Here is a 63,216-nt window from a genome sequence, read left to right as displayed (position 1 = left end):
CTGATGATCCTCTTTTCGTAACTAGTGTAGTGGTGTGGGTTTTAGTTGTAATCCTCGCGATAGTGGCGCTTCACTGCCCATTACCGCGAAGAGTTGCACGGTGATGTACCACCTGTTGTAATAAAAGTGTTATCAGCCACCTGGGACTGATAAATTAACGCTTTTAAGTCTTCCCTGATGGGGGGGGGGGACGCTTCATGCACCTACTCGGAGAAGGTCTGGGTCAGCGGTGAAAACCTTTTCTGAATGGATTGAGAATGAACCCAAGGAGAAGTGGGTGTTACTTTATGATACCGATGGTGCAAGGTACGGCATAATGACTACCAACTTCGCCGAGGTTTACAATTGGGTGTTGCGAGGTGTTCGTGCGCTTCCACTGGTTGCAATTGTGGAATTCATCGTCCGCGGGTGTACCGATTACTTTAGGGAGCGGTTCACTAAAAATCAGGTATTCATGCGAGATCCTGATACATATTTTGGGAAAATGATAACAGAATATATGACTAAGAAGGCAGAAAGCGTCCGGCTACACCACGTACGGCAATGTGGTACACAGGAGCTTAAGTTTGAGATATCTCATAAAGACAGAGCGCGACGTGGCATGAGATGTCAAACTCCTGTAAAGGAGTGCATTCTCAAGTTTGATGGAATTTATTGTTGCTCATGCATGAGGCCAAAGTTGCTGCACTTACCTTGTTCTCATGTAATGGCTGCTTGTGCGGATATTCGACATCCTGTCGATATATATGTTTCCCATTACTTCAGAAAGGAGACAATTGCCAGCACCTGACGGTATGAGATCTATGGGTTCCATTTGGTTGGATCGTTCACTGAGACAGCGAATCCTGTTATACATATTCCAGACCCAAGATCATCACGGGTTAAGAGAGGGCGCCGTCAGACATGGCGTATTCGTAATGATATGGATGAGTCAGAGCTCCGTCCGAGGATACAGCGCTGCAGTGCATGTAATCAGATTGGACACACGTATAAACGTTGTCCAAACAATGATGATGGCCCCAGTTCTGCTGAAGCTGGCCCTACAGGTGATGCTATAGATGGAAGACCTCCGGTTGCATCAAGGAGTGGGAGACGTCGCCGATCGAGTGCTAGTACGTCATCAGGCATCATTTAGTTGTAATTTTATTTGAACGTTGTTTGCTCATATGTAATATTTGTCGCGTTGAGATTGTATCAAACCTGAATGTGTATTTGTAATATTTGACGCATTAACTAAAGACAGAATATTTGGGTTCATGTATTAGTAATATTAGTAATATTTGTAATGTTTGTTATCATATTATTTTATTTTTAATGGCTTCATATATTGTACTATCGTAATATTTTGATTCTACGTTGCAAAACGGTATCGTTTAACCATCTTCGTACGAGTTTTAGATACCGTAATTTTCTTCGTAAAATTGAATTAAAATTTTATATGCATACATAAGAGTAACGCAAATAAATCTTGTATTTGAAAAAAGTCTGAATTTCAAATTGTCTGTGAAATATAAATTCTAAGAAAATATAACAAAAATAACCAGGGGACCTCCCGCCCACTGGCCGGGCGGAATACCTGCTTCAGGGGCCTTTTCGCGAATAAGAAACTTTTCTTATTCGCGAAGAGGCTCCTGGAAATTTTTTTTGAACCTCCCGCCCGATGGGTGGGCGGGAGGTCCCCGGCCCCACGCCTCCCGCCCGATCAAAGGATGGGGTGTACCCATTTTCCCAATTTTTCCCATCCGGCTCCCTTTTCGAATTTTAATTTTTTTATCCCCTTTTTAAAAAAACTCATGGAAACACATCGGCGGCGATGAGCGGAACTTGGGTCCTGGCCCAGAAAAGCATTCCATGGTCCACTGGCCCAGAGAAACATTGGCGCGGGAAAGCCGCACCATCTGTTGGAAGTAACCAGCTGTATAGCCTTTGTCCTCTAGGAATGTTTGGACGTGAGTCCCTTCGTAGCTCTCAATCGGGGAACAAACTCTGAGCAGCTTCTAAATTTCATTCATGTAATGAGTGGATCATAATTTTGGATGTTTCACCTGCATATAGGTTAATACAAATATGCAGTTGCAGTTGCTTGGCAAGTTGAATTAAGGAGATGCGTAATTTCATTCATGTAATGAGTGGATCATAATTTTGGATGTTTCACCTTAGAAAGAACCAACTTGCATCGTCATATATGCGTTGCTATGACAAGATGCTCTGAATGTTCACATTAACTTTAGGGTCACCAAACAATGTCAGCAGCTTATTCTATAGACGTCATGTTACCACAAATGTATGAGCACGACAGCAGAATTAGTGAACTCGCCAGTGAATACTGTAGTATCGAAGATAGAGTTTCAACTAAAAGGGTGTTGGATGAGTCAATTGCAGAGAAATTTCTTCTGAATCCAATCCAGCTATAGTTCAATTTTGATCATAAGGTCACGTCTCAGGCTCATCTTCTTGGCAATTTCATAAACAAAACAGACACGCTGTGGAGAAAGAAAATTTGGCAGCCAATGATGATGGTGGATTCACATTCTACAAACAAGTCAAGAGGCAAGACGAACTGAAACTCAGTATTCAGAGCGACATTGCTGGCGCCTGCCTCGTTGCTTAAGTATTTGTTAGCTACCTACCTGCCTTTTCTTTTGTTCAATGTTTTTTGTCGTAATGTACTATTATTTATTCATCATTTTTAATATTTTATTAGGAGAAACTGATTATTTGTTCCTCTTGTATATGTATCTGTTTGCGGTCGTTGAAATATTTTGGGTTAGCTTTACAAAAATATTTTAAATATCATCTAGAAACATGGTCAAGTGCGGTCTTGTTTGAAGATCTTATCGTAAGAAGTACAATGGTGCAATCAGAATTTAATTTGAATGCACAGTTCAAGATTTATAGATTCTTTTTTTAGTTTGAACCCTATTGCATGTGGGTAATTGTCATCAATTTGTTCTTATCTGCATGCATGCTTATGTTATTCTTATTTTCTTCTCACGAGAGTAATTATACTTTAGTTAGTAAGGTCGGTCTCAACGATAGTTTCATAACGAGTTTCATAGGTATTTAATTTGATGCTACATCAGTAAATTTGCTGACGTGATAGGATTATTATAAGGTGATGAGAGGAGGAGTTTCATTAGATGAGAGAGAAGTTTCATCCACATGATACTTATCCGGCTTGGTTACCGACTTTTCAGTCTTGGTAGAAGTGCAATGAAATTACGCACTGACACTAGCCTAAGTCTATGCAGTTGATTAATCAGATAAACCGTGCGCCTAGTTTGTTGGGTTGACGGCCTATTTAATATGCGTGAAAAATGCGCTCTCCAGCGCCTCTCTTTTCATTGATTTTTATCATTTTATTTTTCAATTATATTTAATTAGTTGCCTTTTTCAACAAAATAGAAAAATGGCTTATGTCACCTGACGAATGGGAAACTCTTAATAATCTCTCATGGACTGGGCTAGCTTAACACCCAACCATCAGGTGACATTTAACCTTCCTGCACTGCAGATCTTCTAAGGATAATATTACAAAAACTTTCTGTGCAAACCATGGAAAGAAAACGCTCTGAGCTTTTCTATCCATTGACAACGAGTTGGTGCTAATGGAATGCGCGATACATGCCCCACAGGCCACAGCGATAAACTGAGTTGGCCGGCAACGGCTAGCCAGGGCGAAAATGCGATAAACTGTCATGCCGCACGCCCCGCACCGTTAGCTCCTCCAAGCGCACGGAGCCACTTCCGCCGGTCGTCCGGCGGCGTGAACCCGGGCTCGCGGTCCAGCCGCACCGGTCGCACCAGCTTTGGCTCCAACGCGTCGGCGCGCCATGCATGATCCCTTGGACCCTTGCACAGTTGCATGCTGTCCGCGCTGCGGCGTTGAACGGCACGACGACCCGACCATCTGGGTGAGCAGCTCCACGACCAGCAGCACGCCCTGCACCTCGCGGTCGATGCCCATGCCGGCGTTCAACCGCGCCGTCGCACCACGTGGGTCTCGTCGCCTGCAAGCTGGCAACATGCCAAGCTCGGCCTCGCTGTCACTGGGAACTTGTTCGCGGGCTTTGGCACGGATGAACACGGCCAGACCACGGCAAACAACAATCCTGCAGAATTTATCGCCACTGGCACACACCGAAGCTGTTCAGGGCTGAGATGGAAGCGAGAAGAGCGTGGTCACACGCCACACATTCACGTATGGCAACACCAAAAAAATAAAAAATTGCACGTTCAGTATCCAGAAGACACAGAACCAGCTATCTAATTCTCATGTCATTCAGTATGGAATTTCTGTAGCCAGCTACCCCACCTCAACATGACAAGATTATGCCAAAAGAGCACAAACACATATTATGACCTATTCCCCTGCTCAATTCATACTCCGAAAACCAGGCATAGTCTCAACTTGAATTACAATAGAACATAAAAACCAAGATATTATCCCTATCAATTGAATGGTGATAATCAAGACAAAAAACAAATACTTACTTTATCTTCACGCAAGCTGATCGATCAAGAGTAGTCAAGCAGATTGGCCAGAGGTAGAAATTCATGTGATTAATCATTCTGCTGCTAATTGCACTGACACTGGACAAAAACATGGCAACATAGCATGCATTTCGCAAATAGACAAATCATGTCATGCAAGAAATCAACTGAGGGAGGTAGAACGCAATCAATCGATGGTAGCACAGCCCATAGGGCAACGAAAAAATATCTAGACCAATTCTACAAGATTAATCAGAAAATGGTAGTAAGATCAGGATGCGGATATTCATTCACTTCAGCCTTCAGGCAAGCAGTTCAAAACTTCCACCACACGCTCGATTCTGTTCTCCTTCAACAGGACGAGATAAAAATATATACTAAGGGTGTGTTCGTTTCCTACTCTCTAAATTTTAGACCCATCACATCAAAGAGAATCTTGTCATTTAGAAATATTAAATAAAATCTAATTACAAAACATTTTGCACAGATGAATGCTAATTCGCGAGACAAATTTAATGAGCCTAATTAATCCATAATTTGCCACAGTGATGCTACAGTAATCATCCGCTAATCATGGGCTAATATACCTCATTAGATTCGTCTCGCGAATTAGCCCTGAGGTTCTGCAATTAGTTTTGTAATTAGACTTTATTTAATACTTCTAAATGACAAGATTCTCTTTGATGTGACCTCTCTAAACTTTAGACCCCAGGAAACGAACACACCCTAAGTGGTAGACCGAGTTGATCTGAACCTATATATATATATGAGATAACCACGAAGCTACATAAGAAAAGAAAGGAACGCTAAAAGTGTGTTCGTTTCCTTCCCTCTAAAGTTTAGACCCATCACGTCAAAGAGAATCTTACTATTTAGAAGTATTAAATAAAATCTGTTTATAAAACTTTTTGCACAGATGGGTGCTAATTCGCGAGACAAATTTAATGAGCCTAATTAATCCATAATTTGCCACAGTGATGCTACAGTAATCATCCGCTAATCATGGACTAATATACCTCATTAGATTCGTCTCGCGAATTAGCCCTGGGGTTCTGCAATTAGTTTTGTAATTAGACTTTATTTAATACTTCTAAATGACAAGATTCTCTTTGATGTGACACCTCTAAACTTTAGACCGTAGGAAACGAACACACCTGACACCTCGCTAGGCCGGCAGATCAGTGACATGCTAGAGCATCTAAACCAAGTCAGTGCCACCATAAAGCTACAGGCAGGCACAGATCAACCTTCCTATTGTTCATGGGGTTAACCAGAAGTCATAAGCACATTAGTGTAAGTCATCCCAACCCAGTCACTTCATGCAGGAAAGGTTGAGCAATTAATTATAACTGAAAAACACATGCCATGTAGTATTTCGGAAACACCGAAACAGAGAATCATAATTGAGCAGTTCAAGACTAATATAGTAAGTAGAACGCGATCAAGCAATGGTAGTAGAACAAAGTTTGGACAGAGATTCAGCGATTTTGTCATGAGATCTCGACTCTTTCTCCGTTACTTGGGCACGACATAACGTCACCAGGTAAGAAATTCCAGGCAAATCGTGATATGATTCATCACTTCAGGCAAGCAGTTTAAGCCCTCCAGCCTCTGCCGCGTACTTGGCGAGCTCGGCGGCGAGCTCTGCCTTCGCCGCGGCAGCCTCCATCTCGTACCGCTCCTCGTCCTCGCGCAGCAAATCGAGGCACAGCCACCCCAAGACCCTCTCCGCGCCGCCCGCGAGGCTCGTGCCTCCGTACCCCCCGCGAGGCCCCTGCCTACTCCGCGCGCGCTTGCGAGGCCCGCGTTCCGCCCGCGAGGCTGCGCCGCACAGCTGCCCCGCGCGCCGCGCCGTAGAGAGGCGGGGAGGTGGCGCCGCGGAAGGGAAGGGAGGGGAGGGGAGGGGAGGAGTCGTCGGTGATAGGGGAGGGAAGGAGAGGTGGAGAGGAGGAAAGGGGAGGAGGGGATTCGGCGGCAGCAGAGGAGGGGAGCAGGGGCCGTGGCGAGCTGGTGTGGCAGAAGGGAGCAGCGACGTGGGCGTGGAGCAGGGGCGGCAGTTCGGGCTATCGAGAGAGACGGAGGAGGGAGCGGATGAGAAGAAAAGAATGTCGCAGTATTTTGGCCTATAAATTTTAAAAAATATACTGAAGGGGTAACTGGTGGTTTGTTTTGAAGAGCTAAAATTATAATAGCACGATAATAGTATAGATCCAATTAACCCTATATATATTTGGTGTGCGCGGGTGCGGCGAAACTTGGTTTGAAATTCTCAAAGTTTGGAAAAATCATAGAAAACATTTTAGGTTACGGATTTGGTAATAACACGCAACGGCCCTTCAGAAGGTGGCTAGGGTTTTTATTATACGAGATGATGCAGGAATTCTCATTAAGACCGGTGCAGGAAGCTGTTCTCATCTGCTTGATGCTTTTCACGCTGAACCTTTGGTTTTGTTTGGAGAGTGTTCGGACGTCAGGATAGATAGGGATGAACAAGGTGATCGTTGAAACTGACTCCATACTTGCAAAATCAGCTCTAAAGTCAAACACGTTTGCTCTTACGCCAACCGGAGGGACTGTGTACATAACTAAAAACTTAATAGATTTGTATTTCAGCTCGGTTCTTGTTGCTTTTTGCCCTGGGAACTATAATAAAATAGGGCACGCTATGGCAGCACTTGTAAGTGTCCTCACGGTACCGATCTCAGTTGGAAGGGTATGTTGGAAGGCATTGAGAATCTGGTGATCGGTCATCCCACTGAGTCTCTCGTTTCTGGAATGAAAATTCTTAAAAAAACGCGCGATGGGTGGACAATCTCCGAGCACCTGAGTTGTATAGTCCCGCTTGAATTATTTTCAATTTTCAACTGCAAAACGACAAAGTAAACTTGAACTAAACAAAATCGAAACCAAAACCAAAGTATCTCCCCTTTTTTCCATCATGACGTGGTGCTTGCAGAGGTGAATCAATTTACGATGAAGCAACACATCTAGACTTTTGTTAGTCTAAAAGACCACGACTGATCATCGCAGATAAAGAATGAAAAAATAGCATGTTGTAATAAAATAACTTTTTTAATAAAAAATTTCTGATTTTCTAGGTCTCGTGAATAAATGAATGGAACATAACAGGTCAACTTGGTCTTTCATAATAAAGAGGTGATAGAACTACTATGATAAGGTTTCTTTAACCTTTTCAATACCAATATTTAGTTACTGATTTACACAATTAACTACCTCCAAAACGACACAGCCAATTGCATGTTCTGATGCACTCGATTTGTCACGTGCACCCGCACACCCAGTCCAATTGCATTCGTTGGATTTACCATGGAAGGTAGATGCACTACTGTGATCATGATGCACATTTTGCATCTTAGCCTCTATCTTCTCAATATTTTGAGTGCAATAAAAGTAACACACAGTAGCTTCACCTGGACAGTCCAAGATGCATCTAATGGGTGCAACTGCCCCGGTGCACGGGAGCACCGTAAGGCCTGGAGACTAAAGAGCATCGGAGCCTTCCCCTACACGACTCAAAAGGCGGCAGCTCCACCCTGCAAGGTTGGCCGTCGGCACGCGGCACACGCCCGTCGCCTGGGCCGAGTCGAGTGTCCCAGCTCGCAAGGCAAACACCCTGAGGACTAATAACGGTGTTATGTAATAATACGTTATCCTGAGACGGTTAAACAAACAATGCAACTGTTGTCATTAGTAGTACCATATCCGCTAAGTTGTGGAAGGAAAAAAATATTATAAGTAGTATGACAACAACATGTACGATGAGTAAACGGTCTTATAGTCTTTAATTTTAGCCTATAAGATGGTTATTTTGCGAAGCAACAATCTTATTCCCTTTCTTCCTTTTCTCTTCTCCGCATCATCAAAAATCCTATACGAATCTATATGAAATAATCTATGAGACCACTGACGTGGAGTAGTTTCCTAAATGGCTATCCTTTAATTACCCACCCAAAGACCAAACAAACCATGCATTGATTAACACTTTGTGATTATCCTGGACTTGATGCAGCGCCTGCATGGCTGCATGTTTGCGCTTGCGCCAGGTCGGCGCGGCGTCTTCTCCGGGCCGAGTCGGCAAGTCTCACAAGGCAACGGCCCCGCGACCCACCACGAGCCGCTTTTATTACCCACTAACCCACCCAAAGTCCGAAACCCAACCCGGACCAAACAAAACCAAACACCACCTCCTCTTCCTCCTCCGTCGCGTCATCGCCATAGTTTCATCCTCGCCCCAAATTCCCCCAAATCGATCTCCCTCCGCACCCCGAATCCCCACGCCACCGCGCCGGAATCCGGCGCGCCCCGCCCCGATCCGTCCGATCCGTGCCGAATCGCCGCCGCTCGGGGCGGAACCCTAGCCTGATCTTGACCCCCCGCCGATGGGCGCCGGCCGTGTCTGCCGCGGCGGCCCGTCCTCCTCCCCCGCCGGGGCCGCCGCGGGGCGGCCGTTCCCGCCGCTCGCCGCCTCCTCGTCCTCCGCCTCCCCTTCCTCGGCCCCCTCCGAGACGGCGTCCACGTCGGTCACCAAGACCGTCAACGGGTCGCACCAGTTCAAGATCGCCGGCTACTCCCTCTCCAAGGGGATCGGGGTGGGGAAGTACATCGCCTCCGAGTCCTTCTCCGTGGGGGGATTCGACTGGGCGATCTACTTCTACCCCGACGGGAAGAGCGCGGAGGACGGCGCCGCCTACGTCTCGCTCTTCATAGCCCTCGCCAGCGAGGGCACGGATGTGCGCGCGCTCTTCGAGCTCACGCTCGTCGACCAGAGCGGCAAGGGGCAGGACAAGGTGCACACCCACTTTGGGAGGTCGCTCGAGAGCGGCCCGTACACCCTCAAGTACCGCGGAAGCATGTGGTGAGTCTTCCGAAGCCTGTGCATTTGTTAGATGGGTTTGCATGTCTTAGATGGCTGTGCATGCGGCATAGTTTTGTGTTGCCTGCGGATTTTGCTAATTTGATTATTCTCTTTAGTAGGAACTGCTATTCGCACTGTAAGATGCATGATATGTTGGTGAAACTTAGTTCTGTGTTGGAAATTTTAGAGATGCTGATGTACGTGGTAGGCTGGTAGCCCTTCTAAGTTTATCAATTAATTTGTGTTTATAGGTACTAGTGTCTGGTAGACCTTCTATGTACTAGGTTTATCACTCAATTTGTATTTAACGCACGTCCTTAGGTAAATTATTCTTATTTTTAATGCCTCAAAGTTCAATTTGAAATCTAACTCTTCCAGATTCATGGAGTTCTGTCACCATATGCATGATTTTTCTCTGCAAATTTGGCAATTATGTGTTATATTACCATAGTCTGATGGGGTTGTATCTGTCATGAAGGGGTTGCTTTACCATCATGTTGTCATTGTTAACATGCAATTTTGATGTTACTGGTGCTAATGTGCACTTATCATAATGTCTGTATATCAGAATATGAGGGCTACTGAGTGAACATTTTGTTAGATGAGATTGTTTTGCATTAGTAGTTATGCGGTTCCGTGTTTCTTAAATTGCTTGCCCCTTCTGTCCTTATATCTGGCACTCATCGTTGTAATATTGCTTTATTGATGAGATATAAGTTAGTGCTAGTGGGCTACATATATTAGGCGATGATCAATTGAGACAGCACAGTAGGCATTACTTTTATTTTCAGTTTTTGATGTACGTGTTGATCATTGGTCTCATGGTGGTTCCCTTATTGCTCATTATTTCATCCGTTATCCTATTGAACTGGCTGTGTGGTTGTTTTGTGGCTTCTTTTCTGGATTATTCTTTCTGTTCACTAGTCATTGGAAATAACTTATCTTTCTGTGCATGCAGGGGCTACAAGCGTTTCTTCAAACGGTCTGCCCTGGAAACATCAGACTATCTTAAAGATGATTGCCTCTTAGTGAACTGCACTGTTGGTGTTGTGCAATCACATACTGAAGGACCAAAGATATACACAATACCTGTACCGCCATCCAACATGGCTCAACATATTGGTCAGCTACTGGCAAGTGGAAAGAGAACTGACATTACATTCGAAGTTGATGGCGAGATGTTTCCTGCGCACAAGGTTGTTCTTTCAGCCCGGTCTCCAGTTTTTAGGGCACAACTTTTTGGTCCTATGAAGGATAAGAATATGAAGTGCATTAAGATTGAAGACATGGAGGCTCCAGTATTCAAGGTACCCCCCCCCCCGCCTCCCTGTTTCACTTTGTTACATCTTTTTGTGCCACCCATTCTCTTCTGTTTTATTGCTGTCATGTCTCAATGCCATCCCTCCATGCTATTATCATTGCATGATATTTGGTTAAAAAAATGCATGCACATTGCTATTAACAGCATATATAATATAAACAACAAGAACATAGACATGGTTTAACTATGCCCAACTTGTAAAATTCTTAAATCAGTACTCAAGCAATCAAAGGTTTTCCTTGTATTGCCTTTAGAATGTCTGAGGAAGGAAATAAAGCAGAACACGCCGTTGATGTTCTGTTTGATGGTTACTTACTTATGTTGCATGGTGTGCACCATTTTTAGGATATTTCAGTGATGTAATATATGCTACCGGCAAGCATTTCTCAGTTTCACTTAATATCTATAGGGAAGGGTTCAAGTTCATCTAGTGTTACTTGTTCCATTGTATGATACATTGTTACTAGGTCCGTTGTATGTCCACTTAGCTTAACAGTCCCTTTGTTCCGCAGAAGCATGTTGTACTGGTTTTCCTTGCTGTCAACATCTCGCGACTTATTCAATCTAAACACATCAAATATTGCAGGCTTTGCTCCATTTCATGTATTGGGATGAGTTGCCAGATATTGAAGAACTTACTGGTGTAAATACAACTTGGGTGTCCACCTTGATGGCTCAGCATTTGCTTGCTGCTGCAGACCGCTATGCATTGGAGAGATTAAAGTTGCTCTGTGAACTTAAGCTGTGTGAAGATGTTGCCATAAACACAGTTGCAAACACTTTGGCGCTGGCTGAACAGCACCACTGTTATCAGCTAAAAACTGTTTGCTTGAAATTCGTGGCTCTGCCTGAGAATTTGAAAGGTAAGTAACAAATTTTTAAATCTTGACTTGATTTTATATGATTTCTCATGGAAGCTGTTAGCTCTAGAAGCTGTCTTACATGCTAAATCGTTTTATGAGTGTATCAATAGTCATCCTTACTCTGTAAGATCACATTCATAAGATGCGTTGGAAAACTAAGCAGTAGCTATAGATTGCTTTGTGCCTGTTTGGCTGCTGCGCTGCTGCAGCTTCTGAGCCATGTGCCACTGAAATTGGGCCCTAGGGTAGCATGTTGTAGCTATTTGCAGCTGGATAGTTACTAATCATATCATCTGTCACATGTGATGCTTGCTGCAAAATAAATGGAGAGGGCTCTCCATTAGTCTTAAATGGAGAGCCCATAGAACTTACGTAAAATGGCAAATCTAATCCCACTGTATTTCTAAAGGAAAGTTTGTTTATTTTCAATCCTAGATTAAGAAAATTAACTTTGTACTCCACGGAAGTTAAAGAAAATGTAACTTTGCAGTCTATGAATATTAGAAAATGTAACTCTGTGATCCATGCATGTATTAAGAAAAAGTATCTTTGTACTCCGTGAAAGTTAATAAAAGGTAACGTCGTAGTCCATGAATGTTAGAAAAAGTTGATAATAATTAGAACTGTTTGGCCTGGATATGTTGCCATGCCATTTTTCAAAAGTCAAAATTGTAGTGCACTTTGTTGCTGTGAAGTGCGAACGCAGTAATGGCATCATGGACTGTTTACTGGCATATCACTTTTATGGTGACCATTAATAGATGCTTTATTTCATATATCAACATCTGATTAACCATGTTTTTTTGTTGCAGCTGTCATGCAAACCGATGGGTTTGATTATTTGCAGCAAAGCTGCCCGTCCCTTCTGACCGAGCTTCTTGAGTATGTGGCCAAGGTAGGAGAGCACTCTGTCACTCCCTGCTTGTATTCAACTGAAGTCCTTGATGGCGGTGATGCCAATGGAAGACGTGTGAAACCAAGAATTTAACGGCTGCCCAGATGAGCCTAGAAGAGGAGATCCTTGTGTCTTTTTTATTGTAAAGTGTTTTCCTGTATCGGTGCTTTTGTGGTGCCATATCATGAATGTTGTAGCGTGTGTTTGTGTGTGTTGCGACTTCCATCCCTCTCTTCCTAGCCACTGTGGAGCGAGTTATGGCTAATATATATCCTACTGACTAGTGTACTTCAATTGCATTGCTGCAAAGCATGGTTCCTTTGCAGCTTGTGGTCATAAGTGCAAACAGGTGGCACGGCAAAGATGGTTTTGCGCAAGGTTTGATGAAGTGGGGATGACGGCGCAGAATGTTCTTTTCATCAAGTATTCACCTTGTGCTAGGCCAGATTTGTCGATTCGTAGTCATCTGTATTTGACTCTATTTGACTGTATCCAATTGAAATGATGAAATGCAATGAAATGTATCTGTGGAGTCATGCTTGGACTTTCACTTGCATACTCTGAACTTCTTTGGTCCTTTCACCTGTGCAGCTGTGCTAGTCCGATATCTGAGTAGTAGCTGTGTGCGATATTCATGTGATCTGTGTGTAAATTAGATGATGAATCAACAGGTGGCAAAAACACTGGCATCCCTGGCACGTTACTTCGTTGCAGCGGAACACTTTCGTGGTTTCCTGTCGTTAAGCTTGTCATTCTTTTCTAGTAAAAATTAGCTTCTGGGTACTTTTTTTTTGTTACCCTTCTGATCCAAGCGCAAAACCATATATGCGATTAAGCTCGCAGAGGAGGGAATGGGAATCCATGCATCTGGTCAGGCCGACAGGCTCTGCCGTTCACATTGGGAAGCATCGATCTGAAATTCTGAACGTCTCCGAAACCCCAACCCAAACCACCTGCTTTGCTTGCTCGGCACTCCGCCACCGCACTGCGATCCCGAGCGAGAAATCCAGCAGCCAGTAGTCTCCCGAGTCGCCGGGGCGGCAAATCGCAGCAGCGGTTGTAAGAGCGGCGCTCCGGATCTCGTCGGGCAACGGCCGCCACCATGATGAGCGGCAGCTCCCCTCCGGCGCCCTCGCTTCCGGCTGGGGTACCTCAACCTCCCTCCCTCTCCCATCCCATATCTCTTCTCTCTCTCTAGATCCGGTGATATGCCCGTCTGTTTCGGGCGCTTCGGGCCGGGCGCCTCCTGTGCCCTCTGATCTGATTATAATTCTGCCATATAAGAATCAATTCGATTCAAATTTCCAAGTGTGTTGGCGTGTTCTCCTCTACAGCTTAATAGATTTGCTGTTTGCTACATGATGGATAGCAACGGAATTGTATGGTAGAAAATCACGGGTTGTCTCTGCGTTTGTCACTGATTAGATGCGGCGTGTTTCACAAATGCAGAGTGGGAGCTTCTTCAGAGGATACACGAAGCTGTGCAAGGGCCTCGCCGTCATATTGCTCCTTGTTCACTTTGTAGTCCAGCTCTTCCCGTCGGCTGTAACCTATCTCGCGCTTATTCCCGCAAGGTAGAAGCTCAGTAACCACCAATATCTTTTACTAGTTGCTTGGCTCCTAGTTTTCCCTCGAGCTGTTTCGTAGCTACCACCATATTGAGTTTCCACTGGATGTCTAAGTTGTTTCATAGTAACTCTGAGGTAAAATCTTCTGCTGATACTGACTGTTGAGGACATCTACTAATATTGGGAACCAGCGCATCCATTTGGAATGCTGATTTAAAATGCCTGGTTATTGCAATGATAATAATTAGTCAGTGTCTTAGATAAAAAAGACATGTTGGTTGGTCTCACCACTAGATTTTACTCAGCACACTGCATCTAGTGCGCATAGAAAGGTGTTTTAACCTATGAAGCGAAATATCAGATATTCTCTAAAGAAACAATCAATAAACCAAATGTGAATGTTGTTTTCTCAGCAGTTCCATTTTCAGAACTATCTGGTTTTTGTCTGCAGGACGATCCCTTTTGCCTGGAACCTGATAACTGCTGGCTATGTGGAGCAAACAATTCCGGGGGTAATTTTTTTCATCCTACCATTTATTCAGGGGCTAGAGCACCTAATTCTGAATTTATTTACGTCATAACCGTCCTTACGCTATGTCTTTTTCTTTTTAGCTAAAGATGACTAATGTAAATTCACCTGAAATGAGATTGTTTCCATGGCCATATTTCACTTTTATGTGAAGGGGGAGTACATCCAAATCACATAGATGGGCTAAGGATGCTTTCAACTATCACCAGAAATAGCTAGTCCTAAACTCTTAATGACCTGGATGCAATTCAGGCAGAGGTTAGATTATAGTACAGATTTCCGGTGTCTGCTTGTTTGGATGTAACCTTATATCATTAAATCAGTTGCGCTCAAACTAGGAGAAACACTGTCTTAATTTGCTTCCAGCTTTCTCTTGTTACGATGGTGGACATATAGCATGGTTCTTGTTAGTTGTTACTAAGAATTCTTCTAGATGTGCATTGTAAACTTGAATGCCATCTTAGGGAATGGAAATACTTGCTGTTCTGTTTTATAACTGTTTTGCTTTGGAGTGTTTGATCTGCCATTTGCTGTTTGTGAGTTAAATAAAGTATATCATCACATTGTGGATACAACAACTGGTCACAGTTTTCAAATATTATAAACTTTTTGACAACTATACCCTTTTTGTCAAGAACATATCAGAGCTCCCTCAAACTCACATGAGCAATACTCTTCCAGGTGATTGTCAGCATCATTGGTCTTCTTTTATTTGGGAAGTTGTTAGAGCCTTTATGGGGTTCAAAAGAATTATCAAAGTTCATCTTTATTGTGAACTTTTCAACTTCTGCATGTGTCTTCATAACTGCTATTGTGCTGTACTATATAACTCAGCAAGAGATCTATCTGTAAGTACTGTTTCTCTAGAAGCTTATGAGCATGTTGTTTGATGTTCATATTGAGCCCTACTTTGGTGTTCTTACAGTCTGGTTTTTCAGCTACACTCCTTTTTCTGGATTCTATGGAGTTCTTTCAGGATTGTTGGTGGGCATTAAACAGCTTTTACCAGATCAAGAGCTTAACCTTTTCGTGCTAAAGATCAAGGCAAAGGTCTGTTCCTTCAATCCTCAATGTTAAATAACTCTAATTTTCATGCAATCATTATTGTTAGCTAACATTTTTTTTTCTGGGTATCAGTGGATTCCATCTCTTGTTGCACTGATCTCAATTATTGTAAGCTTCTTCATAAAGGACTTGATGTCTTATCTCCCAGTTTTGCTATTTGGCATTTATATGAGTTGGATTTACCTGCGTTACTTCCAAAAGAGACTTGAGACAGGCCTGAAAGGAGACCCAAGTGAGGAGTTCTCTTTCTCAAGCTTCTTCCCTGAATTTCTAAGGTAGTACATTTTCCATCTATACAATCTCTAAGCTATTTTGCATTTCACTGAAGTATCTTCTGACAAATTTACCGAAACATGCAGACCAATTCTGGACCCAATAGCATCTATACTCCATAGGCTCCTTTGTGGAAGATCCGAAAGATCTGACGCCAGGGGACAAACTTTAGATACCTCGCCATTGCCTGGTTCAGATTCAATTGAGGCAAACAGGAGGAGGTTAGCTTTTGTGGCTCTCTTTGCAGTTTTATCAGTGCATAATTTTTTCCCGCTCTCTCTCTTCAGCTTTGTCAGTGTGTAAGTTTATCCTGCTCATACGATTTTGTCCATACACAATCCTTCGGACAAACAACACCCTCATATTCCACTCCCCTGATTTTTTCACTAGCTAGCATTTCTGGAGTATGTTAATATCACTCACGTCTGGTTTCATGTCATGATACTGCATTCTACCTCATCGATTCTGTACACTACATACTACATAGTCGCAGTTGTCAAGTTTGTGAGCTAGAGTGGAGTCACCATTTGTTCCTGCTGGCTGTCATGATTTTAGTTTTAGTTATATTGCTGCACTAGCTTGTAGCTCCAATTGGTGGTTTAATATGACACAACTCTGTTGCCAGTTGCTTGTTTCGTGCATCGTGCTTCTATTCCGTCTGGCTAAATATTGTTTATCTCATTGCAGAGAGAGGGGTCAACGGGCGCTGGAGCAAAGATTAGCTGAGAAGCTGGCTGCAGTCAGAAGTTCAGAGGGCACATCGCTGGATGCTGCTGATAAAGTTTGAGTCTTCTATGCAACGAGCTGTGCAGTTTGTGAATCCCTGGCAATGCGTGTCCGTGTGATTTCCTGAAGGACAGAAAGAACGAAGAACATGTATCTTCAGCAACCCATGCCTCACCTTGGTTTTCATCATCAGTAATTGAGAGTACCGAAGCATTGCGCTCCATTTTTTTCCCCAAGGTTCCTCTGTAGCCAACTAATGAAGCACTAAGCAGTGTACCGAGCATGGCCATGGGCCCATGGTGACTCGAGAATGTGATGTTCGTAGGACAAGAACGCTTCTATGTTCTTTAGTTTGCTGTTTGTTTTGAAACATTGAGGTTGATAGTACTAGTTCACAGAAACAAAATTATGTACGAGTGTTTTCAGAGCTTTTGTATCCCACTTCTAAGCTCAAGAAAACTTTAGCTTTAACCTGTCGTCATTTACAGTTTTCCAACTTAGTATCATGGAAGGCGCACCTAGTCAAAAAAAGAAAACATGGAAGGCGCACGGGCTTGTCCATTGAGCCTGCTCGCTTGTGTTAGTGCAAGACGCAATGGAATGTACTTCGTTGTCCCTTTGGTTTAGGGCTTGCACAAATTGACAAGGATTCCCCAATAAGGAACACGATCAAAAGTTTTCTGTATGATTACCTAGAACCACTATACTTAGTAGCTTGCTATTTAAAATCTTTATTTTTTAATTTTTTCCTTCGCAGCAAGATAAAGAGATAGCTATAACTAGTACTAGTATAGTTTAGAACCATAATCACAATCCAATAGGACATCGAGGAAAAAAAAAATAAAATTACAAGTGCTTACGTGGCTATTAAGCATCTCTAGCCTTGAAGAATGAAGATGCCCTAGGCTTCTTGCTCTCTTTCTCGCCAAACGGAACTCCTACTCTTTGAGGCACCAACAAAAAAAATTGACGAAAAATTGGGAAAGAGCGCCAGTAAAATCAAATCGGAAGGGAGAATTCTGGAAGCCTAACCGGACTCCGCATCCCCACTCCGGCGCCTCATGCCTCCTGCCTCTCTCGCCGCCGCCGCCACGAAGTCTGGACCCGCTTCCGCTCCAGCAACCGGCGGCGCTGCCGCCCCTGGAACTAGACGCAACGGAGGCGCCCTCTGACCGCCGGTGGTGGGTGGGCGGGAGGGTCAGCGATGCCGCCGGCCCGTAAGAAGCGCGGCGCAGCCGCGGCCGCGGCCGCGGCCGCAGCTGCCGCGGCGGCGCAGTGGAAGGTGGGCGACCTTGTGCTCGCTAAGATGAAGGGCTTCCCGGCGTGGCCGGCCGTGGTGAGTTGCCCTGGCCGCTTGTTCTCTCTGATCCGGCACCCCTCGCACTAGTTTAGGCATCACCATGCAGTTTGGGGATTCTAACTGTAGTTGGAGAGCTTGCCTAGGGTTCATTGTTTGATGAAAGTAAACTTTTTTTTACTGTCCTAAGTTGATCCGTACTAAAAGTTAAGGTTTCTATGCGCTGCTCATTATGATTGCCTTTTATTAATCCGTGCTAGTTTTTGTCGTTTTGGTAGTGTGTTTAGTGAGGATTGTCATGTTTAGGGTTTTCTTGGCATATGAGATCAGTGGTGAGTAACTCACCAATGAATAGAACTTCTGAACACTTAGTGAGTTTCTGCTACTTCCATGCCCTGGCTATGATTTCTCTCTGCAATGTGATGCATTTTTCCAATATTGATTGCCATGATAAGTGATTGGTTACTACAATGGAGATCTCTTTCCTTCTGGCAAACGGGGTCGTAGAATTGAATTGAGTGGTATATGGGAGCTTGTTAAACTTTGGTATTAATGAAGATGTAGTAAACCAATGATGTTTGTTGGAGCAAATGTTGGTTCCTCACGCTGTATGCTTGCAACCTTAAGGATTCTATGCTATATTTTAGGTAATTCTTGGTCCTTTAGGTGAATGCGGAGATGTTAAGTTTTTGCTTGTTAGTACCAATATATAGGCTTCAATGGTTTCTGGATGATTTAGGCTGGGTACTTTGGTGGAACATGATGATTTAGGCTAGGTACTTTGGTGGAACATGGAGATGTTAATTTTTTGCTGGTTAGTACCAATATATGGGCTTCAATGGTTTGTGGATGATCTAGGCGGGGTACTTTGGTGGAACATGGTGATTACCTGTTTGGTTCCATCTACTATGATGCCTCTTTAGAAGACTCTTCTCACCTAGTAACCCTTACAGCAGATGGCATATGTGCAATAAGCTTATGCAGATATCTTGTTCATATGAAACTATGAAGTTTCAAATGGTTCTTTGATAGTTGTCATTGCTATTTCTAATGCTTGCATCTGATCTGTATCCCTTGACAGTTTAGTCCTCTAACAATTATATATGTACTTGATGAAGATTTGGAAGCAACCATTGATGTTTTCAGTTAGAACGTCCCACCTAGCCAACCCGACCATAAAACCCAGGTGTTATAGTGGGAGGGGTGGGGGCCTTTATCCTTGGTCCAACATTCCCCCTACGGCGTGCGAGCCCGGCGTAGCCCGCAGCAGGTTGCCCGGCGTAGCCCGCAGCAGGTCTCAGCACACAAGAGACGCAGGGGAAATCGCGCAGCGGAAATGCGTGGCCGGGAGGGATCGAACCCAGGACCTCGGCTCTGGTACCAAGTTAGAACGTCCCACCTAGCCAACCCGACCATAAAACCCAGGTGTTATAGTGGGAGGGGTGGGGGCCTTTATCCTTGGTCCAACATTTTCATTTGTGGAACTACAATAGTTTTGAAGACGGATTTTCATTGTGTCAATCCTTATACTCTCTCCGGTTGAAGATGGGGGCAACCTTGCACTACTCTCACTTGATTTGTTTGCACTACTCTCACATGGTTTAGCCCCTTGGTGACGTTGGATCATTAAGATTGGTGGGCACCATGAATTGGTTTGATAAAATTCTTATTTGCTTTCTCATGATGGGGTTTAGAAATTTGATGATAACTCCCCATTGAAGTAACACATGTATGTTTTTTTGTTCATTTGATATAGCAGTTCATCAAAATATTTAGTCCATGCCAACTTTTATAGATCTCAAGGCATAGTTGAGGTCTAGGTGGTACTGTAAGGTCCTTTTCAGAGCTGGACAAGATGATATACATAGCTAATTTTACCAATCGATTAGTATTCTGAGCATTAACAAGTGAGGTAGGATATAGTCTTGACATAATGCTGCTTGTTCGTTTACCTTTATTTTGGAAATGAGTCCGTATGCGATGAGGAAATAAGCCCTATCAATAATGAAATGAGACAGATGATTTTCTTTTGAGGTCCAGTTGAAATTGGGGCTTCTGTTGTGAATAGGAATTTCTCTAGATATTTTGTTTTGCCAATAGCTTGCTTCTTATTTTCCTGCAGTTAGATATGTTTGTGGATTTTCTAACTTTTTCATGCTTTCTAGGATCTGGATTTTGGAGGTTCCCATTAGTTATATGTATTAATTTTTTTCTCAAACACGCATGAGAGCTATCCATCATTTCATGCAGTTATATATATTAATTAGGTGTTAATGTAGAAAAAGTATATCCTTCTCGACCATCACTAACTTTGATATTAACCTATAGTCCTAGATTTGGCCATGGGATTTCATGGGTCATAAGTGATACAGTTACTTACCATCAACTACGATGTATTTCTTTGCCTTTGCTCTCCAAAAGTTTCTTTTAATAATGTCTCTAACTCTCTATTCTTCCAGAAGTTCATCGGTGTTATTTCAGCAAACCATTTCTTTTCTTTTTTTTATGGCATGTTGATGAGGCTAACTTCATAAGTCCTTGCCACTAAGCTTGGATTTCCTGGAGAAGATTATTTTTATATTTTCCCTTTCTATTTATGCACTCCTAGTCTTGTTTTTGTTTACTCTTGATCATGTGCATTGTTGTTGAGTTGAAATTGGAGAATATCTTCATCGAGTATCTCAGTTCATGACTACCCATACTGTTACAGATAAGTGAACCACAGAAATGGAACCTTCCTCCTCCTGCATCCAAAAAGAAGTTGCTGGTCTACTTTTATGGAACTAAACAAGTGTGAGTATCACTTTGAATCTCAGATCTTCCTTTTCGATTGATGCTTTTTCTCTATATATGCCTTTTTATCTCATAAACATTGTTTGCTTGGACGAGATAGCTCATTTCTTAAGATGTATTATGCAAAAGTAATTTGACTGTCATTACATGAAACTGGATGTACTGATGTGCATGTTCCAATATATTTTCACATATTCCCTCATGTTGATGAACACTAGTAGCATCCCTATGTTTGCTTCTTTAATTTGCAAGTTGACCATGTTTTTGGCTGTGTAATTCCATAATTTATAGAAGTATCTGTCAGGTATTCCTAGGCATAATGAAGATTTAAGTGGTTTTCACCTTATGGTCACTCAAGGTCTTTGTAGTTGCCAGTTCGATTTCCATATCCTTACCTCATAAAAAGCTTTTTTTGGATATTGTATATCACTATGTGCATGAGCACCACCTCTCGCGTCAAAATATGGGTAGGGCAGTGGTTAGTGTCTTAGGATTTCTTTATTTTTAGTTGAGATAATGACTATATAATCTGATTATAAATTTAGGATTATTATTTTAGCCTAACATGTTGGTAGGATCCTAGTTAATTAGTTTATAATTTTCCAAGGTTTTTAAAGAAAAATTCAAATGCAATCTTACAAATTACGAATTTTACAAAAAATGTATGCACAATTTAACAGATTTTCAGGCATCTATCAAAGAAGACTAGGTGATGATCATATCCTGTCAAATTAATACCCAAAATAACGGTTGTTTATGAAGGGAGCTATAGACGGTAAAAATGGGTGTGTGAAAGGTTCTCAGACAAAACTATTCATGTGATATGATGTCAGTATACTCAGTGCTATTGTTGTAAGTTGTAACTTGGAATCAATGATTAACTGTCTATTGGTTTGTGAAGTGCCCTCTATGCTAGATGAATGCCATATTTAATGGGTTTATCTGGTGGTGCCACTGGAATTCTATCATTTTTTATGCTGGCATTCTGTCTCTAGCTAGAGGGAAGGCTTCCTTCAGGAGGAACTTAGATTGGTTCTGCATAGTAGAGCAAAATCCTCCTTGAAGCGCCAATTAGAAACTTGGTTGTGTAGTCTCCATTCTCCAATAATGTCATGCTGTTAGGATCTCTCTTTGGGCCTAAGGCCTTGTACTTATGTACATAGCCTTTTTTATAAATATAAAACAGATCCAGTTGGGTTCTTCCCTACTGTTTCATAAAAAAAGGGTTTGTTTGACTTTTGTGGAATCCTTTTTTTTAGTGTGGTGGTCTTAGCATGCTTTCATCTCATACCATGAATCAGGATGACTTTTATTTACAGACAGTATCTTACTTCCAGGCAACTCAAAAAGTCTGGAAGAATAACTTCCTGTGCTGACAAAGTCAGGGCCAGTTAAAGAGAAGCCTCTTAGAGCATATACAGTCTGGCAAGGATATACGTTTTTCTCTTTCTGCCAAGTACACAAAGTAAAAAGCTCCTATCTGTCCCAACAAGTGAGACCCACTATTAAATAAATTAATGCCATTCAGGCCAAGTGCTCCCAGTCCTGGCTAGAAAGTGTCATCCACATCACCTTTGCACATTTGTTTTATTACCTTAGTTCGTTCACTTTTAGAGCATATACAGTCTGGCAAGGATATAAGCTTTTGTCTTTCCACCATGTACACAAAGGAAAAAACTCCTCTAAATGATTTAATGCCAGTCAGGCCAAGTGCTCCCAGTCCTGGCTATGAAGTGCCGTCCACATAACCTTTGCACAATTTTTTTATTACCGTAGTTCATTCTCTCCGGATCATGTACTTGCTCCAGCTCCAACATTTCTTAGATTAATGCCTCACCGTGCAATGGGCTAGGTTCAGGTTTGGAGAATCTAGCAGCACTCTTAGTTCCTCTTTGAGGTTGTGCATATGCCCTTAGGAATCTTGTATTAATTAATGTTATGAAAACTTGATGTAGTGATCTCTTTTCTTACTTAATGTTCAGTTCTATACTAGTTTCCCATCAATTATGACATTGAAGTGAGTTAGCCTAAAGACACTGGTAAATTCGCACCTGTTGCACCTCACGGCAACTATGGGATTTGGATATTTACTTCTCAATTCACTGAATCCCAACCCTGAAAATCATTTTTTTTTCTGACATCAGTTTTTTTATTATATTGTAGCGCCTTTTGTAGCTATGCTGACCTTGAGGCATTCACTGAAGAGAAGAAAAAATCTCTACTTGTTAAGCGACATGGGAAAGGGGCAGATTTTGTCCGAGCAGTTAATGAAATAGTTGAGATTTATGATTCTTTAAAGAAAGAGACTAATAATGAAAATAATAAGAGTGTTTTGACTGAAAATAATTTGAGGACGGATGTCGAAAATCATGTCAATAACAGTAGCAGTTTGGATACTGGAGGTCTTGAGGATGGTTCTGATCTGGCCAATGACAACAAGATGGAGGATTGTCCCACCTCTTCCACGGATCACAACACTTCTCGGTCTAATATCAATACAACGGTGGGTGAGCACTGTGTTGTGAATTCTGCACATGGTGACCCTACTGAAAAGTCACCACTCCTTCATGAGAGTAGACATTCTCCTTTGCATGCCAGTTCATGTTCAAAGAAGAGTCAAGAAGATCCGCAGCAACAAGATTCTTGCACAAATGGTAATTTTGCATTGGCATGGAGATCAGGAAGTTCATTAGGTGCTGAATTAATAACAAGTCAGGACTCTGATGGCCTGATGGATGGTACCAATCAACTTTCTGTTGATTTGGTTCCTGGTGACAAGCAGGAAGTTTCTGCTCGGCATAAGTGCATTGACGATGACAAACCTAGCCTGTGTTCCCCTTCTGCGACAAAGGAAGCTGTCTTGTCACATTCAAGTCAAGGAACCGGCAGTCAACTTGCACCCTCTGGTTCCAGTAATGATGATAAACCGAGTACTGCAAAAGATAATGTACAATGTACTTGTAGTAATGAGGTATCCCAAAATGGAGTCAGGGATAAAGAAGTCAAACTGAATGGAATGGTTGATCTTCCCATTAACACAACCCGAACTTTTAGAAGAAAAAGAAGGCAAAACACTACTCGTGCTAATTATTCTGTCAGTAGTGAGGTATCAAATATGGATAGGGAATTGCAGCCTAAGTCAAAAGAAGATACTGTATGTTCTCCAAATTCAAGGAATGAAATTAACAAATCAGATGGGGATGAGCACTTGCCGTTGGTCAAAAGGGCAAGAGTACGAATGGAAAGACCTACACTGGAGGATGCCACAGCGGATGAACCTGATCATTCTTCTGACAAAACAGAGCCAGCTAAACATGAAGATCCATGTTATAAGCATACAATTTCTGCAATATCTGGAAAGGATCGATCAGCCGGCGGCTTACCTCCTAGTGTAGATGCTTCACCCGACATAAACCTCTCTCTGCCATCAGGAGAAGTTGTGAATTCTTGTAATAATAATAATGAACTCCAACCAAAGGTTTTGACATTGGATGTAGAAGCTGCTTTGCCTCCATCAAAACGCCTTCATCGTGCCTTAGAAGCTATGTCTGCTAATACATCTCAAGCTTTTAGTAATCTGCCTGAAGCTGCAAAGTCAAATGAAGTTAGTCTGAAAGGCTGCACTGCTTCAACAGAAAGGTCCCCTCTTAACAACTCTGCAGATGCACTTGTTAAAAGTCCAAAATCTGCAATGGCTAAAAGCCCGAAGGTGTCTTGGAGTGCACATTCTTCAGATGCCCCAACTGACCAAAAGCATATCACACAAGTTGCCATGTTGAACAAGGATGCCCTCTCTCCTGTTTCTTTGGATTTGAGAAATGATGATCTCGGTGACAATATACAAAAAGACAGAGTTTCTGAAGAAGCCTGCATGGACAGTGAAAATGTACCTAATTTGGTTGTTCATACTGGGATTGATAGCGATAAGTGTGAAAAAACTCCAACCCGTTCCATGAAATTGGAAGAGCCAGCCCTTGTATCTAAGTTGGATCAACCACCTTCACACAAACCAAGTGGAAATGAGCCTAGGGAATCAGTTGAAGGCTCTAAAAATGCTTTCAGCATAACTATCGGTGTATCTGCTGAGCCAATTAGCCAAGCAAATGCTGTTGTCTCATATACTAATGGCACTTGCGATCCTGTGCTGCATGATGACACTGTTTTAGCTGAATCAACAGTTAGTATTTGTGACACAAGTGCCACTTGTTTGGTTTCTAAAGTTTCATGTATTCATTCTGACACAAGCACCAGGACATTTGAAGCGTAAGTCTTCTATTTCGTGCAAAAGCCAAACCTTCAATTTGTTTGTTATTTTATAGCCATATTTGTTTACTTGGAGCCCTGGACAGTGTACATTTTTGCATTATGTAACTTACAGCAAACCTTAGGAGCCATGTTTTTGTCCCCACGTTACATTTCAGCATATACTTGCCTGCATGTTTTTGCACACAGTGTACAAATAGGATAAAAGAATAAGCAGTGGCGGAGTTAGAAGGTAGTTGTAGTGGGGCAAACCTTGGGCAGTTTTATACTTTGTTTAGCTACAAGGTGGTGATATTAATTATTATGCACTTGCTTAAGCAAAGCAAGCTCTGCCTCTGATGGCTGGGTGTGGGTAGGGTTTAGAACTTTATATAATCAGCCTACTGTGTTAGTTCTTTTGTATTGTGCAGTATAACAAAGATGGATTTAATTATGGATTTGACTTGCATTTTAATGTAAGTTCAACTATTATCTTCCGACCGACAAGTCTATCAATGGTCTAGAAGTATAAGATGGAAATGCTTGTTAGGTAGAATACACCTGCTTATATTTCCTAGCAACTACAGATGACATCCTTATTTGTTCAATTCTTTTCTGTGTACTCTCTGGTGCCACTAAGAATATGTAACTTACTAACTCTGTTCTTCTCAAGTGTTCTTAACCATGTGGTTAGGGTTGATAATAGTTTCAATCTTTAATCTTGTAGGCATAGTTCTTCATCAATTGCACCAGGAGACCTCGACCATGGATTAAACCTGAAAGATAAGAGCATATCTCCAGATTCAGTGCCTACAAAAGAACTAGTTGCTGATGGACATGCCCGTGGATTTTCTCAGTCAAATTCATTCATGCACAGTTCTCTAGATTCAAAATTTATTTCTGAACCTTTGTTGAATATACCTTCACTGAAGGAAGGATCAAGTGACCGGTGTTCACCTTCAAATCATACAATAAGGTCTGCATCAGAGAGGGTTCATACTGAAGAAGATAGTGGTACAATTCCTTTTGATAATCTTCAACCGAAGGGCTTGAACAAATTAGCAGGTCGTCATGAAGCCAATTCATCACGGAGAGCGTTTGAAGCTTTTGTTGGTACACTAACACGAACAAAGGAAAGTATATCTCGTGCAACACGTCTTGCACTGGACTGTGCCAAGCATGGCATTGCTGGTGAGGTTAGGCCTTGCGAGCTCTTCACCTTAATTTTAGAGGCATGCTGTTTCATTGTGGTTTATCTTGGTTCTATTTTGTATAACTCCACATGGTTTTATTACTACCATTTACTTGCTTGTATTTATATATTTAGTAGCTTCCCATCACTTCCCCCTAATTGTGATGATATTAACTCCTGGCTACTTTCCCATATACAGATCAGTTTTCATTTGAAAGGCTGATTTTGTCCACCATAAGAATGTGTTCACCATGGTGTCCCATATATCATCCCATGGCCTTTGTACATTCTTCAATATGATACAGCATGCTATTCACAAGCTAGTAGTGAGCCCGCTGTGTTTCCCACTATGGCATAATCTCTCCACTATTTTAAGGATTTTTGTTCGAGCATAGTAACAGCTTTTGCTGCCTTCAAATGTTATTATTAAAAAGCCTTTATACCACTCAGTCGGTTTCAAGGTGTGTGATGTAGATGTGATTTGATTCTGTTCTTTTTTGTTCAACAATCTAGGTAATGGATATCATTATTGAACACCTGGAAAAGGAAACTAATTTATATAAAAGGGTCGATTTGTTCTTCCTTGTCGATTCAATAATCCGGTACTGTCGCAATCAGAAAGGTACATGCATAATCTTATATTTGTTTCGTAGTTTGGAATGGGCATATCTGAAGCTACTAAGCTACTGCCACGAACCATGTAGGTGGGCCTGGTGATGCCTATCCTTCTCTTATCCAGGCAGTCTTACCACGAATTATATATGCTTCTGCACCACCTGGAAATTCTGCTTGGGAGAATAGGAGGCAATGTCTTAAGGCAAGTGATTTCGGTAACTGATTGAAGCATATGTGTTTAACACTCTTTCACATTTCTTTCACAAGCTTCCATTTCTTGATGATTAGGTTTTGAGGCTCTGGCTTGAGAGAAAAACCCTTTCAGAATACATCATTCGCCACCATATTAAAGAGCTTGAAGTTCTTAATGAGGCATCATTTGGAAGCTCTCACCGTCCTTCAGGTACAGAGAGAGCTCTGAATGACCCTTTGCGGGATAATGAGGCATTTCTTGTTGATGAGTATGGAAGGTAGGCCTCTACTTTTTCAATAAGTACATTTCTAAGGTTTATTCTGCTTATTCCTATTACAAAATATTTTGCGTAGTCTTTCATCGTTTTTGGATTGGTTTTGTTAATCTTTACATAATATTAAAAGGAAAAAATCATCAGTACATGAGTTTGGTGCTGATAGCATATCATTATTAGCTTCACCCTAGGTTCCATGAGATTAGTATATACTTGCACCAGCAGACCCAAGGAATTTCTGCATGAGAAGCCCGGATATACTGCACCTAATTGATACTGGCTGGTTCATAGAAATATCTGTAATGAGATCTATATTTCACATGCAAGACTACCATGATACTTGGCTAGTATGTATGGGCTGGTACCACCAGTTAGTACCCGTGGACAAATTGTTTCTGTTTTTCTTCAATCCCAGATTGGCATTATTGAAATCCTCTGCTATGGATTTTAAGTGCTTGTTATGTATGTTTGGGACCAGTTCAGATGTGTCGAGAAAAATATCGAGTATCAGTACCGAAATGTTCAAAAAGTTTTTGAGGACAAATTATAGTCATGACTCATGATGGCACTGACTAAATGTAAATGTACTTTTCAAATAATCTTCTCTATTTGACTACTGTCTAGTGATGATGCTTAGGAGACCAAACAACAATATGAAAACATCAATTTCCAAATGTTACTTTTGTATATCAAGCGTGCTCTTATTTTTTTTAGTATAAATAACAGATTGTGTTTATGCATGTTGAACTGCTGTATCATCTTTTTGTTCCAAATACTATCTGTTCATTATGCTCCATTCTTCACAGCAATGCTGGTTTTCATCTTCAAAATTTAATTTGCACGAAACTACTTGAAGATGAGGATGGAAGGTCCTCTGAGGAGAGGAGCTTTGAAGGTCTTACTCCTGAACACGAAGTTACTGGCGCTAGTGAGCAAGAGGCGTCCCAATTGCATATGACAAAGCATCAACTCATCTTGGAAGAAGTGGATGGTGAACTTGAGATGGAGGATGCAGCCCCGTCAACTGGAGCTGAAGCCAGCTCCACATGCCAAGAAGATCTAACTAATAACTCTAGCTGCACAAGAACTTCTCAACAGCTCAGTTCCATTCCACCCCTACCTGATGACAAAGCCCCATCTCCTCCCCCATTGCCATCATCACCGCCACCTCAACCGCGCCCACCCTGTCCTGTCTCTCAAGGTTCACAGGTGCAAGGAGCATTGCTTGTGGCAGCTGATTGTGTAGAGCAGCAGCATCCAGGAGCCAACTATGTATGTAGCTGCTCTTTTGTTTGTGCAGAAAGGCTGCTCTGAAATTTAATTTTTCGGTGACTATAATTATTCATTGATGTTCTTTGCAGAATGTTGAAGGCCAACACCCTTATTCTGTTGCAAACAGCCGAGGCAACATGGGTGCATGTGTAGCTTCTTCACAGCCTCCAGTACACTACAATTCTGGATATGCAGGGCATACTAATCAGATATTTCCACCGCCACCGCCTCCGCCGCCACAGCCTACTGCAGCATTCCATCCTTCTGGACCCCATGGCAGCTTATGTGGGCCCTCAGTACCACATCATGTAAATAATTATCACCAACCACCATCAGCACCGCTACCTAATAGCGCATACCATATACATCCACCACCGCATCCACCAGGTCCGAATCAGTTCCCATACCCACCTGAACCAGAACAGAGAACACAAGCGTGGAATTATGGTCCTCCTTATCCTGAGAGTTGTCAGTATGGTGGTCATGACAGAGGACACCATGGATACAATAGGGGACCTCATTTTGATGATAGAGGGCATCACTTTGATGATAGGGGTCATCGCTTTGACGGTGGAGGGCATTACTTTGATGATGGGATGCATCGCTTCGATGATAGATGGCACCACTTTCATGATAGGGGGCAAATGCACCATGAAGTTATGGATGGTGGAAGGTTTCCTCCATTCTTTCCACCAGGTATTTTCCTTTTTTTCCCCCTATCCATCATTGAAGTTTTGCATCCAACTGTTTTGATCGGTTTTGCTGGAATACAAGATTAGTTGAGTGCTTTTTCATGAATTAAACTTTTATACTTAGCCAGTTTTGTTGTCATCAATATCCAGTTGACACTATTTTTTTGAATGATCATCCAGTTGGCACTTTTTTTTTCAAACGATGTATATTGTTTTCTAGCGATGTCCAGTTGGCAGTATTGTCACTGACTGCACTAACCTTTACAATCATTCAGGTCCCCCATTTCCAGATCACTTTGAAGCGCCACCCAACCAATTTCATTGTGGACGACCACTGGAGCCTCCACCAGGTCCATGTTCTGGGTGGTCTATGCCTCATAGGAGATCCAAGTACCCTCCTGATTCCAGACAGACGATGGAGGCGCCCGTTTCCAATGGAGGTATGTTCTTTCATATTTCCTTCTGCCCATATGGTGTCATTATTTTGCATCTACATATTCACAGTATGTTGTGAGAGTCACTGTTTTTTGTTCTTGGTGCACTTCAAGTTGAATGTTAGTCCCCATTGTGAAATCAGGTTGGAGGCGGCATGGAAGGCGCGATTATGATAGATTTAATTGATGAATGGTATTTGAACTACTGTTCTTACATGTTACCTTTACAAAGTTAGATGATTATTTTGGGATAAGGTACTTGTAAAGTGTGGAATAAGGGTATCTCCCACTGCTTAAGTTTTTCGCTTTTTTCATTATTGTAGAATGCCGACTCAACTCTGATCATAGCTGATTGGCAGTGCTTGCTTGGTTATCAAGGATGGGTACTTTCTGACAATATTTAACGGTATGCATTTACTCCTTTAGAAACCATTTTTAACGGCAATTTATTCCTTGGCACCTGTTTTCGTTGTGTTTTTTATCTGACATGTTTTTCTGCTTGTATTTTTTAAGGCTTTACTTTTCATTGGCGAATCGTGAAGCATTCATCGCTGTCTCCATTCGCTGGTTTGCTTAACGTGAAATATCCTGAAATAAGAATGGGACCCAACCTCACTGTACATATGTAGTTGTAACAGTGTTCAGCAAATGCAGAAACGGAGCTAGGCCAATCCTGTGAAGAGTGATCCATAGATTTTGTTGTTAACCCAACACTTCATCTTGTTGAAGTCTATTTCGTTCATGTAACCCTATTTCTATGCAACTCTTTTCTAAGATTAACTTAGTTTGTAGTTTGACAGCAGAGCATGGCCAAAATTCAAATGATTTTGAACTTGTAAACTATTGGGCATCTCGTTTTGATGCCACGTGTATGGCTCAACACTCTTCTGCCGAATGTGGCCGAGACGACACTCTCCCAAACATTTTTCTTGTCTTTGGGTTATGGGGTTGGGAATATACAATGAGTTTGTACCATTTCGTTGGAATTGTGACTCGAGTCATTTGATTTGTAAGTAAGCAGCTGCCCGTAAGTGATTATTGGGCTTCACATCGAAGGGACCTTCCATTCGAACATAATGATTATGTCTATACCACGCTTCCTCTATTCTTTATTTTTAATTTATATATGGTCAAGCCCTCGACATTCATTAGAAAAGTCATTGCATTGACCGAAATTCGTTGTTACTGATTTATTTTGTGGTTTCTGCGGAGACACGAAAATTCAATCCAAGAGCAACAGAATTGTGTTGGGGTTATTTTAGCATTTTTTTTTGGTGGAACAGTAGTCATGCAGCTCTCGCCTAATGGCTTCAGGAGAGTCCGCATTTAGTATAGCAATAAAGGACAAATAATGCCTCCGTCTATATATAGGATTTCTGGGCATATGCCGTCGGAGAGATTTTGAAAGAGAGAAGTTTTTCTACCTCTGAACATTTCTTTGGCTTTGCTAGCTGCCAACGCTCACTTGTTCGCATTTAATTTATTTAACTCGCCGAGTCGCCGTGACGTGCATCCATCTCGCTATATGTATGCACAAACCACATCATCCGCACCAAAATACGCACAGCTAGCTAGGATGCAGCCGTTTTGGTTCTCCAGATCGTCGTCGTCGTCACTGCCGCTACTCCTCGTGCTGCTGCTCCGGCTGTCCACGCCGAGCTTGGCACGGGCGCCGGTGTCCCGAACCATCACCGTGCATAGGCAAGGGCGAGGCGACTTCCGGACGGTGCAGTCGGCGGTGGACTCCGTGCCGGATGGCAACCGGAACTGGATCAAGATCCATGTAAATGCAGGGAGCTACTGGTCCGTGCTACCCTAGCTACTTCTGTGCTTGCAGGACTGCTAGCTAGAGCTTGCACAGCATGGCATCTTGCTGCAGCCAATGAAGTCACAACAGATAGCTAGATTGTGCCGCTCCTTTTCTCTGCCAAGAGATTTTGCTCATTTTTGTGTATGGATAGATTTGCAATCTTGAAAATAGAATCCTCAAGATATGAAACATATATATGTTTATATAGTTTCCCTCAGAAAATAATTTTCATAAACATATATATCTGTAAATTTGATTTTTATTTGTCATGCATATACTAGTAGTAGTCGACATCAATGATATCCATGTACAATATAATGAAACTCCTATATACGATGCAATAGCTAGAAAAAGAATTCTTCATAACGGAGTACTTTGTTCGATATATATGAGCTAGCAATTTGCTGCCTTGGTACGTACGTGCAGGGAGAAGGTCACCATCCCACCGAAGAAACGCTACATCTTGCTGGAGGGGGCCGGCTCGTCGAGGACGGACATCAGCTTCAACGCAAACGCGCACGCCGGCATCGACCAGATAATGCGCCGCCCGAACGTGAGCGTCGACGAGCTCTCGCCGACGTTCCGCAGCGCCACCTTCACCGTCCTCGCCGACAACTTCGTCGCCCGGGACATCTCCTTCAAGGTACTTCGTTTTTGCGAGCGCGATGCGAGACTGATCACTACTCACGCACGCGTGCCTCCCTCCATGCAAGCGCAGAACACGTACAAGGCGCGGGACATGAGCGAGGAGAACCAGGCGGTAGCGGCGACAAGAGCGCGTTCTACGGCTGCGAGTTCCACGGCTTCCAGGACACGCTCTGCGACTTCCGGGGGCGGCACTACTTCCGCCGCTGCCTCGTCCGCGGCGGCGTCGACTTCGTCTTCGGCTACGGCCAGTCCATCTACGAGGACTGCGTGCTCGTGTCGGCCATGCCGCCGGGGCCGCAGCCCGGGTGGCTGACCGCGCACGCGCGGCTCGACGCCGGGAGCCCCGGCGGGCTGGTGTTCAAGGGCGGCGCCGTGACGGGCACGGGCCGCATCTACCTCGGCCGCGCCTGGAACGGATACGCCACCGTCGTGTTCTACGGGGCGCGCATGGACCACGTCGTCGTGCCGCAGGGGTGGCAGGCCTGGAATTGCCATGCACACGACATGATCTGGGCTAAGTACTTGTTTAAGACGGAATTTTAATTTTCGTTTTCAGGTCACATGTCACGTTTGCAGAAGTTGGATGCACCGGGCCAGGATCGGATATGAGTAGAAGAGAGGGCTGGGAGAAGCATTTGACTGACCAGGAGGTGAAAAGATTTGTGGACATGAAATTCATTGACGATGGCTGGCTGCCAAGGCAGCCATAGCTTAGCTGATACCTAGGAGCTGGAATAATAATGGCATGCAAAGAATTAGAGGAAGCGCAAACTGTCAAATCTATTACTGCTACATATGCGAATAATCCCGAAGTTATTTAATGGAAAATAACATATGGTCACTTTGGCAACCATGGCCACACACTTGGCATCCAGATTGCCAACACAAACCGATCAAGAACACTTGTTTGGCCAGCTCGTCCAACCCGGAGCGAAATGGGGCCGTCCTCGTCAGGCTCGAGCTCAACAGGAAGAGGCAGATCACACAGTCCTCAAAAGGCCCGGCCGGGGCAGGTGTCAATTAATAAACTAAGCAGGTCACACAAAGATCATCGGCCTGACGAACTCGTTGTGCTCGCAGGACGAGTAAACAAAATAGTGGCCAAGATCGATGCTGGAGCCATGGTCACACGGCGAGCATGGGGCACCTACAACTCATCACCTTCCCCCCTACTCCCCATTCCCGCACGAATCCAGCAACCATGCAAAGAGAAACAAGATGCTTCTCCGCCGCAGCTCGCGACCACAACGACGTCGGTGAGGTCGATCGATCCATATATATAAAGCTGCGGCACGCATCTACTATGCATCGAACACCAACTAGATTTCTTGCTTGGAGAATTAATACGTACTCCCCCTCTCGCTCCATGCGCCGGCGGCCGGCCGGTTCAGCCATGGCTGCCCCGGCGCTCCACGTGGCGATCCTCGCCGCCGTCCTGCTGCTCCCGTTCCTCAGCGTGCCGGCGGAGGCGCAGACCAAGAAGTTCTGCCTCACCCAGTTCGCCATCGCCAGCCAGGCCTGCGCCATCCTGCCGCCCACCAGCCCGGAGCACCGTCACCACGATCACGACGACGACGAGGACGAGGATGAGGACGACGACGACGAGGACGAGGATGAGGATGAGGACGACGACGACAGCGGCGGAGGCGGCGGCGGCGGAGGCGGAGGCGGTGGTGGTGATGATGCTGGTGGTGGTGGCGATAGTGGTGGTGGTGGTGATAGTGGCGGTGGTGGTGGTGATAGTGGTGGTGGTGGCGGCGGCGAGCGCAATCAGAACAAGAAGAGCGACGTCGTCAGCAAGCCTGCGGCGTCGAGCGGCGTCGTCAGCAAAGCCTCGTCGCCGAGCGGCGGCGTCACCGGCAAACCCGCGTCTTCGATGATCACCGTCGTCGAGACGGAGGTGGACGCCGCCGAAGAAGACGTCGCGGTCGCGCGCCGCAACGGCACCAGGCGCTCCGTGGGGAACCACACCCGCAGCGGCGGCGGCGACGGCGTCACCCGCCACCGCCGCAGTCGCTCCAGCAGGCGCCGCCGCCGCCGCCACCGCCGTGGGCGTCTGCGCGACGGCGAGGACGGCGGCGACGAGGACGAGGATGAGGACGAGGACGAGGACGAGGATGAAGACGAGGACGATGACGATGACGACGAGGACGATGACGACGACGACGACGACGAGGACAACGACCACCGCGCGTACAGGGACTGCTGCCGGTGGCTGAAGGAGGTGGAGCCGGACTGCGTGTGCGAGGCGCTGCTCCGCCTGCCGCCCTTCCTGGTGAAGCCGCAGCACAAGTACACCGTCAAGGTCGGGGACTCGTGCAAGTTCACCTACAGGTGCGGCGGAACCTGAGGGAAATAAGGAGAGCGATCGATCGAGGTCTGGCCTTTTCCTGTGTGCTACACTGCTACTGCTACATATATATATATATATATATATATATATATATATATATATATATATATATATATAGGTAGTATATATGCATAATATCCATCACTCGTATCATCATCATCACTGCTATCATCAAGTTTGTGTTATTATCAAGTACTTGCTGTACGTAAGAAAGAAGAAGGTTTGTTGGAGCGAGGCCAAAGAGTTTGGCTTATGTAACTGATCACTACGTATACAAACAGGTAACAGCTACAAATTTGTAATAGTAATGTACTACGTGTTATATGCATGCAGTGGCCTGCTGCTGTGGGCTAGATGCATGCTGGTGTCAGTCAGTGACTAGCTGCAGCTGACGTTTCAAAGAAAACTGTGTCGATCTGTACCCGGAAACAATGTATGTTTAATTAGTAGAGCAAGTGCAAAGATTTGACAGGAAAAAAAACAAGAAGTGTGTTGTACTGGTATATAAATTGTGTCCAATCAGGACGTTTAATGGCAAGATATACATGTATAGTAAGGTGGTATGCATACATACATATGTTTTATATATGTGTTAATTTGTACTCCATCCGTCCTAAATTACAATTCATTTTAGCTTTTTCTAGATGCATGATATCTAGATATGTAGAAAAACTATATATCCAGGAAAGTCCAAATGAATAGTAATTTGTGATGGAGGTTGTAGATCGGTAGTGTTGAAGTAGTAGAAAGATATGTATAAATTTGCGATTGCAGACTTGGTAGTCCTGTAAGACTTGTTTATTACCCTATTTCTACGGCTGCTGTATGCTCATATATACCAGCTATCCACTGATATAGTGCTGGATCATCCCTTTATATTACGATTGGCAACGCTGCTGCTAGCTTCCGGAATCCGGAGGTACGTGGAGACGGACTAGCTGGACCAGGGTCCATGGCAAAAGCAGCTGCATATACTTCACTCATGAATTGGCCACTGATGAGTGTGTTTGGAAACGTTCGGTTTCGGTTCTAACCTAGGATCTTGCCAATATAATATTGGGATCAAGAAGACGGTGCTCTCATACTGTCCAAAACAGGCCTGTCAATTTGAGGATCATTTTTTTAACGACTCGCGCCTGAGCACGTTTTTAATTAAGAGGAGAGAGGGAACGGTAATATTACAACATGTGATCTCGATAGAGATCACCACAACACAAAAAGGCAGTAGTAGCGATTACATATTAACCAATTCGCGACATAAAATGACTATCCTTCCTGGGTGAGTGGCGTCATACGCTAACCAAGGAAACAACTGAAAAAGGTGTTTTAAACCGGCGTAGCACCATAGCCTTCCTTCATCGATGATGAGATCCACCAGTTCATTAGTTGTTACCTTCTCCTTTTGGAAGATGCGCTGATTGCGTTCCTTCCGAATCGACCAGGCTACCGGTCAAAGAAATCTTGAAGTGTGCTTTCGTGATGACAACCACCAGTCAAAGAAATCTTGAAGTGTGCCTGTAGGAGTCAGCCTTTGTAAGTTGCATCGCCGTACTGCAAACTAGATTTCTTTGGCTAGCACGCAAGTAGACAGCAAGTGAGAAATTGTCTCGAAGTGCTGATCACAGAAGGTGCAATTATCATCATTATGGATGTTGTGTCTCTTTCCTCTTGCTCCAGTCCAGCAACGATCATGCATAGCAAGCCAAATGAAGAACTTACAGCGACCTGATGCTCATGTTTTAGTAAGCACTTTTGCCCCGGGCACGGCGTGTTGTCCAATGAAAAGAGTTCCATAGGCAGAAGCAGTTAAGAATTGCCCATCAGATGTCCATTTCCATCTGAACTTGTCTTCAGTACCTTAAGTTCAAGACGTGGAGAAAGTTGCGTTGTCGTATGACGTCCCAGATTAGTACATAGTCAATGATAACCTGGACCGTTAAAGCGCCAGTAATATCCCGTGCCCACGCATTGTTCTCTAGTCCTTGCGCCACAGTTTTTGTCCTATGGACGTGTGGACGCACAGCATTCGGAAGGGTCGGGGCGATATCGGCAATTGAGCGACCATCTATCCATTTGTCTGTCCAGAAAAATGAGTGCAAGCCATTTCCAACTTCTACGATTAAAACCGCGAACAGGATTTCAACCAGACTCTCCATTTTCACAGGTAAGCACGACCATGGTCTGCTCGGATCAGTACACTTCAACCATAGCCAGCGCAAGCGCATACCCTTGTAGAGCGAGATCAGTTAACCCGAGACCACCCAGATTAGCCGGCCTGTAAACTTTTGGCCAAGCGAGCAGGCAATGCCCTCCTGAAACTGAGTCTGAATCTCTCCATAAGAATGCGCGATAGTGTTTGTCAATACACTGAATCACCCACGGGGAATGGAAATGGCTAGTGCTTTGTGTACAGAAATGGCGGACAGTTTGACCTTGACTAGTATCGTCCGACCTGCCTTAGTTAGTAACCTTGCTTTCCAAGTTGGCAGACCAGTAACAACCTTATCAACAAGAGGCTGCAAGTCTGACTTCTTCGGTCTTGTCACTGATAGTGGGATGCACAGGTAGTTAATTGGAACTACCTGTAGGTTACCGTGGAGGAATTGCATAAGAAGAGCAGTTTCATTCAGTCTGTAACAAATTGGTATAATTGCACACTTATTTTGATTTATATTAAGCCCAGAGGCAAGAGCAAACATCTCCAGGATGTTCTGAGTGGCAACCAGGTTTTGTTGGTTTGGTGAAGTGAATAAGATCACATCATCAGCATAGAGAAAAATCCTCTCCTGGATGCAGCAAACCCCCAAAGGCTCCAGAACTCCAATTATTTCTGCTTTTTTTATCAGGGCATTCCGTGCTTCCATGGCTAGCACAAACAAAAGTGGAGAAAGATGATCTCCGTGGCGTAAACCTCTTGCATGACAAATCCGATGTCCTGGCGAGCTATTGAGAATGATTTTTGTGCTAGCAGTCGAGAGAATTAATGAGATCCAATTTAGCCATCTTCTTGAGAATCCCAACTGCTTTAGCACTTCTAGGAGGAAGGTCCAATCAAGAGAGTCAAGCTTTGGCAATATCAATTTTATATAATGCACCTTGGAATCTTTTTGCGGTGCAGCAGTTTGGCCGTTAGTTGAACTACATTAAAATTTTCATGTATGAGGCGACCACTGATGAAGGCACTTTGATTGGTGCGTACCAGGAATTTCATGTGAGGGGTGATGCGATGAGCTAGCACTTTAGCGACAAGTTTAGCAAAACTATATCAGACTAATTGGCCGGAAGTCCCCCACTAGCGAAGCATCTTTCTTCTTTCTAAGTAAGATCATGTATGCCTGATTTACCAGGTATAAACTTCTGCCATCTAACGACCAAAGAGCTTGGAAAGCTCTGATGAAGTCCTGCTTAATGATGGGCCAAGCAGCTCGGTAGAAGGCTCCTGTAAAACCATCCGGACCGGGTGCCTTGTCCGGGTGAATTTCCTGAATAGCTTTCCATATTTCTTCTTCAGAGAAGCAGAAATCTAGTGCCTGGAGATCAAGTTTCGGCATGCCAATTTCCTCAAGGTCAAGCTTCAGAGAGCGTGGAGAGGATGTGCCAAGGAGATCATCAAAGTGTCTGAAGAATGCTTCAGCTTTTTCCTCTTCTTGAATGAGAACAGCGCCACCAAAATTAACTTTGTCAATGTGGCTCTTCCTCTTGCTGTGACAGGCTTGCAGATGAAAATATCTGGTATTAGCATCACCTTCAGCAATGTTTGTGATACGAGAGCGCTGCCGGATAATCGTGCGCAGCATTGAAGCCAATCCTAAGCAATTTGCCTTTGCTTTCCTTCCTAGGCGAAGCTCATGAGCAGCTAAAACTCGGCTTTCCTGTGCCACATCAAAACAGAGTACCAGCTCTTTTGCAATGGCGAGTTGAAGACGCACAGAACCAACGTGTTTGGCGCTCCAACTTTGCAATGCCTTTGCGGTGTTGCGCAGTTTGTAATCTAGTACCCTAAAAGCATCAGCGTCCGGCCAAGGACAGACCCATGCTTCCTCAACGACCTGCAGGAAGCCCTCAAACTTTGGCCAAATGTTTTCAAAATGGAAGCGCTTGAACGTGTGTAGTGTGTTGACTGTTGTCAGCTTTAGTGGCGCATGATCAGAGCATTCAGAAGACAGTGCGTTGAGTTCATGGTTGGGGAAGGCAAGCAGCCAATCCTCGGTCGCAAAAACCCGATCAAGTCGTTCAAGGGTTGGATTGTCACGTTTACTACTCCACGTGAAACGGCAACCATTAAGATGTAGCTCTTGGAGTTCGTTATCGTCGATGAACCTGTGGAATCGACCCATCATCCTACGATTTAGGATGGCGATATTTTTATCCTCCGCTTTGTAAATGAGGTTAAAATCCCCACATAGCAACCAAGGGCCTGCACACCCTCTTCTGATGTCCCTGAGCTGTTCCAAAAATTGTATTTTATCACTTTCTTCTTGAGGCCCATAGACGCAAGTGATCCACCATTGCTCTTCAGCGTTATTGCAGTAGAGTTTGGCTGTTAGGGAGGAACCATGGAAGATTGGGTTCGTGGCCGACCAAAAATCTCTATGCCATGCTAGTAGAATACCTCCGCAAGTGTGTGTGGCTGGCACGAAGAAAAAATCAAAACCGACCCCAGCATCTCTAGGATTAAGCTGTCGTCGAGTTTTGTTTCCTGGAGAGCTACAAGCGTAAACCTTTCCTGGGCCACCAACTCTCTGACGACCGTTCCCTCACGAGGGGCAGGATCCCGGCTCGGAAGCAAATCTTCCGCCTGGGGAGGCGAGATGTCTTGTAGCGCTTGTTGTCCAGCTGAAGCCGTACCCAACGGTCGCCATGGAGCCTGAGCCTCAAGGCTCATGGGGTCAAAGGCTGGCGCAGGCGGCGTTGGCTTGTTTGTGAAGAGAGGCAAGGGTTCCTCGAGCAGTGAACCCGCAGCACGCGAGGAGTGGACAGGCTGGCTGTCCCGTCTCACGTCAGCATGCACCGTGGCCAGGCCTCTGGGCTGAGAACGTGCGTGGGCCCCAAAACGGAGTGGCGCCGGGAGCGACCACCCGAACTCGACCGTTTGAACGCCGGCGACGCCCGGCTCGCCTGAAAATCCGCCGGAGTTCATCTATTTTGATCCGCCAGCGGTGCCGTTGTCTCCTTCGAACGATGAGCTTGAACTGCCTTTGCCTCCCAGGCGACGGAACACCGTTTTCCTGGGTAGAGGAGGGGAGCTGGAGGGGTCACGGAAACCTGGATGTTCATCTTCATCCTCAGACTCACTCCACCAACAATCAGGCCAGCCGTAAGGATCATCAGACTCCTCAGAGTCGCCCCTCCAATCCTGAATTTCTAGGATCTCGACTTCAACTCTATAGTTCAGCAGAGGCAGCTTATGGTAGATAATTTCATCCGGACGCAGAAAGAGCTCTGCTCCAGCATTAGGATCACGACGATCTGGGATTCGCAGGAATGCCGCGTTCGGAATGAGATCTGGGTCTGCGCACCACGTAACCGCCTGGAAGCGGCGAAGATCCGAGCGTGCCGTCGTTACCGGCGTGGGTTCCGGGCAAGCACAGGCATCGCCTAGTACCGCCCAGGCTGCCGTGGCGGACCAAGCATGCGACGGGATGCCCCGCAGTTCGACCAGCACCCGAAACTGCATGTCATCAGCATCGGCCGTGGAGAAACGCTACCAACGCTTGAATCTCAGGATCATGTCAGCCCGTGCAAGGGGAGGGGCGTGTAGGACTCTCTCTAGAGTTGTATTATCCCTGAACATGAGGAGGAAATCTTCAGGTTGGTAACGATGGATGGAGAAGCTATCATCCAGGATATTGTAGTTCTCCACGACGAAACGACGAGCTTGGCGGATGGAGCAACTCGGACGTGTGCCGACCACCAGAGAGACCAAGGCGCGTCCAGCCAGCGCCTCCTCTTCAGCTTGCAATTCCTCCGAACGGGGAAGAACACACGTCCTGGAACTCGGCCGTCTGGAGGGGTGACCGATGGGTTCAAGCCGGGGGGAGGGGGGGGGGTGCAGTATCCACCCCTGTGATCGTGGCCGGAGGCTCGGCCTCACCGGGGAAGTGAACTTCAGAGCGCCGCATGTCTCGGACAGGCGATGCCGAGGCAGATGAAGCCGTGGAAGCCGACGCAATCGAGTGGGCGATATGTTGTCGTCGTCGCGCCATCGCCAAATCAGCGTCGCGGTCAGGACGACGGACCGGCCGACCACGGCCACGAGCTGGGGGTGGCCCTTGCCGGCTTCTCTTGCAGTTTTTTGCCGAGTGTCCGACCTCCTCGCAACGCAAGCAGCGTGAAGGGTTTGGACAACTAGCAGCGACGTGGTAGTACGACAGGCAGTTGAAACAACGACCGACGAGATCTGCCGGAACCGGCCGGCGGGCCGGCATGGGTCGCTGCCGAGCGCTGGCCCGTTCTTCGCGCGCACGACGCTTAGAGACGACTAAGCGGAAGCCGTCTTCGTCCACCAGTGGGGCGTGGCGTGACGACCGAGTAGGGCGACCAGGTGGCGGAGGAGGAGCGCGCGCCGCGGGTGGTGGGGCAGCGCGTCGAGCGTCCGCCATGAAACCTCGCGACGAGGGTGCCACACGCCCGGGCGGGGGGCGGCAGCATCAGCGGCCAGGACCTCCTTTCCTTTGGCGGAGGAGACACGCGGCGTGGACCACAGCACAGCCTCCTCCTCCTCCTCAGAGTCCGACGATGGGATGCTGAAGCAGATCCCATTGGGCGACCTTGAAGTGCCAGCACCAGGAGAGGGGGTGAAAGGTGTGGCAGATGGGTTGGGTGTCCTGGATCTGCGACCGGAAGAGCCGGAGGCCGGTTTGTCGCCAGGTTTCGATGGTGGCGTGCCGTCGCGATGCGGCGGTGGCTCACTCATCTATTCTCCAATCTCTCCGGCGGCCTATCTGCGCTGCTGCTGCCTAATTTGAGGATTTCCGTTGCGAAATTAACAGGGCCCAGCACTGCAACCATGCAAGAGCTAGCTTAGAGCGTACAATTCACTTGGTCATCGATTCGTAGTTGGAGTAAGATCGATCGGCCAACTCGTAGTTCAAACATGCAGACCGGTTTCACTCTTCTTGTTCAGTACAATCTCTCGATAGTCGCCGAGAGTGACCAGAGCTGAATTTGTCAGGCGTCGATGCATGCATTGGACGCGGAACAGCAGCAGGCAGCAGCTAGCTTCAGAGGCTCAGAGATTTGTCCCGTTGAACAGCAGCATGCACTGGCTCGCCTAGAGCCCTTCAATGAATGGGGTGGTATGCAGCCTGACGGAGAGAACCTCATCCTCATCGGTTGTGCGGCACGGTAGCTGACCAGGATGTCGAGGCCGGCGATGGGGAGGAAGAGCCCGGGCGAGCTGTCCGCCGGAGTTCCAATTCAGAGAGGAGGGCCGTTGAAGCAGTTCCAATTCGGATGGTGGAAAGGGCGCGAGGCCCCGACCGCGACGCCGCGGCCGTCGTCGTCGAGGCCGCCGACGGTGGAGGCCTCCGGCGAGGTGACAGCATGGCCGGCCCGCGCGCATCACTGGACTCGCCAGCTACAGCCCACGTAGACCAATGGGCTGCTACTTGGGCTTTCAAGCCCATGCGACGCACCAGTTCGATCTCCTCCACTCGGATCTTGCCGCTCGTTTCCAATTCCACGGCTGGCACGACCCCAGGGGTGGACGGTAAATAAAATACCGTCCACCCCTGATCGGGCACGAGCCACCGTCCGCCCCCTCGCCGCGGTCACCGCCACCGTTCGCCAGCCGTCGGAGCTCGCTGCGGGTCCGAGGACGCGGTTACTCCGCCGCGCGGAAGTTTCGTGCCGAGGACGCCCATGGAACGGCTGCCTGGCGCCGCCGCCCTGCCGCCGTCCCCCAGATCAACGAGCCGCGTACTGCCTGCGCGCGCGGCTGCGCCACGGCGGCGAAGCGCCAGGGCCACGCGCTCTCCGAAGCAAAGGTGCTTCTATTTCTTCGGACACGTCTCCTGCTCCGGCAGCTCAAGCCATGGCAGAGAAGCCGACGCGTGCACTGAGCCACTGACAGCTGATCGAGATGCGTGAACAAGACCGACGTTGAGCGGAAATTCCAGATAGTGGCATAGAGCTAGCTTCCCCCAAAACGAGATGAGGACAAGCGAGCTCAGAAGATGTCCACCATCAACATCGAAGCCGTTGGGCACCGGTGCCGTTCTCTGGTACTATCTTGTGCAGCGTTCCTCTTCCTCCAATTGGATCGGCAGCCACCAATCACAATCAGTGAGGCAGTGAGCCATGATCCCAAGATAACGCATCCCCTGTAACTTCAAATGCCATTGCCGTGAGCTAGATATAATTGCTTCAACTGCTGCACACCTGAGACCTTCTTATCCGATAGGCCATCCCCACTAATCTATTATCTTGCCATACAAAGTTGAAAGTAGCCTTTAACTTCTGAGGCTGTCTCCAACAGGCGAGCCATTCGGCTAGGCAAAGGTAAAATGGCTACTGTGGGAGCACTGTAGCACTAGATATCCGTCTCCAAAAGAGTAGGTATAAAGGCAAGGCATTTTGACTAGCAGGGGAGAGGGAAGCTAAAATGGATGCTCTGCCAGACTAAACCATCCGCGGCTCGACCAATGGTCAGTTGGACGGGAGGAGAGAGAAGGTTGTGCGGCAAGGGAGAACTCGAATGCAGTATACTTTTTGCCTATGTTGTTGGAGGTTAGAAAAAATACCTATCGAAGCTGTTTTCTAACCGATAGGCAAAACGTATATTTACCTACTCCGAATATAGCTTCTTTTGTCAGAGACAGCCTGAATCGAGCCGATTCTCCACCTGCCAATGCAAGCATGGTGGTTCATGCGTATCATCATATACGTGTCTGACAAGGATTCAGAGAACATTATAATGCGCCCTCCACCTCCAGGATGATGGGCTAGCTGCGTGCTCAGGTCAGGGCGTGGTGCTCAGCTCTGGACTAATGGATCACTGAGAAGTCAACAACTGGTCGAGAGATTTAGCACTGCACTCACAAAGTAGCCATTCCTCTTTTGGTGCCAACGAACAAGCAATGCAGCTTCCTGCATGCATGCTAACCTGCAGCTGCTGGCCCTCTGGGCTCTGGCAAACGACTACCACCACTGCATGTTTGCTAAACAAAATTGATTTGAACTTTAGAAACATGCTGGGGTATTAGGCTTAACTTTCCATAATAGAAGTAATCAATTTGTCAAAGGGGATTTTTTTATATATAATAATGTCAGATGAGAAATTTAGAAACGTGTAAATTACAATTCGATGGTTATGCTTCAGTTCCATGGGCTAGCTGGCTGGACATGGACAGCACTAGCCATGGCCAGCTTTCTATACACACCACTGAACACTCTGGGGGAACACTGCTGCGATTGATATATGAAGCTACAGCAACGTAATGCTACGCAGTAACACAGCTTGTGAAGCAGAGGAACATAGAGCGATTGCCCTGGTCGCCACCGCCCCACTCCAAATCAGTAATGCTTACTGGATCCACAACCATCATGAAGACAGGAATCAATTCCATCCGATAACCAATCAGATCAAGCAGTCGGAGGGAGACAAACATTTCATGGAGAAATAAATAAAGCTCCGTACGTTTCACCTCTCATGGCGGATCAGCTAGCAGCCACCGTCGAGCAGCACCGGGCGGCTGCGGCACAGGTTTACTTGAATATAGAAGACGGCCCCTAGGCTGCTGCGTTCCGACTTTCCGAGAGGAGACGCCGCCGCCACCGCGCAGGAAGGCGGGCGCTAAATCGCGCCGCGAATCTGCCGGAGCAAACCGGCTGAGTGAAGATCTCGTGCTGTGCTAGGGTAGGGTCTGATCGGAGGATCGATCTCTTCGTTTCAGGCTGGAAGGGAAATGGGGAGGAGTGGAGGACGGCGGCGGCGGCCGTCGGTGAACCGCCGGAGTCGAACCGTTCGAATCAGGGGCTTTTGCAAATATTTGATTTCGAATTTTACAAAATACCCCCTAAATTGGATCGCAATCCATAATCGCGATCCGAATAAGGGGGTTATATGCAAAAATGTGATCGGGTATGTTGCAATAGGACCCCAGTTTGGATCACGACTATTAATCGCGATCCGAACCGGGGGGTACTTTGCAAATGTTCTGCGGCGGCGCCGGAGAGCAGCCGAGGCCAAGCCGGCGGCGGCGAGCTGCGCTATCCCCATGCTGCCGTGAGTCCCGCGCGAGCTCCGTCGAGATTCGCTCGCCTACACCTAGCCGTTCCACACATCTCCTCGCACGCGCCACTCACGGTCCAAGCTTCTACGGAGGTGCTGCCGCGGCGCCGGCGCGTTGGGGGCTGGGTTCGACGATGCGGCTAGCCTGGGCTAACTTTTTCTCTAGTACCGTTAGCGTGGGGGCTGTGTGGACTGTTCGCATTTGACGGCAGAGCGAGCAGAGCAGACCGCCGGGCGGTCGGGCTCGGCGATGGTCGATGGAGACGAGCGCGCCGGTCTTGTAGGCGACGCAGCGCATGTTACATGCTCAATCTGCTACCACTACCAGGCAAGCAGAAAGGGGACTGAGCACCATGCCGACCTGAATTTTCAGACATGAAACTCCCATGCATCTTCAGCTTACGAGCAATCGAATCCCTGCTCCGGAAACACATACGCTAAGCAGCAGAATCACCGAGTTTTAGTAGCTAACGAGCAGTTCAGGACTCTTTTTCCCCCCTTCCCGTTAAATATCCAAGACAATTATCTACAACGACATCGATGTTCAGTTTTGCTGGCACTGCAATCCGATTAAACATTTGATGCTGAGTAATTCGTGTCCCTTTGTGCGTCCAGGTGCTCCTGGAACGTCAACCACAGCAGCATCTAGCTAGCATCGTTGATGACGATGACTGGAAAGGTAGGGATGGGTCTGACTGATCACAACATCAGTCAATAAAGCAATTTGAGTGGAGCTTGCAGGTAAGGCTGCGCCAATTGCATCCTTAATTTTTGGCGTGTTTGGATGGCGCCCATGGCCACTGCCCGCCAATTGTCTTCCATCTTAGAGCAACTTTGAAATCTCAACCGGAGCTCAAGTAGCAAAGCTCTTCTCAGAAATTTGGAACGGAGAACTGTCTACCGCTGGTTTCAATCAACTGCCAATATGCCATCATCAGTGAACTGACTGTTTGTTTATGTTTATTTATCAGTGAACTGCCAACATGCCATCATCAGCTGGTTTCAGTCAGTGCAGTAATAATGTGCCTCGAAATGCGCTTGAGGAAATGCCAGCATGGAGAAACAATGGTTTTAGCCCTCGAGCAAGTGCACAAGTGAATGCCAGAGCTAAATTCGTCAGGCGTCGATGCTGCAGTGGACGCGAAACAGCAGAAGCCAACATCATAGGCTCAGAGCTTTCTCCCGGGTAACAGCAGCGTACACGGACGGAGCGCGCGCGGCTGTTGGGTGTCATGCAGTCTGACGGCTAAGAACAGCGAGCTGTAACAACGATGCATCTGCAGAGCATGGAGCACCTCGTCGGTCGTGCGACAGCTGACCCGGATGTAGAGGCCGGCCGGCGATGGGGAACAAGAGCCCTGGCGAGCTGTCCAACGGGGTTTCATCAATTCACAAAGGAGGAGAGGGACCCCGTCAAAGCAATTTCGGGATTGTTCTCTCGGCCCTCGGCAAAAACCGGGCGCGAGCAATTCACGGAGCAGCGGATCGTGGACAGGGCCCGAGGCCCCGATCGCACCGCCGCGGCCGTCGTCGTCAAGGCAGTCGGCAGACGGCAGTGGACACCGCCGGCGAGGCGCCGAGGCGACCGCCTCGCCCTTGTCCTTCAGAGCGGTCGGTCCAGCAGCGACGGGTTCGCCACGGTGATCAACTGCTTCTTGGGCTTTCAGGCCCATATGAGTCGCCAGCTCGCCTTCCTCCGCTCGGATCCTGCCGCTCGTTGCGGATCCGACGGTTCGCGCGACCCAAGTAGTGGACGGTACATGAAATACCGTCCACCCCTGGTCAGGGGAGGAGCCACCGTCCGCCCCCTCGCCGCGGTCACCGCCACCGTTCGCCGGCCGTCGGAGCTCGCCGCGAGTCCGAGGACGCGGTTTCTCCGCCTCACGGACAGTTCGCGCCGAGGACGCCCATGGAACGGCTGCCTGGCGCCGCCAGCCTCGCCATCGTCCCGCAGATCAACGCGCGGCGCATCGGCCTGCGCCACGGCGCCGAAGCGCCAGGGCCACGCGCTCTCCGAAGCAAAAGTGCTTCTATTTCTTCGGACACGTCTTCTACTCCGGCAGCTCAAGCCATGGCGGCGAAGCCGACGCGTGCACTGACTGACTAACAGCTGATCGAGCTGCATGAACAAGACCGACGTTGAGCGGAAATTCCAGATAGAGGCATAGAGCTAGCTTCCCCCCCAAAACGAGATAAGGACAAGCGAGCGCAGAAGATGCCCACCGTCAACACCGAAGTCGTTGGGCATCGGTGCCGTTCTCTGGTATCTTCTACAGCGCTCCTCCATTTGAATCGGCAGCCAGCCAGCCACCGATCAGCGAGACGCGTCCGCGCCCCCGCCTCCGTCCGCATGCTGTTGGAGCGCGGTGCGGTTGCTCCGCGTCGCGGAAGGCTCATGCGGAACACGCACTTGGAACGGCTGCCTGCCAAGTGCCAAGCGCCAGGCGCCATCTCACGGACGGCGGTCCGCGGAACAACGCGCCGCGCGTCGGCCTGCGCCACGGCGGCCAAGCGCAACGGTGACGCTTCTCTTCCCTCCAGGTCCGGCAGCTCCAGCCGTGGTGGATAAGCGAGCTCTGATGCCCATTGCCCAAAGCCGTCACCGAAATCGTCGGGCATCAATTCCATTCCCTGGTATCTGGATCAAATTGGAGAACAAAATGATCAGAATAGAAACTGTTGCACTACGGCTCAACAGCTTCCAGCGAGAGTAGAGCGCGCGCACAACCTTCCATTCCATGGCGTGGATGCATCACCAGCCATCTTATTGCTTCTCTCATGCCAAGCACAGATGCAAGCATCCAGTTTCAGCTTTTGTTCCGGAAAGCAGCAGCGTGTATACGAACGCAGAGGCGCAGCGGCTGGGTGTTAGCAGCAGGGTAGCGGGGAATAGAAAAGAGAAAGGAATTCGAGAAAGCAATAACAGAGAGATTCAGATGGACACGGCACGAGGTCCGCTTGTCTTGGGGAGAAAGAAGCAAATGCTTAGTTCATACATGGGTTCTCTCCCTCTCGGCACACAGCATAAGTAAACGATACACGGGCTCAACAGGCCCTGCTCATGCGTGCAAGCATATGACCCATTCCGGGTCGAAAACACGAGTGCTCGCCTTCCTGGACCTTAGACGAGGAGGCCTATCTTCTTCTGTTGTCACAGGGCTAGCGGGACGGGTTCTGACATTCCCCCGTTCTTGAAAACCCGCTTGACCCCAAGCGGGAGCACGTGGAAAGCGCCTCTTCTAGTCATCCATATCCTCCTAGGTAGCTAGAGAAGAAGGCAAACCTGACCAGCGAACAAGCACCTGATTGACTGGGCGATGATCATGCTCAACCAGTCGACGCTGAAGAAACTGCTCTGGAACGCGAAGAATATCCAGCGCTGATGGTACAGAAGGAGTGACTTGAGTGGTAGAGCCAACTACCTCTTTCAATTGAGAGACATGAAACACCGGATGGATCGACGAAGAAGGAGGAAGATCCAGGCGATACGCACTTGACCGATACGGCTCAAGATCTTATAAGGGCCGAAGTACTTAAATGCTAGCTTTTGTTTGGATCGAGGGGCCAAGGAAGTTTGCACGTAAGGCTGTAATTTGAGGAAGACCATGTCACCCACAGAGAATTGACGCTCACTTCTATGCTGATCAGCTTGCTTTTTCATTCGAGCCTTGGAGCGGTGCAAATGCTGCTTGATCAAGTCTGACATTAGCTGACGGTCCTGAAGCCATTCAGAGAGATCAGGCAGAACCCCAGAATCGACTCCAGAGATGCCAAACTGTTTAGGAGGATGTCCATACAGAGCCACAAAAGGAGTCATTCCTATAGCAGAGTGATGACAATTGTTATACCAAAACTCAGCTAAGGAAATCCAATGAACCCACTTCGATGGACAGGCATTAACGAAACACCTCAAGAACGTTTCCATTGTCTGGTTAAGCCTCTCGGTCTGCCCATCCGACTGGGGGTGATAACTAGAACTCATGCAATTCCACACCAGCAAGCTGAAAAAGTGCCTTCCACTGATGGCATACCATGGAGTTTATAAACATTGTTCATGAAAAGCTTGGCTACCCGAGCAGGAGTGAAAGGATGTGAGAGAGGCAGAAAATGACCATACTTGGTGAATGAGTCAACCACCACCAAAACACAGTTGGCAGATAATGCTCTTGGCAAGCCTTCAACGAAATCCAATGAAATAATTTGCCATGAAGCCGTGGGAACTTGCAGGGGTTGAAGCAGACCCGGTAGCTTAGACCTATCCGGCTTGGCTTGCTGGCAGACCACACAATTTTTGACATAACTATGAACATCTGTTTTCATGCCCCTCCAAGCAAAAAGTTGTTTCATTCTTCTGTAAGTCACAGGCACACCCGAGTGACCACCAATAGGGCTATCATGACAAGCTAGTGAAAGCTTCTTGCGCAAAACAGGATTCGCACATATCCAAATTTTGTTTTTGTAACGAAGCAGACCACTGTGCAAAGAAAAATGGGGAACTACCGCAGGATCAATTGAGAGCTTGGAAAGGAGAGCAATAGTGTGCTCATCCAACTGATAACCTTCTACCACCTCAGAAATCCACTTAGGAACAGCCGACGAGATAGCAGAACACTGTGAATCATGAACTGATTTTCTAGAAAGTGCGTCAGCCACCCGATTGTCGCACCCCTTCTTGTAAACAATCCTATACTCCAGCCCCAGTAGTTTTGTGAAAACCTTCTGCTGCCACTGTGTGTGCAGTCGTTGCTCATTGAGTTGTGACAAGCTCCTCTGATCTGTGTATATAAAAAACTCACTATGCTGTAGATAGGACCTCCACTGCTAGACAGCAAGAAGTATGGCTAAATACTCTTTTTCATAGGTAGAAAGACCCTGTGTATTAGGCCCCAGAGCTTTGCTAATGAATGCCAATAGGTGACCATCTCGGAGCAAAACAGCCCCAACCCCATAACCACAAGCATCTGTTTCTATAGAGAATTGTTTAGAGAAATTGGGAAGAGCAAGCACAGGAGAAGAACACAAGACTATTTTCAAGGCTGCAAATGACTTGTCATGATCTTGTGTCCATATAAACAGGGTGTTAGTATCGAAACTCTTACTCTCATCAAGAGGATGACACTAGGAGTTGGGGTAATTTTCTGGTTTATTTCTCACGTAATACCATACCCACCTGAGGGGTTGGGGATATATATTTATAGTTGGCCAAGACAGCCAAGCATATGCCGAGATGCTAGTCTAATATGCTAGTCTAAATCTAGTGATGCTTATTCTAAATTGCTGTTCTAAGTAGTCTAAGATGTTGTTCTAGATGCTGTCCTAAAAGCTAGTCTAAGATGCTAAATGTTGTCCTGGTTGGGGCAGCAAGATCACCATGCCGAGAACCACAAAGATCAATAGTAGAAAGACTTATCCCATCATTCTCCCCCTAAGCCTTGTGTATCGTCTTGTGGGAAAGTTGGACCATCCCGATCCGGGAACAAAGCTCAAGGAACTTGATCCTCCTAAGGGGCTTGGTGAGCAGGTCCGCAAGCTGGTCCTTGGTATTGATGTAGTTCGCCTTGGTGCTCCCTTCCTCCAAGCAGCCTCGGATGAAGTGGTACCTCACCCAGATGTGCTTGCTCCGTTCATGGAAAACGGGGTTCTTTGCCAGGGCCAAAGCGGACTTGCTATCCACCCTGAGCTCCACCGCTCCAGTGTCTCTGCCGAGGAGATCACCACGCAGTCGAGCGAGTCAGAGCGCCTGAGTCGAAGCGGTGGAGGCAGCTATGTACTCGACCTCGCAGCTGGATAGAGCCACCACCTGCTTCTTGACAGACTGCCAGTTAACGAGGCACTTGCCGAGGAAGAAGAGGGTCCTGCTCGTGCTCTTGCTGGTGTCGATGTCATCGGTGTGGTTGTTGTCGCTGTACTCGATGAAGTGTGCCTCCCCAGAACACCTCGGGTAGTAGAGACCGTGGTCGAGAGTCCCGGCAACGTAGCAGATGATCCTCTTCACAGCCTGCTGGTGCTCCATCATCGGTCACTGCATGAACCGACTAACGTAGCCAACGGAGAATGCCAAGTCTAGCCGTGTGTGGGCGAGGTAGTGAAGGCTCCCCACAAGTCGCCGGTACTGCGTAGCGTCCACCTCCTCCGTTGTGCTGTCGCGACTTAGCTTCAGCCTCTCCTCCATCGGAGTGAGAGCTGGGTTGCAGTCGGTGAGCCTAGCCAGCTCAACGACGCGCTTGGCGTAGGCGGTATGTCAAAGTATGATCCCGGAGTCGTTCTGGTGCACCTCGACCCCCAGGTAGAAGGAGAGAGGTCCCAGGTCACTCATCTGGAAGGTGGCTGTCGATACATACGGACAGGGGTATCTCCTGCGATGGTGTCCAGCTCCGGCGTGTGCACCAAGCGTATTGTGGTGGACACGCGCCACCATATGATCAGCAAGCTCCCAGGTGCGGTTCTTCTGAACCCCATCCATCTCCGACTGCATCGCGGCATGCCATGCCGCGTGTCTCTCGGCTTCTGCGAAAGATCGAGGCTCACCGTCGTCGCACGCAAGGTGCAACTGCGCCTCCAGATCGTGAGGTACCAGTTCCGGCACCGGCTGGTCGCCGATAAGGTCCTCCATGGTACAATACCACAACTGCTCGCCGTCGTGGTACGCGTTGATGCGCTCCTCTTCATGAGAGAGCGGAGTAGCGAACTCCATCGGGCTATGCTCAACACAAGCTGGAGTTGGAGTAGTCATGCCTGGAGGGGTGGCTGGTGGTGCTGGAGTGCGTGAGATCGCCGGCGGTAGTGGTGTCGGTGAAGAGCTAGTTGCAGCTAGAGTCATGGCTGGAGAGCGTGGCGCTGCTAGAGTAGCAGGCGCTGGGGTCGGTGGAGGCTCGGGGACTGGGGTAGGCACGCTCGGTGAAGAGAAGCTGCCTACTCCCCCAGCTCCCTCGAAGTGGACGTACTCGATAGTGAAGTCGTCGTATGTCGGAGTTGAGCCGTCTTCCGCCGCTTTGTCCCATGCCCATCCTCGCCCTTCGTTGAACACTACGTCACGCGCCGTGCGCACACGCTGTGTCTCCGGGTCGAGAATGCGGTATGCCTTCGAGCTCTCCACGTAGCCGATGAACAACCCGAAGTGCTCCTGTCGTCAACCTTGCCGACGTGGCCAAGCTCCTTGGCGAACGCGAGGCAGCCGAAGACCCGCAGGTGGGAGACCGCCGGCTTGCGCCCATGCCAAGCCTCATACGGCGTCCTGCCGTTGAGAGCCTTGGTAAGCGAGCGGTTGAGGATATAGACAGCCGACATCCCCCTCTGCTTGAGGAGGGCCCGAGCCATCCCCACCACCATCTGGTTGCGCCGCTCGACGACACCATTCTGTTGCGGGCTGTACGGCGCGGAGTAGTGGCACTGAATGCCCTCATCAGCGCAGCACGACGCGAATTCAACCGCCGTGAATTTGCCGCTGTTGTCGGTGCGCAGCACGCGCAGCTTGCGACCGCACTCCGCCTCTGCAGCAGCCTGCGCGAGCCTGATGGTGTCCGCAGCCTCTCCCTTGCTGCCGAGGACCATCACCCACATGTAGCGGGAGAGGTCGTCGATGAGCAGCAGGAAGTAACGTCGTCCTCCCGGTGTGGCCGGTGTCACCAGGCCATACAAGTCCCCGTGCACGAGCTCGAGCCGCTCCTTGGCTCGGAAGCTCGTCTGCTGGGGAAAGGGGAGCCGCCTCTGCTTCGTCAACATACAGACGTCGTAGAATTACTTCACATGGTCGAGGCATGGTAGGCCTCGCACCATCCCCTTAGCACTGAGCCGCTTCAGAGCTTCGAAGTGAAGGTGCCCGAGGCGCTCTTGCCACTGCCACGCCTCGTCATCCCGACGAGCAGCGAGGCAGAGGGGTCGCGCAAGCCGTCGGATCGCAACGAACGGCACCAGCTCGGACGGCGGCGAAGCGCGACGGCCACGCGCTCCGGACTCCGAAGCAGAAGCGTCTCTTTCCTCGGACGCGACTCCTGCTCCGGCAGCTCCATCCGTGGCGGGTGAAGCCGACGCGTGCACTGATTAACTTACCGCTGAATCGCTGATCGAGCTGCGTCGACAAGACCGACGTTGAGCAAGTGGAGAAGACCGACGCCGAGCAAGTTTACAGACACTAAGAACTCGTCGGACATCGTTGCTGTTATCTGGAAACCGGATCAAACCGCATGGGCATCTTTCCATCTTCCACGAAACGAGACCCTAGATCCACTTGCAGGCGTACAAAAGGAACAGAACAGAAAACGGATCGATCAGTTTCTGCAGCCTGCTGTTCGGAGAGGAGCACGGTGGCCCGGCAGGAGTGGAAGGCGTGCCTGCAGCGCAGCACTCCAGGCAGGCATATGGAGCACTCTGCGTCGAGTTTCACAGGCGCGGTCATCGCCTTCCCCTGCTGCTCCGCTGCAGGCTGATTGTTGAAGCTCAGGGACGGGTCCGGGGAACGGCGTGATGCGCATACGCTCTTCTGCATCAGTGCCAACGGGCTCCGTTGTGCCTTCTTCAACCTTGCTGGCTGCGATGGTGGAGTCACCGGGCTAGCAGTTGGTTAGGGTGCCCAGTACGCAACAGAATTCAGAAGACAAGTCAGCAGGACGAGCTAGTCCAACCCAAATGGTCTCCGATCCGATCGAGAGGCATGTCTTTTATTTGCATGCAACGACAACAGGAGGACGCGTGTGAAGGCATGTCTCGGTACATCTCTCAGGAGAATACCTGTACGTCATGTTCAGGCATGGCTCGTCGTTGTGGCTGGAGACGAGCTGAGCCTCCGGCGGCCATAGGCGATGCCGGAATCAGTCCGAGCAGCAGCAGGATGCATGCGTAGAGTATGAAACTGAAAGCCACCATAATTAATTAAACCCGAGTACTGGACACATGTTGCCCTTGCCAAACTCTTGACCGCTTAAAATTTCTCTCACTACCAGTCTAGCACTGACATGGCTTGAGGAGCTCTTTGCAGATGATTCCATTGCATTCGAAACGAGGAGGTGAAAGAAAATGCATGATCAGGGCTATCCAAAAATGTTTGGCTTCGACTTAAATAATGTCCAATTCAGCTTCACAACCATCCAAAAGGGAGCAAATGCAAACGGCTATATAGTAAGCTCTCTATGACATTTGATAGGTTCCACGAGATAAAACTTAACTAGCAATTTCTATAAACATATATAGCATACAATTAAAATGTTTTCCTCGTGCAACTACATTATCCACGGGTTTGCTTAAGGGCCCCACCCGCCAGACTCCACCGGTCCCAGCTAGAGCCGACCGGGTCACGCCGCGTCACATCCGTCGGTGCTGGGGGCGCTCGCCGGGGAAGGCGGGGACGGTAGGTGAAAGCAAAGCGAAGCGTGCCAGCGAGCGAACTGCGAAGCGAAGGGAAGCAGCCTCCCCCTCCCTCCATCCTCCCCACCGGGGAAAAAGGGGGACAAAAAAAAATCGAACCCACACGCAACGCAACGCCAACGCGTGCTCGACGCGACGGGACGGTGCGCCTCCACCCGCCCTCCAGATCCAGCGCCACATCCACCATGAGCTGCGGCGGCGGGCGCGCGTGCTAGCCAGCGACCGAGCGGTGCGGAGGCGGAGGGCGAGGGAGGGGGGCAGGGCAGATCCCGGGGGTGGCAAATCTGGCAGGCGCCGCGGTGGGGCTGCGGGCGCGGGGGAGGGCGGGGGGCTGGGCGGACGGCGCGGAGGGCGGGGAGGGAGGGGAGGACTGCGGCAGGCTCAGGCCCTGGCGCAGGAGGCTGCTCGCGTCCATGGCGCTCTCGTGGCCCTCGGCCATCCGCCTCGCCGTCGCCGCCACCCTGCTCGTCGCCGTCGGAGTCGCGCTCTTCACGCTCCCCGTCGAGAAGGTGCGGGTCTCTCCCCTCCTCTCGCTGCGAATCGCCTCGTTTGGGATTCGGTGTCTGCCCTCTGCCGTGTCGGGGTTGGCAACCTCCTGGTGTGTGCGATCATGGGACGCGCACTTGGTAATCTGTGTAGCTTAACCTGGCTGTGTGGTTGGTCATCCGATTGCTGAAATGTTGCTTTGTTTACCCTCTTGAATGGTTGAAACCTCCCCATGGCTACCCTTAATCTGGCAGACTGGCATGAATATGAGCTTCATGTCGCTATATAAATAGACATTTCTGTTTCAGTGGAGTTAGTGATTGGCTGCACCAAATGCGCATTTAAATGTTTCAGTCTTCGGAAATTTATTGTTGTTTTGGCTAGATTGGATTCACAAATTGAAATGCATTTTCTGTCTAGCGAGAAATTTTCAATGGGTACTCCACTGCTTCATCACATCCTTGCCCTAGGTTAGGGTAAATAGGGTGCATGAATTAGAGGATCAATTGTCGGCAGAAGTTAACTATCTGCAGAACTGTTATTGTCATCTAACCATGCCAGTGATTAGTTCGCTGTGGGTTCATTCCTTATTGTATTCTGAACACATCCTTATTGTATTGTCTAGCAGTACTGTAGTTTGTGTTGTGCCCAGTTTTGGTATGCTAGGAGGATAGAACTATTTGAAGTGGGACCTAGATACTGTTTCCTATTTAAATGTTATTTAAATGTTGTATTATCTAGTTGTCAGTTAATACCTGCAGTTCGCCTTTGTCAATGGCTTGCATCCAGTTGATATTGTAACTGCTCTGCTAGTTTTCATCTTGATTCAGATGTTTTTTGGGTAGACAATATGCTATGGGACTATGGAAGGTGTAAGAAATATGCTTTCTACGTTATTCGTTCCATTATTCATTGCTTGTCTTTTACAATCGAATATTGGTGTTAATCTGCAACTTTTTCTTTCTGAAGAATTTGATCCAAGTTAAGTGTCACATTTCTAGGAAATTATGTCTCTCCATTTTTTTTTACTTTTACCTCATTTAGATCATAGTACTGCAGTGTGGTGATAGTTCTATTTAACAAGAGTACTCCAAAGTATGAGTTTATGAGAAGTTCTTAATTCCCCGTCTCTTTGCTTTCTAGCTGCCAAAATCTCAGGAGCATGAAGCTTAGAAGTTAGAATGCAGATTAATTTAAGTTTTGCATCAGATACTTATTCGTTTAAGTTTACATTGACAGATTTTAAAAGATTTTCTGGTTTGGATCAAGGAGAACTTGGGTCCATGGGGTCCTTTGGTGCTGTAAGTATCCAACTCCTTTGCTCATAATTGGATTAGTCTTGCGCTTGCAACCAGACTGTAGCAGCACATGACCGCTACACTCCACTACAAAGCTTTTCATAGAAAACACCCATCCCAGTATCCACCCCTTAAAGAAACCAAAACCCACATAGAAGATATGCAGTAGAGTTTTGATTTTCATGTCTGGTGTTTGGCTTGCACTTGCAGTGATTTACCATAAAGCTGGAGTATCATGGTCCTTTATTATCCCCCTTATTCCTTTCCAAATTCCAACTATTCATGATGTGTATTATTACAGGGCCCTTGCTTACATCCCTCTGACGGTCTTAGCTGTTCCAGCATCAATTCTTACAGTACGTGCAATTTCCATTTCCTCTTGTTATGAGCCTTGCCCTTTTTCTTTTCTATGAGCCTTCAGGTGTTAGATCACCTTTTTAAGTTGCTGCAATTCTATTTTCCAGCTTGGAGGGGGGTATCTTTTCGGCTTGCCTGTTGGGTTTGTTGCTGATTCCATTGGAGCAACAATTGGTGCAACGGCTGCATTTCTTCTTGGCAGGACGGTATGTATTTTTTAACTGTTTTTTATTTCAAAAATAATCTAACTTGCCTACTACATATTGCACAGATATATATAACATGCCAAGTGCTAAAGCAATTCATTGCATCTGTGTAGTCATCCAGCCACTGTTCTCATTCACGTTATGAAGTGTGTATTGTGGTGTGCATGCCTTTTTTTTTTGTCTTGTGTTTCAACTGCAGTTACATTAAATATAATTTGGTACAACCTATGCACCTTTTTTTTGTGAATAATTATGTCTGCTGGGTAGATCGCCATGCACTGTTAAATTCAATAATTTGTCTCTTTTGGTTATCACTGTATAGTTTGCACTATTACATTTCCGATAGCTTAATAGTTTATATTATTGCTGCAGATTGGGAGGCCTTATGTTCTGTCCAAATGCAAAGATTACCCCAAGTTTCAAGCAGTAGCTATTGCGATCCAAAGGTCTGGCTTCAAGGTAACTTCTTGCAGTCAGTAGGTTTTAGACATGCAATTCGCTGAAAAGTAACAGTTGACTGACATTCACTATTTGGGTTCCATGTAACCATATTGTGAACTTGTTTGAATACACAATTTCACTAAGGCTTCTAATATATGTGCAGATCGTGCTGCTACTGAGGCTTGTACCTTTACTTCCATTCAACATGTTGAACTACTTGTTGTCTGTCACTCCTGTTGGCGTTGTAGAATACATGCTGGCTTCTTGGCTAGGAATGATGGTATGCTTCAGCCTTTTAAATTTTTACCTACCCTTTACTGGTGGCTCCTGTTGCGTTTCATCTCTAAACTACCCCAAATGATTAGGGCAAAAGAAAGGCTCCACTGCTGTATTATGGCACCAGGCTACTCACACATATTAGCTATCTCATTGACACCTCTTCTTTTCGTAACCATCTGCTACATTCTTTGCATAATTACAATCATTTGTTTCTATCAGGCTTTTGCATATTTTGCTGTATTAGACTTTTCTATCATGAATGTACTATTGTCCTTTCATGTTTCTTGCTCGGTACTTTACTTCTTATTTTATTGATATATTGACACAGAAAACTTTGCAGCTAATAACAAGATAATTAGCTAACTTGCAGCTTTAAATTACCTTTTTCATTTCTGTGCTGATCTTAACCAGCAAGGCAATGTTGGAACTATTCTTGTTCATCTTTGCTAACTATTCTTGTTTTGCAGCCAATCACCCTCGCTTTGGTATATGTTGGAACAACACTAAAAGATCTATCAGATGTGACACATGGGTGGAGTGAGATCTCAACTACTCGATGGGTGAGTAATGATACATTATTTCAGATGGCTGCATTGTGCTGTGACATGTCACACATTTGGTTTGTGTTTTGTAACTGCTAGTTCGTACGAATTTTCTGAATATGGAATAAATAACTTTTTCATCAAGAAAGAAGATTAGATCATTAGGCTATTCATTGTGTTTTTTTATCTATCTTGGGTTCCTCCATGAATATGATTCATTAAATAGGTTTGTTCGCCTACTCTATTTGTTGTTTATCAGACATAATTTAGATGATGATTGATGACTGAGATCTATTGATAAAGTTTGTCCATCCACGCTTGCTGCGCATCTGACTGAATAAGTTCTTTCATAAAAGAACCGCTGGGAAATATATGCAGTTATCTTGTTCATTTTCACTTGTACACTTCAATGAGTAATTTCATCATGGGATGTGTGATTTGAAGTTGAGGAGAAACTTTTGATGGTGACTGACTGCCCCATTCTTAAATGTTGCAGTGGTACTATGTTAATTGGTTGATTAGTCTGCATTTGATTTTGTGGGGTTGCACTGGAATACAGGGAACTGTTATGTCTCGAATTCTGTCTTAGTTTTGAGTAGCGGAGATGCGTAAGGAAAACATTAAGCATCCAATATGGACAAGTAGCAAGTGCTACAGGAAAGAAAAGTTCTGTTATTGAGGATCATATGTGAACAGAGTTAGGAAAATATCTGATCACCCACAAATCAAATATTGCCCATAAAGTTATTCCTCATTTGCATCTCAAAAGTAGATTTTTTTTGTTCATGACTTCCTGGTAACTTATGCTGACACTTATTCTTGTTTCTTTTCAGATTCTGATAATATCTGGATTTGTATTCTCTGGTAAGTGCCATTTTCTTCCCTGCAGATTCTAATTATATCTGGTTTTAATTGTCCTTCAGTTATGTCTAATATGTAAACCAAAACTAACATTATAATTTTAATAAAATCTTTGATGTCCTGAAAATTATCAAGCCAGTTGACTTAAAGTCATGTTTTTTTTTTATCTTAGCTTTTCAATGTATCAGCATTTTGTGAGTACACTTTTATTTTTGGGCCATTCTTCTTGTAACTGGTCCTGATTTGTACATAGTTCCAGAATGTGTCTTTGATCTTATTCTCATCCTAGAAACTATGAGTCCTAGCCTATTGCGGAACGGTATTCCCCATATTCAAAAAAATACTTGGCATTGATTCCCGAATCTGCATATAAGGAACATACCGCATGCCGATTGCGGAGATGGGATTCCCTGTATAGCCTGATTATGGATGGATGACTAACCAAATGTGATGTTGGTATAGCTTCAGGCCTTGAGGAGCAGATAAAATTGATATACTAACTGACTTTAATTGCAATTCTAGAAGGTCTTTGGGACTTGGGAATCTAATGCTACTAATAGATGCTCCTTATATAGCAGATAGCAAACAGAGCTGGCCCTCAACTCTAGTCCTTCGTTCAGCTTAGTGGATTTTATGCCAGGCTTTGCAACATTATGTGTCCAATACTTTTTCTTTAAAGCAAATTTGAAGAATTTCTGCTAAATCACATGCTAAAGTATTGCTGTTGTATTACCTTAACTGCAAGGCTCTCCTCGATCATGTATATACTGACCGTTTGCACTTGTGATCTTGCAGTTGTCTTGATTATCTGCGTCACAAAAGTTGCAAAATCATCTCTGGAGAAGGCATTGGCTGAGAATGGAGAGGTTGATGTCGGAACCTCGCAGCTTCCTGTGGTAGCCTCTCCATCGGATCTACAGCAACCTCTTGTAATCAAGATTGACTCATCAAATGAAGATCATGAAAAGTAAAAGTGTTGTTGGCTACTTCAGATGTACATTCTTTGGCTATTGAATCTGTAGCACCACATATACCCATAGCTCTTGTTGGAGGCCAATTGGGGCCGTGAAAGGGTAAAAAAGCAACCCAAAAAGTGAGAGAACCAGGATGCGTTTGACTGATAGGTAATAGTAATACAGTGTATACTCTTTGAATCCACGTGCTACCTTACCTTTGATGAAAAAGCAATTGTAGTCTTCAGTGTTTTTTGTTCCCTGACGTGACGAGCTTCTCAGGTGGACTTGTGTGCTCTCGATGTCTGAATTAACTTATTAAACATAGAGCTGAATAGAGAATTGCGAGAATAGAGAAAGTTCCAGGTGAATACATACGCTTCGTACAATCGGGATACGTCGCACACGTGTGCTAGTACCTGTCGGTCTCCGACGATAATTAGCCCAACTCTTGGCGGAAAACTGTTGGCCTTCATTAGCTTGTGTAGTTCGATGAGTTTGGCGCACTGCATTGCACTTGCAGTGCGCCACTTCTTTTGTGTGAACTGTGATAATAAAGGCAAGAAAGATCGGCCTCGAGTCAAACAGTGTGTTATGACATGCATTAGCTGTACCTGAGTCAGCATTTTTTTTGGTTTTTTTAATACAACTTTAGTCAAACCTGCCCGACTTTACTGTGGAAGAATGCCGTCGTGGGCTCGTGGCAACTGACAGCAGATTGGCGCGTGGCGGCATCCCAGTATTAGTGGGCCGGAATTCGTGAAGGGGAGAACCGGCGGTCATCAAGGCGAATTCCCATGGGCGACATTACCTTTGCGGGCCGGTTAAGTTGGGCTTGGGGTCGACGGGGCCGGAAGAAGCCCAAGATCTGTTTTTTCTTTGAGCCCAAGGCGCAGCGCACGCACGGCTTCCCTTACCAATTTTATTTCTTTCTCTTCTGCGCTTGGGCGGTTCTGCCCCGCTGCCCAGCTCGGAAATGTTAGGGTCAGGCGCGCTACAGCGACCGGACCAGTCGCAGAAGGCCCACCGGTGGCCCACTGAAGCTTCCGCAGCCGTCGCTTCTCGCCGCGCCTCCGAGTTAGGGTTGCGGGGTTGCTGGGTTAGGGTTCCGATGGGAGCGGCCACCAGCAAGAGGTGGAAGATGGGGGAGCGGCCGGTGGCAAGGTCGCCGCTGGCTAGGGTGGTAGTCGAGACTGCAGTTTTAGGATTTCTTATATTCAAGGTTGGGGGTCGCTTCCATAGCCGGCGGCTATAGAAGAGGAACTTCGGAGGCGGCGGCGGCGGCATGGCGGTGGTGGCGGTTTGGCCGGTGGCGGAGGTGAGGCGGTGCAGGAGCGCCGCCAGCCGGGCAGGATTGGACCTCCGGTGGGCGGTAGGTGACGGCGGGGACAAAAAGAAGGCCGGATCTGCGGTGACACGGCGGTAAGTGCTGGGTGAGTGGGCGGCGCGGCGGCGGCAGCCACCGGCCGTGGCTGTGGACGAGGGGCGGAGGAAGAAGATAAGGAGAGAGGCCGGAGCTTCTGCGACTAATCAACTCGCAGTAACGCAAGTTACCCGTTCCCGCGCAGCTCCGTCTCCGAGTCCGACATGCGCGCGAGAGGTTCTTCGCGCTCCAGTTCCTCAATCCGACTGAGCGCGTGCTCTTTGATTTCGTATCGGAAGCGGATAGCCGACCCGGACAAGAAGAGCCCCGTGCATTGCATCCCACCGCGCCCCGCCTTTAAATATCCAGTCGCACCGCTCGTTCCAAAGCGCCGGATGGAGAACGTGCGAATTGCAAGCAAGACCACGCCATCCATGGCAGCCGCGTCGCGCGTTGCCGGCGTTCCCGCTGTTCGTCTTGCCAGCCGCCTCCACCTCGCCGCTTCTTTCTTCCCTCAGCCGCCTTCGTCTTCAGCCCGCCGCAGCAGACGCCGAGGAGGCTCGGCTGCGGGGCCGCCCCCGGCGCTGACGGCGGACGTCAGCGTCATCAGGAGGCACTTCCCCGTACCGGGCCCACGCGGCACCCGGGTCGTCCAGAAGATCGCGGACGACATCGCCCTCCGGAGGCGGCCCGCGCTCAGTCTGCGCAAGCCCGACCGCGTCGACCGGGCGCTCGCTGAAGATGTGCTCCCGCTCGTCGCCCACCCGTTCGACCGCGGCGCCGTGGTCGCCGCCGGCGGGGAGATCTGCGCGTACGTGGCCGCGGCGTGCGCCGACCCGCGCGTCGCCAGCGGCGGCGTGCGAGTCCAGGCTCTGGTAGACACGTTCGCGTGCCCCGTGGTGTTCTGCCCCCGGCCGCCTTGCAAGCCGATGTGGAGTGTCGCCGTCGTCAAGAACGTGATCGCGATCGCCGACGACCCATGCGCAGGCTTGGAGCCGGAGAGCGGCCTGCCTGCAGCTGCGGCGAAGGAGCACCCGCGTCCTATCGGCGCCATCGGAGGTGGGGGCCCGGAGCCGGTGGAGGAGCGGTTCCAAGGCTGGTTGCCGTGGTAGCTAGCTAGCTAGGATCGTGCATGAATGGCTCGGCGTTGAGGCTGCGGGCCAGAACTCGTACCCTGAGTTGGTGATGCCCTAGCTAATACGAGTATCTTCTGCACGTTCTTGAAACATGTATGTGTATTATGTAGCCAGCTTGTATCTTCTGCAGGTTCTTGGAACATGTATGAGTAGCTTCAGTTTTTTTTGTCAGAGATTCCGGTCCTTTCAGTGGTATACCTATTGCATCGATGGCGACCTGAAATAGTCTCGTTTGTATTACCGATCTGAAAGCGGTATCATTTAACTGACTGGTCATGAAATAGTTTTAGTTGTGAGGAATGATAAGGTGTGTATGTAATGTACCTAAAGTTACCGTGAACTATGAAGATGTGCTGCAAACAAATACAGTTAACCCGAAAGTAACTTTAATTTTCTTAGAAAAAATATACATGAAGGGAATTTACTACTTGCGAATCAGAGTTAGTGTACCTATGGCTGCAGTGTTAAGGGTGCCAAGCTTCTCTTCTTCAGAAAAAGAAAGAAAGAAAGAAAGAAATCGTGTGCCAAGATCAGGCTGCAATAACGCTCAAGTGGATACTGCCAACAATCCAATCCTTTTGTTGGGCTAACGGGCTGGGTCCCTTCCTGGGAACTGTCATCGTCCATGGGCCGAACAGAACAATATGAAATCATGCACGCAGTTGGCCAATACCATATGGGCCGGCCCGTTATCTCTAAGGCCCAATGCTGCGACAACCCTTGAGAATTTCGGCAATTGCTTTGAGACTTATCCCACATCGCTCGCGCGAACGAAACTAAACGTGATGATAAACCTGCATCCACGGTCTCTCCTACACCTCATGGTAAGCGGGGTTAGCAATCCAAACTCGAATGCAAAAATTCCTGGATTCCCAGTGCACTACATGTTGCACTTAGCCCTTTTTCTTTTTTTTTCTTTTTCCTTGTGCGCGGAGCAGCGGAGCAGCAGGCAGGACGCTGCCAAGTGCCGGCGCCTTGCAGCGGTTCCAAGCCGGACGGCCAAGTATGCAACTGCACCATACTTTTAAAGCGCACACGTCGCCGTCGCCGTCTTCCCTCGGGCTCACCGGAGTGGATTTTTGACGCACCAATCCGCCGCCGGTTCTTCCCCCGGTCCAAGGACGAGGGAACAAAACAGCCGCCCCTCAGACACAAGAACGGAAACAACGAGGACGAAGGAAAGTGTTCGTCTCCTGCCTTGTTTGCGCCGCGTGCCATCTGCCATGGCACCCCACTGCCGCCGGTGAAGGCCTGCGGCAAGGTGGGGGGAGATGG

At 47.1% G+C, this 63,216-nt stretch overlaps 6 protein-coding genes across 10 annotated transcripts in view; all 6 read left to right on the top strand.

Annotated features, from left to right (window-relative positions):
* Positions 1 to 8,653: 8,653 nt before the first annotated feature.
* On the top strand, positions 8,654 to 13,014 carry LOC112880260 (BTB/POZ and MATH domain-containing protein 1-like). The gene is made up of 4 exons (XM_025944788.1): positions 8,654 to 9,370; positions 10,329 to 10,677; positions 11,278 to 11,554; positions 12,367 to 13,014. The coding sequence occupies exons 1-4, from the start codon at positions 8,895 to 8,897 to the stop codon at positions 12,540 to 12,542; spliced, it is 1,278 nt and encodes a 425-aa protein (XP_025800573.1). The 5' UTR covers positions 8,654 to 8,894; the 3' UTR covers positions 12,543 to 13,014.
* A 282-nt stretch (positions 13,015 to 13,296) lies between these two features.
* On the top strand, positions 13,297 to 17,091 carry LOC112880261 (rhomboid-like protein 19). Its single transcript, XM_025944789.1, has 8 exons — positions 13,297 to 13,596; positions 13,899 to 14,023; positions 14,469 to 14,529; positions 15,228 to 15,394; positions 15,485 to 15,596; positions 15,684 to 15,886; positions 15,971 to 16,105; positions 16,572 to 17,091. Exons 1-8 carry the CDS (start codon positions 13,552 to 13,554, stop codon positions 16,669 to 16,671), a joined length of 948 nt encoding a protein of 315 aa, XP_025800574.1. The 5' UTR covers positions 13,297 to 13,551; the 3' UTR covers positions 16,672 to 17,091.
* A 426-nt stretch (positions 17,092 to 17,517) lies between these two features.
* On the top strand, positions 17,518 to 30,691 carry LOC112880036 (protein HUA2-LIKE 2-like). Of its 5 annotated transcripts, none has more exons than XM_025944495.1 (13): positions 17,518 to 17,946; positions 20,618 to 20,700; positions 22,876 to 24,963; positions 25,670 to 26,138; positions 26,648 to 26,756; positions 26,839 to 26,951; positions 27,038 to 27,219; positions 28,023 to 28,488; positions 28,578 to 29,184; positions 29,456 to 29,620; positions 29,758 to 29,807; positions 29,938 to 30,020; positions 30,128 to 30,691. In XM_025944495.1, exons 1-11 carry the CDS (start codon positions 17,815 to 17,817, stop codon positions 29,799 to 29,801), a joined length of 4,458 nt encoding a protein of 1,485 aa, XP_025800280.1. In that variant the 5' UTR covers positions 17,518 to 17,814; the 3' UTR covers positions 29,802 to 29,807; positions 29,938 to 30,020; positions 30,128 to 30,691. The 5 variants fall into 5 exon arrangements, with proteins under 5 accessions (XP_025800280.1, XP_025800278.1, XP_025800277.1 ...); XM_025944493.1 differs by having other exon boundaries at positions 22,864 to 24,963; positions 29,974 to 30,020; XM_025944492.1 differs by having other exon boundaries at positions 22,864 to 24,963.
* A 499-nt stretch (positions 30,692 to 31,190) lies between these two features.
* LOC112881345 lies at positions 31,191 to 34,422 on the top strand. The gene is made up of 4 exons (XM_025946008.1): positions 31,191 to 31,417; positions 31,851 to 32,067; positions 32,169 to 32,590; positions 33,396 to 34,422. Exons 1-4 carry the CDS (start codon positions 31,191 to 31,193, stop codon positions 34,420 to 34,422), a joined length of 1,893 nt encoding a protein of 630 aa, XP_025801793.1.
* Positions 34,423 to 53,995: 19,573 nt separating this feature from the next.
* LOC112882615 (TVP38/TMEM64 family membrane protein slr0305) lies at positions 53,996 to 59,707 on the top strand. Its single transcript, XM_025947705.1, has 9 exons — positions 53,996 to 54,528; positions 55,745 to 55,806; positions 56,105 to 56,159; positions 56,268 to 56,366; positions 56,739 to 56,825; positions 56,971 to 57,087; positions 57,554 to 57,646; positions 58,462 to 58,492; positions 59,285 to 59,707. The coding sequence occupies exons 1-9, from the start codon at positions 54,433 to 54,435 to the stop codon at positions 59,458 to 59,460; spliced, it is 816 nt and encodes a 271-aa protein (XP_025803490.1). The 5' UTR covers positions 53,996 to 54,432; the 3' UTR covers positions 59,461 to 59,707.
* Positions 59,708 to 63,212: 3,505 nt separating this feature from the next.
* Positions 63,213 to 63,216, top strand: part of LOC112881344 (protein trichome birefringence-like 11) — a 2,024-nt gene continuing 2,020 nt past the window's right edge. The window contains exon 1 of the mRNA XM_025946007.1: positions 63,213 to 63,216. This exon is cut by the window's right edge and continues 874 nt beyond it. Coding sequence (XP_025801792.1) covers positions 63,213 to 63,216 — 4 coding nt within the window.

Source organism: Panicum hallii, chromosome 2, assembly GCF_002211085.1.
Source record: "Panicum hallii strain FIL2 chromosome 2, PHallii_v3.1, whole genome shotgun sequence".
Lineage (NCBI taxonomy): Eukaryota > Viridiplantae > Streptophyta > Magnoliopsida > Poales > Poaceae > Panicum > Panicum hallii.
Note: the sequence above shows the minus strand (reverse complement) of the source record. Positions and strands in the feature narration are given on the sequence as shown.

Bases quoted from the DNA above. Each gene is read 5' to 3' on its own strand.
- LOC112880036 (XM_025944493.1), top strand. From the start codon at position 17,815: ATGCCGCCGGCCCGTAAGAAGCGCGGCGCAGCCGCGGCCGCGGCCGCG. The intron at 26,757-26,838 runs GTACATGCATAA...CGAACCATGTAG, and splicing joins GTACTGTCGCAATCAGAAAG to GTGGGCCTGGTGATGCCTAT. The intron at 27,220-28,022 runs GTAGGCCTCTAC...CATTCTTCACAG, and splicing joins CTTGTTGATGAGTATGGAAG to CAATGCTGGTTTTCATCTTC.
- LOC112882615 (XM_025947705.1), top strand. From the start codon at position 54,433: ATGGCGCTCTCGTGGCCCTCGGCCATCCGCCTCGCCGTCGCCGCCACC. The intron at 56,160-56,267 runs GTACGTGCAATT...TCTATTTTCCAG, and splicing joins TTCCAGCATCAATTCTTACA to CTTGGAGGGGGGTATCTTTT. The intron at 56,367-56,738 runs GTATGTATTTTT...TTATTGCTGCAG, and splicing joins CATTTCTTCTTGGCAGGACG to ATTGGGAGGCCTTATGTTCT.
- LOC112880261 (XM_025944789.1), top strand. From the start codon at position 13,552: ATGATGAGCGGCAGCTCCCCTCCGGCGCCCTCGCTTCCGGCTGGG. The intron at 14,530-15,227 runs GTAATTTTTTTC...ATACTCTTCCAG, and splicing joins TGGAGCAAACAATTCCGGGG to GTGATTGTCAGCATCATTGG. The intron at 15,887-15,970 runs GTAGTACATTTT...CGAAACATGCAG, and splicing joins TTCTTCCCTGAATTTCTAAG to ACCAATTCTGGACCCAATAG.
- LOC112881345 (XM_025946008.1), top strand. From the start codon at position 31,191: ATGCAGCCGTTTTGGTTCTCCAGATCGTCGTCGTCGTCACTGCCGCTA. The intron at 31,418-31,850 runs GTCCGTGCTACC...ACGTACGTGCAG, and splicing joins GTAAATGCAGGGAGCTACTG to GGAGAAGGTCACCATCCCAC. The intron at 32,591-33,395 runs GTACTTGTTTAA...AACACCAACTAG, and splicing joins CACGACATGATCTGGGCTAA to ATTTCTTGCTTGGAGAATTA.
- LOC112880260 (XM_025944788.1), top strand. From the start codon at position 8,895: ATGGGCGCCGGCCGTGTCTGCCGCGGCGGCCCGTCCTCCTCCCCCGCC. The intron at 9,371-10,328 runs GTGAGTCTTCCG...CTGTGCATGCAG, and splicing joins AAGTACCGCGGAAGCATGTG to GGGCTACAAGCGTTTCTTCA. The intron at 11,555-12,366 runs GTAAGTAACAAA...TTTTTGTTGCAG, and splicing joins TCTGCCTGAGAATTTGAAAG to CTGTCATGCAAACCGATGGG.